Source organism: Cololabis saira, chromosome 8 (genome assembly GCF_033807715.1).
Source record: "Cololabis saira isolate AMF1-May2022 chromosome 8, fColSai1.1, whole genome shotgun sequence".
Classification (NCBI taxonomy): domain Eukaryota; kingdom Metazoa; phylum Chordata; class Actinopteri; order Beloniformes; family Belonidae; genus Cololabis; species Cololabis saira.
In genome coordinates, this window is record NC_084594.1 from 6,055,538 (window position 1) to 6,127,626 (window position 72,089).

The following is a 72,089-nucleotide window of genomic DNA, read 5'->3' on the forward strand; positions in this document are numbered from 1 at the left end:
CGCAAACCAGTGTCGCAATCGATGCAGAAATACTACAAGATGCGGGAGGACCTCCATGGTGTTTCACTGTCCCTTCTATTTCGAATAGTGCGCCAAATCGCGAACCACTTCCTAAACTGCTAGGCGGAGCAACGGGCCGGCAAAGCTTTGGCAATAATCGCCTACATCATCTATAAGCGCTTTGCAAAATACTTCCTGGATTACTCGAAAAGCCCTTCAAAGCCTCGGCACGGCAAGGCAAATCACAAGTTCCAAGCTTCACAGAATACTACACCACCGGGGGGGGGGTACTCTCACAATGGACAGGTGAGCCTTCTGAACTTCACCTGTGTGCTTACTTCTCAAAAAAGTTGTCCCCGGCTGAAAGTAATTATGAAATGGGGGACCGTGAGCTGCTGGCGGTGAAATTGCCACTTGAGGTGTGGAGGCTGTGAGCCCTCTTCTCTCCTACTGACCAGGCAGCCGTTCCTCCGTTCCTCAACCCCATCATCTGGGACCTTGATGCAGACACCGCCCGGGAGTTGCAACAGGACCCTGTACCACCAGAGTGCCCTGCCCACCAGAAATGCAGCACACAACCCACTTGATTTCTTCCCTGAACATCTGCAAGCAGGAACGTTGATGCCGTTACCTGTACCTCAGAGACCTTGGACCCATGTTGCTGTCGACTTCATCACAGACCTACCTGCCTCTCAAGGGCATACAGTGATCTTGGCGGTGGTAGATCAGTTTTCTAAGTTCTGCAAGCTCATCCCATCCACTAAACTCCCCACTTCTCTCCAGGTTGCGGAGGCCTTGTTGAGCCACGTGTTTCCTCATTTTTGGCCTTCTGGAAGATATTGTCTCGGACCGAGAGCCCCAGTTTATCTCCAGGGTCTGGAGGTCATTCTTCGCCGCCTGGGATTTTTGGTGAGTTCGACCTCTGGATACCACCTGGAGTGTAATGGGCAGGAAGAGCGAACCAATCAGGAGCGAGGGAGGTTTCTCCGTGCCCACTGCTCACAGAACCAACATGACTGGGCCCGGTTCCTGCCTTGGGCAGAATATGCCCAGAACTCTCTCCGGAACGCATCCACTGGGCTCACACCCTTCCAGTATGGACCTCCCTTGAGTCCTTTGAACCCAGACCAGCCCGAGATCCAGGCCGTCAGAGTGGTTTTGTCGGGCAGAGCATGTCTGGGGTACCACCCATGTATAGCTGCGTCGAGCTATTTGCCATCAGAAGATCCAGGCGGATTGCAGACACTCTGAAGCACCCACCTTTCGGCCTGTTGTTTGGGCCTAGCTCTCTACCAGAAACCAACGCCCCCATCTGCCCTGTCGTAAGCCGAGTCCTCGGTTCATCATGACCCTTCAAGATCCTCCAGAGGGTCAACAAGGTTACAGACACAGGTTTCAGGAGTGGTAGTCTAGTGGCTACAGGGGTGGGCTTGGATCTGGAGGACCCAGGTTCAACCCAGAATGTTAACCAAGATGAACTACCTTGGGCCCCTGAGCAAGACCCTTAACCCTAATTGCTCCCCGGGCGAAATGGTGTGTTTGTTCTCTCAGATGTAAGTCGCTTTGGATAAAAGCGTCTGCTAAATGACAGTAGTAGTAGTAGTAGTAGTAGTAGTAGACACCCTTTCAACTCCCTTTTGCACTTCTGGATCTCTTCCACTTTCCATATCACTCTCCTCAGCCTGGTCAGGGGCCCGCCTGCTGATATGGTCCCTCCTGAGGATCCGGCCCTGGAGTGAGAGGGGTCCACTTCATACTCAGTCAGGTCTGTCCTCGACTTTAGGCGCCTTCGTGGCATCCGTCAATATCAGGTGGATTGGGAATGGTGTGGCCCTGAGGAGCAGAGCTGTGTTTCACGTTCAGACATCCTCGATCACATCCGGGACTTCTACCGCACCTGTTTGTTGTTTGTTTTATTTAGGATCCCCATTAGCATTAGCCACAGCATTAGCTATTCTTCCTGGGGTCCGACATACACACAACACACAAATTAACACTTAATACATAAGAGACATACATTATACATGACAAAACAAAACAATAATAGACACAACTCCCTTAATCACAATCTATACAGAGGATAAAACTAAATCACCATCATTCTCAGACATACATACATAGAAATTAAATCAAATAAAACACCTTCATAACCAATACCTGCCTGAAATGACCTTATCTAGAATTATTTGACCACTTTTCATCTTTATTATGATGGGTTTACACTACCTGTAATTCTATTCAACCTTCACTTTCTTCCTTCTAAATGACAAATCATCATTTATGATTTTAAAAGATATTGTTTCAACTGAAACTTAAACCAATCTTTGCTACCTGCATGAGAAATATAAACTGGTATAGAGTTCCAGCCAACCATGGCTCTGTAAAAAAAGGTTCTCTGAATCAAACCTGTTTTCACCCTTGGTAGTATGAACCTCCTTTCTGATGTCATTCTAGTATTGTAACCATGGTGAGCAAAATGATAATAGAATCTATCATACAGTTGTTTCGGAGAGCGTGTCACCAGTATATTTCTCAGAGAATTTAACATAGTATACGTAGACTTTTGTCTTACAGATAACCAGTTTTTTATGCATGCTGGACACATTAGATCTAGAAGAAGACAATAGAGCACAACGTGCAGCTTTATTTTGTGCCACTTGTAATTTCTTTCCATTTTTAACTAAAGTATTTGACCAAACTTCAAAACAATAATCCAGTTGCGACAAAACCAAAGCATTCAAAACCTGTTTCCTAACATCTAGAGATAAAAATGTTGAGATTCTTTACCACTTTATTGTGGTTTTTGTGGTGAAATGAGGAGGAATCATAGAGATAACTTCGCATTTCAACTAACTGGATCAGCCGTTCCTCATCATGACTGTTTCCTACAGCGCTTTAAACCGACTTTTAACGCGAGTGAAAGGAAGAAAATAAAAGAACATTTAAATATCACAATATCCCACGGCCCACTTAAAGCACTGATAAAAGGTCAATCCCGTTTTTTTAGACTTATTATTGTCGCATCCCACGGCACAACAGATAGACGGCATGTTGAAAGTCGGTCCTCAAGATGGCGCTGCGAGTACTGTGTGACGTCACATGATATCGATGAATAAGAAGATAAATCTTGTCCCACTGGCAGATTTTTCTACTTATTTCAAGTGAAAATTTACTTGAAACAGGTGAAAATTGTCAAATAACAAGTTATTTTTCTGGTGATGACTCTAAATGTTGAAATAGCAGTAAAACCACATTCATTGATGAAATGACATAAGGGATGGAAAGGAGGGATGGCAGTTTTACAGGGGGGATGATTTTGACCGTTTTTATTTCAGGGGGGGATGCCATCCCCCCTCATCCCCCCTCAACTTGAATAATGACTATATGAGACCTTCAACAACTAACTTTCTGTTAGTTCCTTTTCTACAGTGTCATCCAGCAACAGCTAAGATTAAACTTCTTAAATCTAACTACTGCGCTTGAGTCAGCCTGCTGTGTTTCAAGCCTCAAGTTTTGTTTTTCTCCTTCTTCTTGCTTGTTTTTTGACGGCCTGGTAGCACTGATGTGGTCAATGCCTTGGTAGACAGAGACAGAGCAGCACATGAGAGAATTTTAAGGGATAAAATTACTTTTCTTTTAATATAAAGCTTAGAAAAAAAACAACAGAAAAAACAAAATAACAAAATGTTTGTACAATATAATGTCTGCACTTGCAAAATACACTTTTCTGTGCTCAAACTTCCAGGACTGAGGTATTTTAAATAACAGATCTGGGTAGAATCTCTCTGAAAGGCCAGTACTGACCTTTTTAGAAACGGTAGCCGAGGGATACAATTACGATTAACCACACGTCACTGAAAGCTCTGGTTCACATTTATCTGTCCATCTTTTGGTATAATTTGACCTTACCCACTCCTCAGACGTCCGCGGACTGGTCCCGCCTCCAGTACAAGCCTCCCAGTATGTCTTCATTATCAAAAGCAGGGGAAGGTACTCCTTCAAAAGCAGAGATAAAGCAGGAAATAGAGGAGCGGGAGATGAAAAGAGGTTTTGGAGAAAAAAGGAAAACGAGAGGAACAGCACGAGGGAAAAACTGATACCCAGCAAAAAAAAAAAAAAGCCCAAATAAGAAGTGAATTGTGGTAAAAGGGAGGCAGCGCAGAGAAAGCAGAGTGGTGACTTCTGAGCTTCTAAGGACGCAGAAACATAAAGACGTGTAGCAAGAAAGGCATAAGAGGAAAGAAGAAGAGCGGAGAGCGGTACACCAAAGAGACGAGGAAAAGCCAAAGACTGAGAGCTTGACACACTTACAGATAGCTGGCGCAGGATCTGCAGGTAAGGGGATTAGGACTTTCCTTCTGTCTTGATTGTTCTAAAACTGTTTCAGGATGTTGTTTGAATCACTAGAAAGACATGGCAAGGAAAGCAGAGCACAGGGATGTGTAAAGCGTAAACATTTATTACAAAAAAAGAGAACATTTAGGTGGAAATGATCCTCTTAGGTTGTTAAAAATTACTTATGTTGTCGTCATTTGCCAGTTGATCAAATAGGATTTTCCTTTCGTGACAGATATAGTTCCTTTTACATTGTTAAAATAAAACCTAGGGCCTGCTAAGCCAATGATGAGCCGTAATCTAGTCCCGTGTTCGATGTTTTGAATGTACTTTAGGACATGAGTTGGAGTGTTCTGTCATATTTATGCTCAGCCACCGGTTAAAAGCCAGCAGAGGATTCATCAGGCTGTAAATTAAAGAGAGCATACGCGTGTCACGTAAGCGTCTGCTGTAAATTCACATCTTTACACAAGTTCACTGCTACATGGGGAGTAATATTGTCAGAAAAATGCACGATTACTTTTTCCTGATTCTGTTCGAAAGCAGAGCGCCATCAGAGCGCCATCTGTCGACTCCACCGTCTTGGTCCGGGACAGTTACGGACCGTTGTGTCCACAGCGTCATCAAAGTGGATTATTACGCAGGGAAATTATCGTTATTATTATTATTATTTCAAGCAGAGAAATAAAAAGCTGTAATGCATATTTAAATATAAACTGCAGATTTCAGATGTCAGACAAAGAGAGAGAGAGACATGTCCACTCGTGACATAGATAGATAAAGATAGATAAAATCGTTATTGTCATTCAAAATACACGCCACGGGTGCAAACATAAACTAAACTTTGTTGCAGATGGCTCAGATAGCAACATTAGAAGCATACATACTAAACTAAACAGTTCCTTCTATACACATTCAATTCATTGCAACTTTAACATTTACCTGATATTGTTGTTGTAGTATTGTACGGTAATTCATTCATTATGTATTGGAAACAAAACTGAGATCTGTTGTGTGTAACTGTTGTGAATATTATGGGCTTCTTATCAAAAAAAATATTGCTACATTTTCACAAACTACTTACAAATTTTGCTTTAAAGTTTCTGATCAAACTGAAATTGTCGTAAAATACTGCATGAACTGAGTTACCACTCAGGTGGTAAATTCATCAGACGGCTCAAATTACAAGGGAGATGATAAATTATGGCGTGAAATCTAAAGTTCGGCCCTCAAAGTTGCCGTAAAGGTTTTGAAGTGATTCGAAACTCAGTGTTCATTAACTAACATTAATAAGTTAAAATAAATGTGGAATTAAAATACACCTAATGTTGCTTTGTAGACAAATAATTACCTTTAAATGCAAGCGTGGACAAATTAATTCATTAATTAATCTGATTCAAAAAATGTAGAACTTGAATTTTGCAGATCAAGTGAATGAAATTACTTCTTTTAAAATTGTTGAACTGATAAGCATTGTTTATTTACATTTTTATTATTTAAATCTTTTTTAATGGAGCAGCTATTTTTAGTGGATAATGAAGCCGTTTTAATATTTCAAAATATTCCAGATCCAGCTTATGTTTTTTCATTTTCACTATTATTTTTTAAGTCTTTTCAAGTGGCCTAACTTTAATGAACATCATTAAATGATAAAAAAAATACCTGCCACATTGTATAAACATCATCGTTAGCTCACTTTTACTACTGCTGCTGGCAGTAAACTACAAGATGTTATAAAATATTACAAGAAAATGCCTTCAGACATGTTTGAAGCCTTCATTTACTCTTGGATTCCTCATTTATAAGTCCAAATGCTGCAGAGTCCATCAGTCCAAACGCTCGTCGCCGCCACAGACGATTTGACTATTGGCTGCCGTGTTTTGGCGATTTGACTCGTGAGAGATTGAAATGTTACGGATGTTATGGACTCAGATGAGGCCTTGAATGTTTGGGAAAGTAAGTCTCCCCTCAGGTAGAGTTCTGAACACACACCAGCTCACTTCACCTTTTTACTTTTATTAAATTCCTGTTTGCTTCAGACTATGTTTTACAATCTCGTTTTCAGCAAGCTGCTGCCGTTCGACAAATCCAGACTACACGCACACAAAAACACACAAGTGGCTCCCCAGAACTAATGTATGTGTCCTCACCTCTGTCCGTTTGGAGCCCCCCAGTGTCGCCGGCCTCACTGTCACAACTCCGGGTGGATGCGGGAACTTGACCCGTAGCCCGTGATGAGTTTCTAAACAATTAATGAAGTCTATCATTTTTTACGTAGTAAAGGAACGTTCATATAGCACCTGTCTGATTAAAAATTCCGAAGGGTTTGAATGAATGAATGAATGAAAAACTTTATTTCGAACATGCTCAAAAAAAAAAAAATAAATAAATAAATAAAAAAAAAAAATAAAATAAATATATATATATATATATATATATATATATATATATATATATATATATATATATATATATATATATATATATTTAAACCAAAGAACAATAGTTAAATAATAATCATAATAAATACAGTATAATACAAATCATAACAATCATAAACAACAACATGCCTCACTGGCTTTTTTTTTTTTTTTTTTTTTTTTTTCAAAATAAAATGCAGATTCACTATCCAAATAATAAATTAGTGCAATCTTGACACGGATGAATACAAAGTGGTTATAAAGATGGTAACAAAACGTGAGAAAACGTGCTCACAAATGGCAGAATTAACTTTTGAATTTAGCCCATTAAGACTTAAAGGTAGGGTAAGTGATTTTACATGATTTCTGATCCGAAATAACTTTTTTGGCACTCAATATCAAAGCTCAATATCTCCATACCATCCACTTGATTCCCATCTTGTGAGGGAAAAACTAAATGTTTTTTATCCTCAGCCCTGAATCTGTAAACAAGACACACACTAAGGGCCAGTCCCAATCCCCCCCATACCCCTAAATTTTGCGCGTTCCCGTGAGGGTAGTGGTGTCCCAATTCCTCTTTGCATCTAGGGCAAGTGTGCATATCGAGGGCTAGTGTGTATGAATCTAGCCCTTCACAGCGAGTGATTTCAGATGCTGACTTGCCGGCCGAGGGCTTGAGAAAGATTTCCCAGAATGCTTTACGTCATCATTTTCAGACTGAATAAAAAAAAAAACATTGCGGACATTTCTTATTTTTAAGTGAATAAAATCAATATTTTGAGTTAGTTTCTGCATAAAAATGTGTTTTGATTACATTTATAGCGAGAAACATATATTTTACTTTCATAATATTCACTCAGTGAATGTACATAATCACTCGCTTGCCCGTTGTTGCGAAGATCTCGCCAGAATAAAGGCGGATTTATGGTTCCGCGTTACACCAACGCAGAGCCTACGGCGTAGGTTACGCGGCGACGTGCGCCGTACGGCGTACCCTACGCGTAGGCTCTGCGTCGATTTAACGCAGAACCATAAATCAGCTCCCGAGTCGGCAGGCGGTTCTCATCCCGAAAACATCGGAGAAATTTCTTAACAGGTGTTATTTGGATAAACTGAGCCCAGGTTGGGGATCTTAACGGTTACTTTTATGCCTGAAAAAATATTAAAACTTAATAAAGTGGCATATTAACAGCTACAGCGGAAATTAAAAGAGCTTTTAGCTCTGGGCTTCCTGATATGGTGTGACGTATGTGCAAACGTAACTACGCAGTCGCTTACGTGCCCGAACGTAAACCACGCAGTGACGTAGCAAGTGGTGTCCAATCCCTAGGGAACATTACAAGGGCCCTACTCATTTTTAGGGCTGGTGGTAGAAAGTAGGGGGTGTATTGGGATTGGCCCTAAGTGGGGGCAGCCTGAACCATAAACCATAAAAACTGGTCTGGCCAATCACTGAGAGGGGGCGTGTCTAGCCATGCTGGTGCATATAGAGCAGTTCACGCTAGTCACGTTTCCATTACACTGTTCGTGTCCGTCTATTTGTGAGCGTAACTCTCCTGGTTCTCTCTGCGTATCTCCGTAATTCTCAACATGTTTTACAAAAACTTTTTTATTTCAATATTTGGCAGTTTATTCGAATTTACGACTGAGTATTAGGGCCAAACTAAGACAAAAAAAATGGAAATGAGAATAAAGTCATAATAATATGAGAATAAAGTTGTAAAATTACGAGAATAAAGTCATAATATTTTGAGAATAAAGTCGTAATATTTTGAGAATAAAGTCGTAATATTACATTTATTATAAATATATAAATATAACTTCACAAGATGCTCAATATTCCTCATTTTAACACAGGGAGAAGACTGCTCTTCCTGTTAAGAGTTCTCATAAATTATATTCTCATAATATTACGACTTTATTCTCATAAATTACAACTTTATTCTGGTTATATTACGACTTTATTCTCGTAATTTTACAAATTTATTCTCGTAACATATTACGACTTTATTCTCGTAACATATTACGACTTTATTCTCGTAATGTTACGACTTCTCGTAATGTTTTGACTTTATTCTCTTAATATTACGACTTTATTCTCGTAATATTACGACTTTATTCTAATAATATTATGACTTTATTCTCATAATATTACGACTTTATTCTATTACGACTTTATTCTCGCAACATTATGACTTTATTCTCGTAATTTCCAATTTTTTTTTGTCTTAGTTTGGCCCTAATACTCCGTTGTACGTTATTAGAGCTGTTTCCATTGCCGATATTTAGGTTTTGCGCAAATCTAGGGGTAATGGAAACGCGACCAATAAGGCACATTTTCTCAGAGGACTGGAGGGCGCAAGAGCGAGCTCCCTGTGCTTCGCGTATGTTTCGTTTCAAATGTCATTTTATGTGACCTAATCCTGAAATCCCTTACCCTACCTGCAAGGACTTTCCCTCCAAAACCCAGCCGGTTTTCTGTTCAAAAGTGTTCACTGTGAAATAAAAATAATTATTGATTCCAAACCTTCAGCTTCAGTATGAAAGATCATATGTCTTGAAACTTGTGATTTAAGTCCAAACATGCTGCATTGGCTTTTATTTGGTTTAGCAGGTAACAAAGGCAAGTTTTTGCAAAATAAGTCTTTCAGACATTTTTCCATTATTATTTATTGAATTGTTGATTTGTTAGGCTTTTTAAAGCCCATAATATAACACAAAAGCCATTATTAACCTGAAACTAATCCTCGCCAAGTAGTTTTGTTGGAAAAACAACCGAACTGTTACAGAACACAGAAAGAACAAAAACTAGTCGGTGTTTCCTGCTTACATGTCGTGGGATTTCTACCACCTCACCGAACCTCCCGGAGCCGTCCGCTGGCGGGCAGGGATCTCTGAAGGCAAACATTTCCTACTTTTGTAGTGGCATGTGAAAAATGACATGATCTACAGCTTAGCGTGGCAATTTTACACCGCAAGGCATGATGGAAAAGCCATCTGTGGATTCAAATCCTCGATAGATAGAGCGGCAGAGCTCAAGCATTCATTAAGAGGAGTTTCCAATAATCCTTTTTAAAGGATTATTTCACACCACCTAAAGGATACATGGCTTGAAATAATCCCATAAAAAAGGACCTTTATTGTGTAAGTGTTATCAGACTTCAAAAAGATAATGGCGCAGATAATGATGATGTCCTCCAGGGCCGTCTCCACGGGGAAAACCTGACGCTACGACTAAACGGGCGCCATTGTGAAGATACGGGAGTTCAGAATTTGTAGGATGAGTTAATAAGATGTAAGCCAGTTATTTTATAGGTCTTTTAATCTTATCTTTTCTTCTTTCACATTCCCACGGAGACTCTTGGGGTCCTGAAATGTTTCTAAATTAAATAAAAACGAAACTGCATAACTTTTTCCTTTTTTAAACCATTGTGGGACGTAGATCGTTCAGAGGAAAGACTGAAAGTTGCTCTAATGAAAACAGAAACTTTATATTTCCATCAGTCTAAAATTTTTTTTTCCATAATGGTGCTGATTAAACATAAAAAAACTGCATAAAATGCACCAATTTTAATAAATACGTGTCTGTTAAAGTGTTAGATTTAATTTTTCTGTAAATTCTAAATAAACGGATCATTCATGCACCTGATTCAAAGTCATTTTTAGACCTTTTCCCCTTTTTGTCTTTTTTTTTCATTTCACTATTTTTTTTTAAATATCTGTAATTAAAACCGAACATAAACATACTAGTTTCTGTTTGTTTCACAGTCGGATGCCTGTACACACAAGCATCTTTAAACCCTTCAGCAGGGGGACGTTTTAGCTATTAAATCATTCTGTAAATATAACTGAATGTCTGATAACAGGGTTAACGTTTATGTCTCTAGGTAGGATGATGTTTCGTTTTAAAATTTATAGTAAAACTATCTACATTTAGATTGCTGAAATAAAGGGGAAAAAAGAACATAAAAATATTTCCTTTTTTATTCATCCTATTATAAGAAAGTAAAATAGCTAACTAATGAATAAATAAATAAAAAGAAATGCTGTAAAACATAAAAATGATTAATTTGTCCAAAAAGATTCAAGATGATAATAATGATGTTTAAAAAAAAGAATATATGCAGGAATATAGTTAATTTCTTATATAGTTAACATTAATATTACAAAATACACAGGCCACAAAAAACTGTATCATTTCTCATAATCTTCTTGGAGTTTTTCAGTGTCCCACAGAGTTTTATCACTTCCTGAAAGTCTTAGAAAAACAAACAAAAACACTCTTGAAAAGTGATAATTTAACAAAAAATACAAATGGCCCCAACCGATGTCAGAAGACTTTTGCTCTGATGGATTCTGGGAGCTTTTTCTTCTGTTCGCCTCATCATTTTTGAATGCACCACTGAATCCCAACATTTAAATACATTACTCAAACACACATTTTCCACGTAAGAAAAATTTGCATCAAAAAGTTTGATAAATTAATATTAAATAAAGACTTATTCTGTAGTTATTGATGAAAATAAACATCAGGAAACTAAAGTTTAATTTACTGTAACTGTTCTTGTTGGTTTTCGTAAAGTTTAAACTGTTTGAATCCGGTATCAGCAGTTGTTTATTCGGTCGTGATGCCTTTTCTTTTCGCTCCCTCTCCCTCAGCCGTCCGTTCTTTCAGCCGTCTGGTTGTCTTTCACTCTTTTATGACAGTTGAAAGTTGGCGATCCGCTCGCTAGAAGCCATGAGCCGAGAAATAATTCACTGAGTTGTGTTCACGGGCTCAAACTGTGAAACAATATGGACATAAAATCGCTGCGAGCCCTGTAAACACGATGTTTGAAAAGCAGATACAGGGCTGACGAAAGTCAGCAAGGAGGGGTGAAGAGTTATCCAGCAGTCGCAGAAAACCGTGGCTTTACATGCCTTGAAGAATAGGAAAATTGTTAAAGTATATCCTTGAAGGTTTGCAAAGTTAAGCATCCTCCGATGGCAAAGAACACTATATATTACATTATGACCATTTACCCTTGCATGCAAAGTCAATAAGAGGAGCAAGCCCGCATGTGAAAGCAGAGCCAGTCGCCTCTGCAGCCGAGCAAATCAAAGGAACCCCACACATCGCCAACCTCCATGGTCATGTAAAATGCGAACCAGGCAACTGTGGCGCTCTGATGTTGTTCTTCCACCAGCCCAATTTGTTAGACACTTTTCTTCATAAATATGTGTGTGCATGCGCTCAGATAAGCAAAGTAAGTGCAGGATATGGTCCCTTTTTTGATTGGCATTTCACTTGTGCAAGTTCTTGGAGAGGGCAGAGGAAAGATCTGACCCTCTTTGATGTAGGAACTGGTCTCGGTCAAAACGTCTGCTCCGATTCATCTCCAATCTTTACATATATTTCTCAGTTATTACACTAGTGACTCGACTGCAAGGACCACTTATCTATATACGTACTAGATGAAACTGAGGCCACCCGCCATGCAGCTAGCACGCATTCTTTGAGGTCTGTTGAACAAGAGAAAGTCTATCAGTGGAAAAAATAATGAGAAATGTCACTCATTTCTTTTCTCCAAAGAGCATATTGCGCTTTGAAACGTTTGAATCAATCCAAATTCTGCGGGATTGTCGTAACTATACGGTCCAGTTTTTACATAAAGCCGTTTCCTTTGACTCTCCCGTTGCGTGTGTGCGTGTTCATGTGTCTCTGGTTTGAGCATGCACATGCGTACACGAGATAAAAATCTGGTTCTTGTCAGGGTGTGTAACCCTTTGCGTGTGTGTTGATAATTGAGCTGGTACATAATTACACAACGAACGAGGTATGTGATAGAAAAGCGAGGTCAAGAAGCCATATGAGGTGTTGAGTAACTGCAGTGAGGGAAGTCTTGACTTCTGCTGCTGCAGTGCTTTCAAATGTCTGATATGGCCCCTTCTTTTGAAATTGGTACGCTTTTGCTGTAAAGTTATTCTATTTGTTGTTTTTTTTTTCTGCTTGTAAATTATAATTTGGAACTTTTTACTAAATAAGATCCAAATTTCCGTGCGCAATACGAAGAACTGCAGTATGAGTTTCCGTTGCCACTTTACACCCCAACCCCATATTTTATTTTGTGAATGTACTGGTGTAAAATTGCGTCACTCTGCTGCACTTTGAATAAAATAATGAAGGGAGTATGAAAAGGAACGTTTACACTGATAAAGAAGAACTTTATATTTATATAACAGAAAGCTGAATTTGTGAGTATTCGTTAGGGTTTTTCAAGCTTTACTTTAAGTAACAGTCTGGTGTGGGTTTTGAAGTACGTACACATGTCATTCTGATTATTATCCACGTTTTTTGCACCTAATCTAACTAATTAAAAAGACCAAAAACTACTCATAACGTAAGGTAAATGAGTTTCATAAAAATATTTTTTTAGTTAAATAGATCAATTCCTTCATATTTAAAAGTCTGCCCTATGTTTTCTTTGTAAGTTGTTATTTTTTGAGTAAAAAGACAAGATAATTTGATCTTAAAGGGTTTTAGCTTCAGGCACCAACAACTTATACTTTTTTTTTCATATTTAGGACTGATATAATGGCTGAGCCATATCTCTGGAAACCCAGACAATAAGACTTGCGAGCGTTCTCAGATACGGTTTATTCTCTGAGCGCCGGGTCAGTCGATCAAAGAGAAAGTTGAGTGATGATTTCAAACCCAGCGTGAACTCACTCGCAGGGTTGTAAAGCTGTCCCACACACTAAAATGTCTTTGGCAGGCTCCTGAGAAGCAATGTCTTGTCCTTTGGATCAGATGGCTGTCTCGTATGTCTTTTACGCCTTCTATGACTAAAAAGTAAAAAAGAAAAAAGGAAAAAAAAATGTATATAAATTATTTAAAAAATACCTCAATCGTGGCAATATGTATTTAACCAAAAAAAGGATAGTAAATACCCCATTTACTACTTCCATCTGATTTAAGAAGGCTACATAAAATCACAAAAAGGCAAATACAATCATTCTATGAGACATAAATCTAATCATTAATTAATTGATTGAATTAAAAATGAAGAGTGCAGATAAAAGCCTTTCAGTGTCCATGTTCAAAGCTAACTACAACTGTTTTCAGCCTGGATTTGAACAGTGTCAGAGGTGAGGCCTGTTTCACATCTTCTAGAGTCCGATTTTGTTCGTATGGCTCAAACATGTCAGAGATGTACTGTACTTCGGCGCTGAGCCGTGAAAACACTCTGTTTAGAGTCTATTCTCCGAGCGACAGGAAACCAGAGACGTGAGGACTGGACTAATATGGTCATATTTCCTGGTTCTCGTAGCGTTCTGGATGTACTGCACTGTCTTACAGCTCGTTTAGAGCCCAGTGAGCCGGACATTATGGTAGTCCAACCTGCTGGAGACAAAGGCATGGATTAAACTTTCTAAAAGTGGTTTAGACAGTAATCCTTTGATTCTGGCAAATTTTTTTACATAGTAAAAAGCTGCTGGTGTGATTGATTGAATGTCTGTTAAAATGTCTGTTGACTGTTAAAGTTCAGGTCCAATATTACCCCAAGATTTCTACCATGATTTTTAGGTTCCAGAGAGAATTGCAAGGTAACTGATAACACTTTATCTTTGTTTCTGTGAACCACAGACAATGATTTCAGTTTTGTCTGAGTTTAACTGGAGAGAATATTTTTGCGTCAACGCTGATCTGTTCGATGCAGTGACACAATGAATATACAGGCCCATGTTATCCAGCTGTCAGTGACGCGTAGATCAGAGTGTCATCTGCATAGTTGTGGTAGGACACTGGCCTAATGGACAGGGGTGCACACAAGCCGGTACTCGAGGGCCAGTCTACTGCACGTTTTAGATGTTTCCCTGCCTCAACACAACCCTGATAGACAAGGCTGTGTCACCAACAGAGTTATGTAAACCTTGATGACATGTTGATGACGACCAGGGATTAGAATCAGGTGTGTTGAAGACAGGGAAACATCTAAAACATGCAGTAGACTAGCCCTCGAGTACCGGCTTGTGTGCACCCCTGCTAATGGAAGCATGTACATATTGAACAATAGGGGTCCCAGGATTGAACCCTGGGGAACCCCGCAGGTTATAGCCATTTGGTCTGAGACACAGTTACCAACTTCAACAAAGTACCTCCCATCCTTGAGATAGGACCAGTTTAAAGCAGTTCCAGTGGTTCCCACCCAGTCTTCTAATCTCTGTAATAAGATGTTGTTTAGGCGGATATCGTTTTTCACCTTGATCAGAACGGTCTCAATGCTGTGGTGGGGCCTAAACCCTGATTGGGGAGTGTCAGAAGTATTGTTAGACAGTAGAAAGTCAGTACGCTGTTGGTATGCAACTTTTTCTTTGCCTAAGAGTGGCACGTTTGGCATGGGCTGATCAGTACTGGGGCATCAAGACTGCTCTTCTTTAGAAGAGGCTTAATGAATAAGGTAGGTTGCAGCAAGATGCTGCTCTTCATCAGCCCTCGGTGAACTGATCATTGGCAGGCGCATAAACCTCTATAAAAGCACACATTTTTGGCAGATGGCAGGTCTTCAACATTCAGATCTGCGATAACTCAAAGCTAAGAGGGAACGACGTGCATTGGTCTCATAGAACTTATTATTGCTGCAAATCAAACTGGAAAGGGTTATAAAACCATTTTTAACAAGCTTGGAGCTCAATATTATACAAATATTAGTCACAAGAGGAACAAATTCAAGACAGTTGTCAGTCTTCCCAAGATTGAACCATTCAAACTACATAGTCAGAGAAATCTAAAAAAAGACTGTTTATTTATTTAGCACCAATTAAATAAAGCAATAAGGAATCAGACGAATGGACGGACAGACAGAGATTTATCCAACTCCAAAGGAAATTCATCTGTCCAGTAGCTCATAAAAACATTTTCATTTCAAATGTCACTACCAAAACACTTAATCCCAAACGATTTTTGCCAGAGCTGAAATGAGAACTAGCAGAGCCCCGCTGGGACCTGCTAACTGCTAGCCTGCTGCTAACAGGGCTTGACCCGTTGTAGCTGGAGAATGATTAACTGTGGATCACAGCAGGCTTTCACTGGAGTGGTCCAGACCTCCAGCTCCAGATGTGTCGGCTGTCAAATCTGAAATGACTGCTGTGTTTAGCCAACGCTCCGGTACCGCAAGCCATTCTGCTTTTAGCTCAACCTCGGACTCTTCCAGGCCAAACCACACACAATCAAAGCAGTCTTTTCGTAAAATTAACAACACAACATATTGTCTTTAAAATAAGAATGAATATGTTTCATTAGACTTTTCACGTCATCTTTTACACTCATAGGGCCTGATTTACTAAGATCCTAAATAAAGAGTACTAAATTGCGTGTGCACTGAAAAAGTTTGCACGTGCTGTTGTTGTGTGTTTTGCGGGTGATCAACTAAGAATGCTTGGGCAATTGATAACAGGTGCAAACAGCAGTATTTAAATGAGGTGTTGCGTGTCTTACGGTTTGCGCCATGGAGAGTCTGGATGGAAAGCAGGATAGTCGCAAGCGCAAAATGAAATTTGACGAGTTGGAGTTAGAGATATTAGTGGAAGAGGCAAATAAACACATTCATGAACTACAGCAAAGAAATTTAAACATTACCAAAAGAAACGCAATATGGGAGAAAATCTGCGATAGAATAAATGCAGTTGGTAAGACAAAAATAACGGCAGATGAGGTTAAAAGAAGGTGGCAAGATATAAGGCGAAGAACTAAAGAAAAAGTGGCCTTTAATAAAACTTGTGCAACCAATTTTAAAATAGCATGCAGCAGAATAAAGACTCTCTCTCTGCATATTCTTTGATTTTGGCGATGTCGCCTCCTTGCCACAATAACAGCAGCCATCGGTGCGTAATGCTGGGCAGATTAGCACCTTCCTTTCGAACGTATTAAATACAGACGCAATCACAATCCCCGCAATAACTTTGAGGCTTGGTAAATCTCATTGCGTGTGGTAAATTAACCTATTTGCATCTTCCCCTCCCAGTATTTAGCGCTTTCTGGCGGGTACGCCCCATATTGATTATTCATCAGGGCAAAAGTACTAAATGAACAGCGTGTGCTATTTTGCTAATTTGAGAGGCGCAGTCCTCTTTGCACGCTGTTAGTAGATCCGCTTGCACATTGGTTTGCGGGTGATGTCACGTTTTTACGCACGCAAACCTTTAGTAAATCTTTAGTAAATCAGGCCCATAGTCTGTTATGCTGTTAGGTTTTTCGTCATTCTGTCACCTCTTGAATCGTCCCGGCTTTGAAAAGTATCAGTACACAGAGATATGATGCACCCTTGTCTGGCTGCAGAAATATGTGCTCCTTGTGAGGGTGTGTTGATACTTTAGTGTGAGTGATACATAAATTGCATGATGCACTATGTGATAAACAGCAAAGCCAGAACAAGGAGCGACTGAGTAACGTTCTGGAGGGAGACGTTAAAATCATGCTTCTCATTCTTGAACCACTCTGAGACCAGTGTCTTTTTTCCTTATAATCCTGTGAACATCCGCTTTTGCACAGTGTTTAAAGCTCATTCAGCACTCTCTGTCCTGTCCTTTTGTGTCTCCCTATCTGTGATTTTAGTCCTCTCTGACAGTAAAAGGTTTTAGGGGTGTCTTAAGATTTGTTAGATAAGATGTCATGTGGGCTGGTGAAAGACACACTCACCTACAGACGAAAAAAAAAAATCTATCCGTCTATCTATCTATGTGCATTCCATGTTTTGCCAAATTATGGTGCAAACTTTTGATATATATGCAACCAGTTGTTACTGTAAAACTGAAATTCTGTCAACAGCAGCAGAGGAAAACTGGTCCAAACTGCTGCTGAAGATGGTTTTATTACTTTGAAGACATAGGTGAACACTATATCAATCCTTTAAATGCTGTAAAACCTCCCCATTCAAATAGCATTACATGTCCAGAGAACATCACCTCCACAGTTGACGCTCCTCGTTATAAACTCAGTCAAAATTTCATCAGCACAAAGTGAAAACTCAACCTTGCCACTTTTCTCTTTTCTTTTTTTTATTTCCTGCAATTAGTAAATCAGTCATTAAAAACAGACAGAAGATCTGATTGGTCTCAAGTTAAGGAAATCAAGAGCTTTACTGAGATTTTTTTCTCAGCATTGGTTCAACCCCTATACAGTTAACACATATCTGTTCAATAGTATTACTTATTTAGTTTTCTTTATCATAATAATCCTTTTATGTCTTAAACTTGCCCTGATGTGTCTGCATTTTTGCATTATTTATCATTAACTTTAGTTTGCAAAGAACAGAGATTTTACACCAGTTAATGAGAAATATGTTTTGTTGACTGACATGCAAAAACAAATTTGTCTGCTCCGGGGAAATTCACGGTTTTCCTTGCGACGTGCAGCTGTAGGCCGCTGGTATTGACTTCTCAATGAATCAATGAAATGAGATGAGTTTGTTAATTTTCTATTCAAACTGTTAATGTTGACTGTTTGAATAGAAAGATCTTCACTTTAAAGTCAGGGGACCTCAGACTGCATCTGGGGAGCTTCACGTAGACCGACCAGATTTTACACTTAATACTCAGCCACGCACATCTGCAAATATTTTTTTGGGCATTTTCTTTTTTGTACTTTTCAACTCAGTCTTCTGCTATCGTTTTACCTCTTTAAATCATTTAGCTTTGAAATGTATCTCTGCATTTAAGGATAGCAAACTTCACGAGACTGCTTTAAATCTAACCAGATGCTGCTCATGAGGTATGAAAGGTGGTCTCAGGTGCCTCCTGACATACAGGCTCACCAAAGGGTTTTTATGTGTTAAAATAACATTTAAAAGAAGTCATGTGGTTCTTAATAAGACTTTAAATCAGGTGAATACAACGTGATGACAACGGCATGACATTTTACTTACAAAAGGAAAGATCTATTAGTAATAATTATGTGTAGCCGGAAAACTAAGAGTTTTATGTAACTCTGCCTGATACCGGGTTGGTTGGTGGAATACAGAGATCACTATATAAACAGGTGTAGACAGCAGACACGCAGGTGGTCAAGGCAAGTTTATTTGTGTAGCACAAAGTGCTTTACAGAGACATTAAAACATCACACAGTAGAAATAAAAAGCATGATTTAAAGTTTAAACCTAAAAGCAACAAAATAAAACAAAAAAGAAAAAAACAAAACAACATTTTGTACAAAAACACTCAATATTTTGGCATTCATCTGGACTCAAACCAGATGGGACTCTAACCCAAACAGAATTTGGTCGGGGGGCGGGGGGTGCTGCAGGGCAGCATGCAGCTCCTGAGGCTCTGGTCTGCAAACATGCAGAGGAGAAAATGAGGGGGCAAACCAGCACAACAAACTGCAAGAACAAGGATTCAACAGAACAACAGAATTGAGGGAAAAACATCTGGATCCAGTACATCATGAAGTTGGTGTGACCTCCTTGGGTTGAAGAACCAGGAGGTTAATGAGTTTCTTGGAGAAATTAACCTGCCAAAGTTACATCAGGAACAGGTTACGAATTTAGATTCACCACTCTCAATAGGAGAACTCCATGAAGCTCTTCAACATATGCCCAATAATAAAGCTCCGGGCCCAGACGGTTTCCCAGCTGAATTTTATAAGGAATTCTGGAGCATATTAGCACCAACATTTTATAAAATGATTCTAAATATTAGGGAAAATAAAAGCTTACCCTTAAATATGAACTCTGCTAATATTAGTCTTTTATTAAAACCGGATAAAGATCCCTTGCTCCCATCGAGCTACCGCCCAATTTCATTAATAAATGTAGACCTTAAAATAATTAGCAAGGCCCTTACTGAACGTCTGAAAAGAGTCACCCCTTCTATTATACATCCGGATCAAACAGGCTTTATTAAAGGTAGACATTCCTCTACTAATATTCGCAGATTATTAAATATTATAGATTATTCCAGTATCAATAAACAGGAAACTACTATTATATCCTTAGACGCGGAAAAAGCATTCGATAAGGTAAATTGGAAGTTTCTATTGGCAACCTTACATAAATTTGGATTTGGCGAATCTTTCATTGACTGGATAAAAATATTATACAGCTCTCCCAAGGCACGTGTAAGGACAAATGATCAAATCTCTACAAGCTTTACCTTGCAAAGAGGCACTAGACAGGGTTGCCCTCTATCTCCCTCATTATTTGCAATATTTATCGAACCTTTAGCAGCAGCTATTAGACAAAATCAAAATATTAAAGGTATACAATGCAAAATAGTAGAGCACAAAATAAGTCTTTATGCGGATGACGTACTCCTCTTCCTCCAGAACTCACGATCTTCACTATCACAGACAATCGCACTTATAGAGGGATTTTCATCTCTGTCTGATTATTCTATTAATTGGTCTAAATCCACCGTTTTGTGCGTGAACTGCAATTTTAGGAATATATCCAATACTCAATTACAATCAGGGAACATTAGATATTTAGGCATAAACATCTCCCCTAGGCTGTCAGAGTTAATAAAATTAAATTATGTTCAGCTTATAAAGAAAATAGAAGATGATCTTGCTAGATGGAGCTCTCTCCCCATTTCACTCATGGGTAGAATAGCTACCATTAAAATGATGGTTTTACCAAAAGTAAATTATTTTTTCTCAATGATACCATTCAAACCCCCTATTTCCTGGTTTAAATCGCTGGACTCAGGTGTTTCAAAATTTCTGTGGAAAAATAAAACTCCACGCATTAGTTTAAAGACATTGCAGAAATCTAAAGAATATGGAGGTTTAGAGCTACCTAACTTTCAGTATTACTTCCTTGCCAATAAATTACAGTATATTGTAAAATGGTCAAAGGATCATCCTTTAGATAGTCAATGGCTGGACTCAGAGCAAGTGTTTTGCAACGAACTAGAAATCTCAGAGTTACCATTCATTAGTCAAAGTATCAAACGTCATCAATGTTTCAAAAGCATTAATATTAGCACAACTTTATCAGCTTGGTGGGAATTTCTTAAAGTAGCTAAAATTTCACTTTTTCCATGTGACCGTACACCCATATGGAACAACCCAGACATTGTGAAAAATGATAAAAAGATGGTTAACTTCGTTCAATGGAGAGATCAAGGAATACGGTATTTACAGCACGTAATTGTAGGAGGACAGTTTGTACCTTTCAATACACTTATGGTTCAATACGGAGTTAGCAGGAGTAAATTTTTAGAGTATCAACAACTCAAGGCCATAATAAATAAAACATACAAAATTAGACAATTAGACTTACAACTTCCCGCTAAGATAATAGATTTATTAAATCTAAGCAATTTAAAGTTGTTATCAAAACTTTACAGGTTAGTGTCTAAACTGGACGAGTCAGTCTCTCTCCCGATCTCCAAGTGGGAGGCGGATCTCTCTCTGAATACCGACCAGCTTTCTTGGTCACAAATATGCTTAAATACGTTTACTATGACTAAAAACCCAAACTTACAACTTATACAGTATAAAGTTCTTCATAGAATACATTATACTGGACAAAGGATGTTCCAGATGGGCTTTGTCACCTCTAATATCTGTTCACAGTGCACAGAGAACACCCCAGATAATTATATGCATGCTTTATGGTTCTGTACACCGGTACAGAGGTTCTGGAAGGAGATTTGTGAGGATTTATCCACATGGATCGACCACAGAATCCCAATGTGCCCCACGGTGTGTATATTAGGTCACCTGGGAGACACTCAAATAGATCCTAATTGGACACACCGGGTTCTTACTGCCTTATGTATCGCAAAGAAAACCATTCTAGTAAATTGGAAACAAAAATCCAGTTTATGTATTAACCATTTTAGGAATCTTTTATCAGATCATATTAGTAGTGAGATAATGTCTGCCTCCACTGAACAACACTCGGCTGAATTGCACTCTCTGTGGTCCCCGATTATTGGCCTCGTTACCTAGTGGGGGCGGGGGGGGGGGTGATCTCGTAGCCCTTGGGGTTGGGGGTCGGCTTGGGGGGTCTGGGGCGCGGGCCTCTGGTGGCCCCTGGGGGGCGGTGGGTGGGGCCGCGGGGTCCTGTCCCTGGCCGGTGGGGGCCTTGGGGGCCTGTGGGGGGGGGGTACCTCATGGCGGTGGGGGGGGTGGCTGGGGAGGGCTCGGGCGGGGGGCGGTGGCTTGGGCGTCTCCGGGCCTCCTGGGGGGGGCTGGGCCGTGGACGTGGGGGTCCCACCCGGAGGGCCCGGTCCTGCCTGGGTGGGGGGTGGCTGTCTGCGCTGGGGGGGCATTGCTGCCTTGGTCCTCCGTCGCTGGGCGGGGGCCAAGTGCCCCTGCGGATGTGGGGACTCCGTGACCCTTGGGGTGTCCGCCGGGGTGGCCTCGGGGGGGGGGTGGGGCCGGGTCCGGAGAGCGGGCCTCCCCTGACCGGGGGGTGCACGGGCGGGCGCGGCGGCGGGGTGGCGCCATTCCCAGGTATCTATGTCTTATGTTGTCAGTATGAATGGGAGGATGTTGGACCGTTTCCCCCTCCGTCTGGGGGCTCCGGCGGCTCCGGGGGCGCCCGTGGAGGTACGGCGGGGCCCTGGCCCGGCTCGGGGGGCCGGCCCCCGTCTACTGGATGGCCGGTGGGGGGACGCGGGTGTCTTATCAGGGCCAGCTTTGCTGGTCCTGCCTCCTGGCTTCGGCCTCCGCTCCCCCTCTTGCCCCCCCTACACGATTCATACGCACATAGGCAAAAGGCGGGGGGTCCGGGTCGTGGGGGGCACTGTCCCGCATGGCCCGGCACTCCCCGCCTCACGGTTTTAACAGCAAATTAGACACTGCACATTCAACACTTTATAAATACACTTGACAAGGACACGTAGTTCGGGAGGGGGGGGGGGTCGGTGTCAATCGATACTTGGCCCTCCCTCCTCCCTGTTTTTATGGCATTAATCACATGCACTCAACACAAGGGGCGGGAGGGGGTCCCACATCACCCGCGTTCCCTCACCGGCCTGGGCCTCGGACGGGTGGGTCGGGTTACCCGGGCCTGGCGGGGCCCGCCGTGCAGCCTGGGGTGCCTTCTGGCGGTGCTGGACCCCCCCGGGGAGGGGGAAACGGTGCGTGATTGTATGTCTGTGTCGGTGAGAATGCGGTATGGAAGGGTCCTGCCATGGAGGATTTGAGCCTCCATTGGCAGGACATCAAAAACTTAATAATTTATCAATATTATATTATACAAAGATGGTTATTATTATTATTATTATTATTATTAGTATTATTATTATTATTATTATGTATAGTATATTATATTATTATTAGTATAGGTATCGGATAGGTGAATGGATGAATGAATGGGATGCCTGGGTCTGGGGCCCTCCGTTGTCGGGCCTGCACGGGTGTCGCCTTGTTGGGGGGTTCCCTCTCTCCGGGCCCGTCTCCGGTCCCCCCCGCTGCCTCTACGGCGGGGCGCCCCTCTGGTCTTGGAGGGCCACTTTCGTGGGGGACGGGTGCGCCTGCCCGCGTCGGCGGCCGGGGCGGCTCTGTCTCTCCGGGCAGGCTGGCCCCCTGCCGGGTGGGGGTCGTTGGCCTGAAGGGTGAGGGCCTCCTGGCCGCGTGTCCGGCCCGGACCGGGTGGCCGGGGATTGCCTGGGTCGCGGTCCGCCGCCGCGGGATCCCTGGCTGCTTCTTTCCGCGCCGTGGGGGCCCCGCCCGCGGGCCCCCTCGGCCGCCGCCGGGCGGGGGGGGGGCCTCGCAGGCGGTGGGTTGCCTCCCTCCTACTTCTCCCCTCTGTGGGGTTTGCCGGTGGCCTGGGTTCCGGGCTCTTCCTTGTCGGCCTCTGGTCTCGCGGGTGGCGGGGTCGCTCCCCCCCCTCCCCCACTATAGATACACTTCAGGTGGAGCTTTGTTTGGTTTATTTCACACACACACACACACACACACACACACACATACACACATATAGTCATTTAGTCACATGCACACACACACACACACACACACACACACACACACACACACGCATGATCATATACATACACACACACACACATAGACATACACACTGGCTTGTTCACCTGCATGCTGGCTCTCTAGTTTTTGGGTTTAGGTAGCGGTAGCGATAGCTTAGCTCAGACTGCGATCAGATCTCAAGATTTAGGTCGATTGCTGTTCGTGTTTTGGTTGGCTCCGTGCCGGTTTCGTGCTTTGTTTGTGGTTTTTTTGTTGCAGATTTCCAGTGCTTGACGTGTGTCTCCGTGTGTTCCTGCTTCCTGGATTGGCAGCGGATGTCGTCACCCCCCCCCCCCCCCACCCCCTCCCCCCCCAAAAAAAAAAAAAAAAAAAAAAAAAAAAAAAAACACTGGGTTTGTATGTGTATATTTATGTATGTGTACGCATATGTGTGCGTATATATATGTATATATTACATATAGTAATAATGCACATATATACACTTTTGGTTTCTACCGTCATGGTATAATTCAATAATATGTGTGCAGACAAGGTAAAAAAAAAAAAAAAAAAAAAAAAAAAAAAAAAAAAAAAAAAAAAAGAAGAACCAGGAGGTCAAGTGGGAGGTGTTATGTCAAATACATGGATCTATTATATAACTGGATACAGTACCAAAAATGGCCGCCCATTCATTTCAATGCATTCTGCTCAGCCAGCGCATCCGCCGAAAAAATTTCTGACTTCCTTTTAATTAAAGATAAAACGAGTCATTTTTATTTAAGATGAGACACCCCAGATTAATAGGCTAAAATAGGGTAAAAATGTAAATAGCAGGTATCACCATGAAACTTCCCAAGTTTATTACTTACATTAAGACAAATATTTTTTGTATTACAAGTTTTGTCAAGTATTATGTTTAAATATGTCAAATATTATGTTTAAATGTGGTTAATTTGTGGAGTTTTATTTTTTTGAGTAAGGATAAAACGAGTCATCTTTATAAAAACAAACAAACAAAAAAACACATGGGATTCCCCACAATAACACAAGCTGTCATATGCTATTTATCTATATACCTTTGGGTAAATCTTTTTGTCTATTAATGATCGTGCAGTCCGAATGTTAGGCGTAATTAACTTTGCATTTTCTCTGATTCTTTTACAGCCGAAAGGCTTAGATTCAGCCATGCTCGTTCCCGAGACACACACGACCGCGCTTTGCGAGTGCACGGACAAAGCCGTGACGTCACGCCCAGAAAGAGACTTTTCTCTGACTTTTCTGGCCGTTATAAAACATTTTTGACGGATATAAAGTCCATATAAAGTCCAGCTGGAGGTTCCTGTGAACAGTTTTAGAGGCTTCTCTTTTACTATTGCGGTCTATGGGAAAAAAGCTTTCTGGGCCCCATGGGATTTTTTGTTGCAGTACCGCAGCTGGACACTGGAAAAAATCAGCGTGCCTGCTGAGCGCGAGGCTGGGGGGTTGGTCAAATACCAAGTATTCGTACTCCAAACCAGCAGAGGGCGAGCACACAGAAGTACTGGTGCTCCCAGGAAGTGCACTAATTGGGACCATGTTCACCTGTGCACGGAAAGGCATGACAGGAAATGTTTGGTTTGGTCTCAGTTAGCTCTCATCTCTCTCCTGGTAACAACTCCTGACCACAGCTCCTGATCGATTTAAAGACGCAACTGGTTATCAACTGTCAAGTTATGTGTTTTTTGTGACCACGACTCTGCCCAAACTTGAAAAACTACTCTTCTTTATCCCATCCAATTCCATTATTTGTTTATCCCCATTTAAACCATCAAACTAAACCCATCTTCAAGGAAATAAAAACTTTGGATCAAGAAGATTTGAGTTGTCCTTTGCATCCTTCTACAATTGATCGAACAGTTTTTCAAGTTTGGGCCCTCTGCTGGTTTGGAGTACGAATACTTGGTATTGGACAAAACAATGATGGTTATGAGATGCTTCTTTGAGATGCTTCTAATTAAAATTGGTGTCCCCCTGCAGCGTAGCTCTATAGCAGCATATCTAGGATGAAGCTCTGTTTCAGACCAGCTGCTTTAGTCTGGTCCTGCAGCTACAGCTATGAGTACTGGCCCTTATACACTACAGTTTACATTGAACAGAAACGTTTGAATTTTGGTTTTAAAGGTGGAGGTGGTGTCAGCCTCTTTAACCCAAACTGGAAGTTGGTTCCATGGTAACGGTTCCTGGTAGCAGAAGTCCCGCTCTCCAAATCTACATTTGGATACTCTAGGAACTATGAGTAAACCTGCACTCTGAGAGAAGAGAGTTTTACGGGGATTCAATGGAGCGACGCTAACGCTGGAGAGACGTGGTCTCTCTTGCTGATTCCTGTCAGCACTGGCGCTGCTGCATTTTGGATCAGCTGGGGGATATTCATGAATTACTTGGACATCCTGCTAATAACACATTACAGTAATCTAGCCTAGAAGATACAAACGTGTGAATTAGTGTTTCTGCATCACTCTGGGAGAGGATGTTCCTAAACTTTGTGATATTACAGAGATGGAAAAACACTTTCTTACAAACCTGATGAATAAAACATTCGAGATGAGGAAACTGGAGTATTCTGCTCTGTTGTTGATTTGTTATGTCATTATTACATTCAAATTCCAAAATACTTTATGAATCCCTGAAGGTAAAGTGAGTGCTAAATGTTTTATCAAATTAACTAGTTATGTGCTAGTAATTAATAAATACCATGGACAGCTCAGTCTGAGGTAACCACAAACAAAATGACAAACTCATTTTACATTTTTGAGCTGCTACTCTACTCACATCAAACATTCAAATAAATGCACACACAGAACATTTTATTTTTACACAAGATAGCCCCCTTTAGATGTGTATATATTAAGTATGTGTCCTAATTATACTCTAAACATGTATTTAACACCTATCACTAACCACCTATCACTAACCATTTGCAAGTTAGACCAAAGTAGAAAAGTGAGGAATCGAAGTATAAAAGTATAAGGACTGTGGCTCTTGCACTTGAGCCAGCAGACTAATGCCATCCTCTTCATAAGCAGACAAACCGCATCGATCTGTGTCCACCAAGCTGCTCGCTGACTCTCTTTTGGCATTATTTCTGTGGTTTATGTTATTTCAGAAAATTTAGTAGCGCCTGAAAGCAAAGCTGGCAGAAGCTGAAAAAACAAGGGACAGAAAAAACCCTAATGAAAAGGCATGGGCATTTAGAGATCTAGACATTTGCTCTCAACATTATTATGTTGCACCTTTTACCTTTTATGAAGTTTTACAAACAAACACTGTATATTCAGATACACGTACACATTCATACAGCGCTTTAATTCTGCCTTAACTCCACTTGGAATATTTAGGACTTTGTCCTAGCAATCTTACACTAGTGTTGAATTTCTTGTCTTGTCCGAACACTTGGACATGAGGGCTGGTAATAAAACCGTCTTCCATCAACCACTCCAGGATGCACTTGTTTTTTTCCTCACTCTGCTTTCTTCACTGTTTGTTTGCCAAAATGACTATTCTTAACTTTGGTGGAGGTTGAGGGACATCTCTACTCACTGACTGGTGTGGAGAGCAAGCAAGTTGTGGCTGGAATAACAATCAATGTATTTGTGAGTGAGAAACACAGACTTGTATTTGGGAAATGAAAACTGAGAGACTGGACAGGTTATTTTGCACTTTAACAGCCCAAGTGAAGGAAATGGCATGGAGTCTGGCTGAAACGTCCTTCAGGACTTTAACATCACCTACAGCTCAAATTATACTTCTCACAGAGCTACAGCTTTTGGCATTTTTTATTTCTATCAATATTACAACTTGTCAGCATGATAAATGAAACAGTCTATCATTGTTTGCTCTATGCAACGCTGATACTGTACATGGAAGTGAGTGGCTGTGTATCAACCGTCCATCCACCCACTGACCTCCACTTGTCTAAGGTCGAGGGCGCGTGGACAGGAAGTTAAGCAAAGAGGCCCAGATCACTCTCTCTTGATCTCTAAAGCTGGGCATACACTGTGCGATATTTTAAATCGTTTGATTCAGCCCCATCTCAAACTGCACGACTAGATCGCTGAGTTCAAAAGTTCGCAGCCCACGATTTATGGTCTCACACTGTACGACCCGATGCTCTGATGCGACTCGTCTGCTCACACTATACGTTCATAATACTCACGTCGGACTTCTGTGTACTGGAACTGCAACGTCAAAAAGAAGTGGAAGATGAGGAACCCCGAAGTGGGAGACACCGAAGATGCTCAGCAAAAACAAACGCGTTGCCTTAAACCTGAATTATGGTTCTGCGTTAAATTGACGGCGTAACCGTACGGTGCACGTCGCCGCGTACCCTACGCCGTAGGCTCTGCGTTGGTGTAACGCGGAACCATAAATCAGCCTTTAGCAATTTGTGCCATTCTGTGTGGCGATAAATGAAAAAAGATTAGACAACATCGTGATTGGACAAGGAATTGGCTGGGCAGACGTGGGAAATGCGGTCTTTTTTTCTGCTATTAAAACAGGATTTGTAATGTGAATTTGCAACACTTTAAACTACAAAGAGTAGTTTTTGACGTGACATCAGAGATTGCGCATGCTCTCTGTTAAAGGATGAGGCAAATCTGGTCGTAGCTGCTTCAACTGTGCGATTCCTTCACGAGGAGCGACCAGGATTTCAAACACGCTTGATTTTCTTGCGAGCACACGATTTGTGATCGGGAGCTCGTCGTGAGGTGTTAATCTCTCGTTGTGAGGTGTTAATCTCTCGTTGTGAGGTGTTAATCTCTCATCGTGAGGTGTTAATCTCTCGTCGTGCACGTATACTGCACGAGGCACGACCAACGATTGGGTCGAAATCCAGCCCGATCCAAAAAATAGTCGCACGACTGGAAAATCGTCTCAAAACGAGTCGATAATCGCACAGTGTTTGCCCGGTTTAAGGGAGAGTCCAGCCAACCCGCAAAGAAAATCATTTCAGCTGCTGGTATCAGCCTCCTCATCTCTGCACCCACAGCTACCTCATCGTCTCAGCTATGGTCACGAAGCCTCACTTCATAACCAAAAGTAAGGGTCAGAGAGCTAAGAATTTTGACTCACATCAAATCACGTTCACAGCAGGCCAGTAGAGTTCAAATTACTGAGGACACCACACCAATCTGTCTGTCCATCTCCCTCAACATCTCAAACCAAATCAAAGGAGGGATTCTGACATTTTTCGCTTCTCACTTAGCTGTGAATCTCTCCAGTGCGAGCTGAACATCGGGGTCTGATTAAGCCAACAAGACCGCATCATCTGCAAAGAGCAGAAATGAAATTCAGAGCCTACCAAACCAGCCTCACTCTGCTCTTTGGCTGGACCTAGAAAAGCTGTCCTCAAGCGTTATGAACAAAATTAGTGATAAAGGGAGGCTGAGTTCGACTCCCAAGAGGAAATTCATGAGAATTGATGGCACTCCTCAAAAGAATTACGTTTTAGTCCTTTGCATCAATTTGTCTTTAATGAACAGGCAGATGAAAGTTCTGATGTGCTCTTCTTAAGAAAATGCCTGGGCTAGTCTGTTTTTAGTTTTAGTTGAGGTTTACAGAAAGAGCAATTTCTGTTTTTTTGCACAGAAAAACAATATTTTTGGCTTAAAACTGAACTTTAGAACTGTGCTGAGTGCCTCCCATACGTTCATATTTTTGTCAACCAACAAATGATTTGTATCAAAGCAGAAAATATCTTCCAGATTTAAGGCAAAACATGCCAACAGAGACACGAAGAGTAACTTGAAAATACCATACAATCTTACTAACAGTACTATGACTGCAAATACAAAAATGATTATTAGAAATTGAGCTGGAGACTGTCCCTGCGGTGTTTCAGTTAATTCAAACAACATGCAGGCCGTAGTAATGGGATGAAAAGATTCCTTCTAAGCCCTCAATTTCAAGTCATTTTAGTGTAATTTTCTATTTCACAGTGAAGGGATAAATATGGAGCTATTTAAGACTTGACAGCTGTGGCATGAAAACGTTAGCTGAGAAACAACATATGTGCAGCTTATGTGTAACAAAGATTCAAGTGACAGTGTGGGGGAAACCTAGTCACATATGGTTAGAAAATAAAATATAAAGTAATGTATAACAGTGTTATAGCATACTGGGAATAGAACATAATGCTTCAATAGAAACCCTGAAAGTAATTCTTAGTCATGGGGACTTTCTGTTGGTCTGATCAGTGTAGAGGATCCAGGATAGATGGGCTGTTAGTTAGGCTGTAAACAGTTACATGCGGTCCAATCAGATCCCTCGGTGTCTGGTTTTGTCACAAAGCCCAGGTCAGTGGCAAACTGGGGGGGGCAACATTTTATCCCTTTCTCAACTCCAAGTCTGACAAGTTTGGACTTGTGTGCTTGATATTTCATACTTGGCAAGTTTGATTTAGTAGAACATACTTTGAGGGACCGAAGGATGAATTTTAGACTTCATGCAGTTGGAGCAGTGTGTATGTGTAGTTCATGGCATCACAGCTCAGTCAGCAGTCTAACACATTCAAGACTGTGTACAATTTAATTGAGTATAAAATAAACACTGAACATTAATATGGTTCAAAATTTACATTGAATTGCTTTGGCAACAGTGCTTGTAACTGTTTGTTTACTTGACTTGTGCATGGGTTTTATGCTTTGGAAGTGTGGTGGAAGCAAAAAAGAAAAAAAAAAACGACAAAAAAATTAAGAATACACGCTATCTTGATAATCTAACCAGAAACATGTTGTTAGAATAATTATATTCTCACATGAAAACATCTCAAAGCCGTATTCCATCACATGACCAATACGCTTGCTTTTTTATTCCTTTCTTTTCCTGCATCACTTCTGCCTTGCTGTCTGAAGTCTCCACAAGTCTCCACTGGATGCATCCTCACTACAATAACACATCCCGGGTTTTCGAGCGTACTTGTCTCTATGGAGACTTTGAATTGGAACAGAACTTCGTCTGTGACTGTGATGTTTGACAAGTATACAAGAACAAACATGTACTCATACTGATGGTTTCCTCAGACAAATAGCCATAAATTAGCTATTTCATTAAAAAAATGGTACAATTTGTATGCCTGTAAAGCACAGCATTTCAAATTTAGCGTCATTCAAGCTTGGGGGGGCGGGCAAAAATATAAATATGGCAACATATTGCGATACTTTGCCGGTCGATATTGATATTCAAAATTTGAATATCGTTTAAAAAAAATAAATAAATCATGTTTTAGACGGGTTGTAAATCCAGTACGACTTTATTGTATACATGGGTTTAAATAATATTATTATCGTTAATGTTAATTTCATATTATGTAAATAATATGAAAAATCTATGCACGTACGTTGTAAATTTAGCTTGCATAGTTACAATAAAACATGGATAATTTGAATTACATTGTTTTGACTCACGTTGTCCCATGAACAATCACTATAATCAGATGTACGTGCAACTCTTGAAAATGCAGTTTTCAGCGAACTATGTTTAACATCTCTGTTTAACATCTCAATACATTGCAAAATTTGGACATTGCAATATCGTATCGTGACTCATGTATTGTTATGTGTATCGTATCATGAGGTCCTTGGCAATACCCACCCCTACTCGAGCTTGTGCAGCAGTACGTTGTTGAATCCTGTTGCAAATTTTGTATTCTCCCTGGGATATTTCTTCTTTTTACTTTTGTGCTGTACAGTAGCTTCCAATCCTTAATGAAAACTATCTTGATGCATCGGCAAAACATGTTTTGGCTTATCAAAGAAAGGTTAAAATCCTAAGTCTGAGTTACTATTTCTTCATTTTCCACGGCAGAATTTCCTTAATTGGTCAGCCGTAGTCTGTCTGTCTACCATAGTACCGTTTCCATTGGTGGGAGTGCTAGGTCGATTTTTCGGGGCCCGGTTTATTTGTGTGTGTCTCTATTAACCAGGAAAGGTCCTGCAAAAGTGTCTTTTAGTAACCTTTATGGGATGAAAAAAGGTCCCTACGGCAGGAGAGGTACCCATGTTGACAAAATAAAGGGTCTCTGCTAATCAGGAGTTCTTATTTATGTTCAGCACTCTCATGCGAACACAAGTCATTTGAACCATTTGGACCAGACATTTTGCTGCGAATACATTTGAAGATGGAAATTACAAGAAAAAAATCATAGATGGGCCGACGAGTCGGTTCAGGTCTTGTTGGCTCATTACGCCAATGTAGAGGTCCGGCGGGGGGCTTTTCTTTTAATCTGTATCATTACAACTGCGGTGTATGCAAAAATAAAATAAAAAAAATTCTAGTAGCGGCCGTTGTTTACATGTTTTTTCTTCTTCTCTTAATCCTTTTGCTGCATTCCTCCTTTCCGTCTCCTTTTATGCTGCTGGTGGCGAACAGCAAGAAATGTGCATCACTGCCAACGCATGGTTGGCTAAGCTATCTTTTCAGCCAACGGTTGACTGACAGGTTTACCCTAAACTCCTGGTAGTGGAAACGTGCCTATTGTTGTCTTCACAAACAGTTAATAGACTTACGGTATGTCCGAAACTGGAAGGCTTTGGACGTTCCCAGTTGTTGGCCTACAAAACATTGCACTTCCTGCCATCACCAGATGAGCAAAGAGCCCGGCGGTTGGCAAAACGTCTCCCTCAGGTCAAAGCCTTCACGATTGAAGGTGAAAGGTCTTTAAGGCAGCGTGAGATTGACAGACGGATCGGTGCAGCGTCCGCAGTTATGCGGTCGATGTACCGGACCGTCGTGGTGAAGAAGGAGCTGAGTCGAAAGGCGAAGCTCTCGATTTAACGGTCAATCTATGCACCTACCCTCACCTATGGTCATGAACTTTGGGTAGTGACCGAAAGGACAAGATCGCGGATACAAGCGGCCGAGATGAGTTTCCTCCGCAGGGTGGCTGGACGCTCCTTAAAGATGAGTTTCCTCCGCAGGGTGGCTGGACGCTCCCTTAGAGATAGGGTGAGGAGTTCAGTCACCCGGGAGGAGCTCGGAGTCGAGCCGCTGCTCCTTCACATTGAGAGGAGTCAGCTGAGGTGGCTTGGGCATCTGTATGGGATCCTCCTGGACGCCTTGCTAGGGAGGTGTTCCAGGCATGTCCCTCCTCCCTAGGGAGGTGTTCCAGGCATGTCCCTCCGGGAGGAGACCCCAGGGAAGACCCAGGACACGCTGGAGAGACTATGGGCCAAATCCACAAAGAATAGATTGCGCCCGCAAATAGCGCTGTGAATTGCCCCGCATTTGCACCCGGGTGGTTGACGAATAACAAAATTCTGACTGTCCGTGTGTCACACACTAATAAAAAAATGTATTTTTTCAGAATATATATTTAAATGTTGTCCCTCTGATAAGATATTGTACAATAATACCAAAGATGTTGTGGGTGTATTAAGATTTCTACTTATAATTTTGATCCAAACATCAAAAATGTCATGCGGTGTGACTGTCCGGCATATGTGTGCCCTCAGAAATATGCACATATTTCAAAATTAATTATAAATATTTGATAGTTTTACAGTGCATATAAAATAATAAAGTGTTATCAATAGCCACATAAAGTGTTGATGGCTATGCACAATGTCAAAACAAGTTATGACCAAATACATTTTGTCCACAAAATGGATGTCATACGGTGTGACACTAAAATGTGTATTTTGAACGGGCAATAATTTGGACATCTTAATGATGAAGAGGACCACGCCCAACCAGGAAGTTACAGTAACATCTCTGGAGTGACTTGCAAATTCATGAGGTGAGGTCTGTTTTTTTTATGTTTAGTTAAAAACCTATGAATCTGACAAAACCAATAGTGGTAAATATTTTGTGTCTTACGGTGTGACAGTATTTGCATAAAAAAAATAATATTTTTCTCAGATTTTACTGATTAATTCTTAATAATCACTGCTGCTATGTGGCTAATTACATGCTAGCTATAGGCTAGCAGTTTTTAGTTTGCTAATAAATTAGCTAAACTGATCAAGATGTCATACGGTGTGACAATGTGTCATGTGGTGTGACAGGTTTTCCAAGTCACACCATATGACATGCCTGTCACACCGTATGACATTCACTTTATTTTACATGAATATTTGGTAACTTTACAATAAGGGTCCTTTAATTAATGCTAGTTAATACATTATTAAGCATTAATTAACATTTAAAAATATATTAAAAATCATTATTATGTATTAGTAAGCAATTAATTAATGTTTATTACTAAAAGCTAGTTCATACATTATTAAGCATAATAATGTAATTAGTTATCATTATGTATGCATTACTCTTAATTGATTATTATTAATTATACATTAATTAATATATTAATGCTTAATAATGTGCTAACTAACATTAATTAAAGAACCCTTATTGTAAAGTGTTACCGAATATTTATATATTTAAAATGTTTGAGAGAAAAAAATATTATCTATATGATGAATAATATACTTTACAAGTTTATATTTAATGCAACCATGTTTTACAGTTATCCATACTGTTCTAAAAGATTTTTTTCCTGCATTTCTTGTCAGAGTGAGGCAGATATGTCCAGCAAGGAAAGGACACGCAAGTACAGGGAAAGACTGAATGCAGACCCTGTGACGAGAGAGGATATCCTCAGGGAAAGAAGAAAAAAGTAAATAGATTATGCCAGTTCACATAGGACAGACACAGGAGAGGTTGAAGGTCTCTAGGCCACAACCAGCATAGTAATAGCATAGTAATATTGTGATTACTATTACAACTACTTACTACAGTATGATATTGAATCTGAAATTAAATGTTAAAAAATCTTAGTCATTATATATTTTCCTTTAACAGGTATGAAGAGAAGAAACAAAAAGGAAAAAATGACCCTCGCAGTGTCAAATCACTTCCTCCTTCTAAGCAAGACACATTGAGGGAGAAATGGAGAAATGCACAAAGGACACACAGAAAAAGAAAACATGAGCTTGATGCTGTAATGAACTTGACCCCTCCATCTCTTGAGGTTTCACTAAATGAAGATGACATTGCACCACCAATAAACAGCTCCACACCTCCAATTAATGTATGAATTTTACATTATTATTGAACCATTATATGAAGTTCATATGTAGCCTGTTTCCACAGTTGTTTTTGTATTGAATACAACACTTTGAATTGACATATTGTGGTGTGTGGTGTTTAGTTCTAAACATGTGAACTACAATGTTCTGTAACTGTACAGCACTTTGATGGAAAGTGCTCTATAAATTGAAATTATTATTTCTATTATTACAAAACAAATTTTAAATGTCATGATTGATGTGATTAATGTATAAATTTGACATTCTAATTAACTGTTTGCTACAAAGGTGTCACTGTCATTCATAGCTCAGTGTTGTTCTGTTAATTCATTCATACACACTATTTTTTATGTTCATTCATGATTGATGTGATTAATGTATGAATTTTACATTATTATTGAACCATTATTTGGAATTCATATGTAGCCTGTTTCCACAGTTGTTTTGTTTTTGTATTGAATACATATAAAACACTTTTTGAATTGACATATTGTGGTGTGGTGCAGTTTATCATGTGTGTGACAATCATGTCATTTGGTGTGACACTCATGTCATTTGGTGTGATGTTCACAATTTTGAAAAAAAACCCAGCTTTGTTAGTGATAAATCATGAAAATATTAATAGAACACAAGGGAATTAGTATCAGCAAGACTCTCAAGCATTTTCTTACAGTTGTCAAAAGGTTTACCAGAATTAATCTAAAGTATCTTGAAATATTGAGGAGTGATGTCCTCCTTTACATGATGGTATAGAAAAATAAACCAAAATATACAAAATTCTCACAAGGAAATGTTAAATATCAAAGCAGTAATGATTAAAATGTTTGATGAATTGAATTAGAAAAAATATAAGTACTCCATTTTCATTTTATATGAAATAACTTTCACGTCACACCGCATGACAGTTTAAGGCACAGATATAGCGAATTCATGAAAAAAATGCATATTTCAACACTAATCTAAAAGAACACATATATATTTGGAAAGTTAAGAGTTATAACAACACAAAAAAATAATTTTCAGGGATAATATTTGAAGTTTTTGAAAAAAAACTTTTTTTGGCTTATTCGTCAACCACCCACCCGCAATTTGCCCCACTTTAAGGTCCTATTCACAAAAGATTTTGCTCTAATGATATACCAGCGCAAACACGCCCATAAAGTTTTGGAGCTGAGTGCAATTTGCACTTGTCTGAGTCGAGCGGAGCTGTTTCCAGTGTTCTCCATATTTGAGCACACAGATTGGTCCATAATGAAAACTGCAGAAATAAAAAATAAAGCGCGTGAAAATAAAACGCAGTGAGGCGCAAGGGCGCAATTTCCACTGGGAACAGGGGGGACATGCCCCCCCACTTTTCAAACTCATGCTTTTGTCTCTCTCCCCCCGTTTTTTTTTTTTACAGTTTAAGAACTAACGGTAGGCTCAGCCTGTAAATCCTCAAGACACTGTGCGAAGAGCCCCGTTCCCTCTCCTCCCTCCTCCCTCAGTGTTGTTCAAGGATGTTTCATGGTTCCGCGTTAAATCGGCGCATCTTTCAGGCCCTTTTTGTGCGCAAGCAAGCTTTATAGATGAGGTCCCAGATAAGGATCTGACGGTAATTCATGTTCTGTGTTTTGCTACACACACCTACAGGTCAGCTGTTAAACACACACATTCTAGATTTATATGTTTATATGGTGGAATTGTTTGTAATAAAGCAGCCCCTTATGTATGGATGAATCCTGAACTCCGTCCTGTTACTTTTATTTTTAAATCCGATAAGTCCACAACCCCACTTGATCTGATTGTCTACAGTCATGTCTGAATGTAGATTTCACCCTTAATATCATTCAGTATCACACAGGCTTGAATGATATTGAAGAGAGAGAGAGAAACAGAGACAGACGGGGAGTGAGGAGTGAGTTTGCGCGCAGTTAATACACGCTTCTGAAACACTGTATTTGCTCCACTATTTTTGCGTGTGGCAAATAGCACTGGCCTTTGTGAATTAGGCGCTTTTTGCAATGAGGCTTATTTGCATAGAAAGGGGGCAATTTTGCACCGAATGTATGAATATTACGTAATTTGCATGCATGCAAATGGCACCGGCGCAGACTGCCACTATTTGCTTGGCAGCGCAGTTTGTGGAGCAATTCGCCCTTTGCGGGTGCTTTGTGAATTAGACGCTCTCTTTTTGTCTCATTTGCACCGGTTTAGCGGCCGCAAAAGCCGCGCAATCCTTTTGTGGATTTGGCCCTATGTCTCTCGGCTGGCCTTGGAACGTCTCGGACTCCCCTTGGAAGAGCTGGAGGAAGTGTCTGGGGTGAAGGAAGTCTGGGCATCTCTGCTGAGATTGCTGCCCCTGTGACCCGGGAACGGATAAGCGGCTGACGATAGATGGATGGATGGATGGATGGAGGTCTTTAAGGACAAAAGTAAAGAAAGTCCAGTTGCCTTGTTTCAAACCTTTGACAGTTACCATGACCAGGGGCCTCATCTATAAAGCTTGCTTGCGGACAAAAAGGGCCTGAAAGATGCGCGAGCCGCCTTCTACGCAAGGGCTGGGATCTAAAAAGAAAAAACTAACCGAAAGATCTGCGTATCTCTACGGCAACCCGGACCCTCCCGTAAGAATTTACTTAAGACACGGGGAACTGGCGACGCAGGCTGTGAGGTGGTGAAATGAAGCCAGATTCATGTCATACTCTTAATAATGTCATCACATATCACAACATATATCAGACTTATAATATAATAGCGCTGAACGTGTCCCTCTGTGTGTGAAGCACAGCGTCAGTCAGGACTCTGGTGCTGCTGCTGCAGCCGCGGTGACACGCCGGGAACCTCCTTCACCCACCGCTTTAGGACAGAACAAATGAGGGGCTTTGTAGAGCGTTAAGGGGCTCCAACGGAGCCCTTCATTTCTTCCCTAAAGGGACACAGATTTTTTTATATATATAATGAGTTTTACGCACGCGTGAAACCTTTACGTGTGGGTGTAAGCCTAAATTAGGGTTCCGCGTTAAAACGACGCAGAGCCTACGCCGTAGGGTACGCGGCGATGCGCAACTACGCCGTAGGCTCTGCGTTGGTGACGCAGAACCATAAATCAGCCCTGAGCAGCACTGAGGGGAGACGGGAGGGAACAGGGGGTGCGGGGCTGCCGGGCCGTTCTCGCATCGCCTTCGCACAGGCTGTCTTGATGATTTGCAATTACAGGTTGAGCCTACCGCTAGTTTTTAAACTGTAAAAAGTGGGGGGGACAAAAACATGATTTTGAAGAGACGGGGGGGACATGTCCCCCCTGTTGTGCCGGGGGACTCACAGCATTTAGCGCAGCAACGGCGTGCTGCCACTCACTCGCTTAAATTATTTTATACTATTTATATACTCTTTCTACTTTTACTGTCACCACCAAATAATGTCATTTTCCTGTCCTCCACCTCATCCACAACATCTAGATCAGGGGTTCTTAACCTTTCTGACCTTGGGGCCCAATTTTTTCAGTACAGAGTGGCCCGGGGCCCATTAAATATAAACACTCTATAGCAGGGGTATTCAACTAAAACTTTAAGAGGTCCATTTAGAGAAAATTTACTCAAGCGAAGGTCCAGAACATCATAATATATATATATATATATATATATATATATATATATATATATATATATATATATATATATATATATAGCCTCATATAGCCTCATAGTTGTATCAACATCTGCATCTGACTGTTATATTAAAAAAGTACATATTTGCCAATTAACATGTTTAACTTGAATTAAACATATTTTTTTCTCTTAAAAATAAAGTAGATTTTATTTTATTTTTCAAATGCTATCTTATTTTATTTCTCTACCAGCAGTTTGAATTTCCCCTTTTCTTTGTTAATTGTCTCAACACATTTTTATACTAAATTAATATAAACACATCTTAACAATTTAACAGTTTTTCTTTCTTCCCCTCTTATAATCTTATGCCCCCACTTTCTGTTGTTCAGTGAGAGAACTGAGCTCTAACTTCTCCTGTCAGGACTTTAAATCTGGGCTGGATGGTGTCAGGTTCTCATATGCATGTAAAGGTGCTCATTGATGAGCCTGAAACGATATTTAGTTTTAATTATGTTCACTGTGGAGAAAGCTGCTTCACAGCTGTATCTGGACCCAGACATGGGCAGGATGTTTTAAGATGGTCAGTTTATTTTTCTGTGACTTCAGTTCAGACTTGAGTGGATATGTTTGATGAAAAACTTTGTGTTTTGTTTCAGTGGTGTTTCACTTTCGCACTTTGAACGCCACGGTCTCTGAACGTATGAGACACTGGTTTTGTCCCAGTGGGAAGACTGAACAGGATGAATTTGTCCATTCCGGGTTGCATATTTAAAAATACAGCGAGGACAAAACTTAGTTTGATTTTACTTTAAGTTATTTACATTAATAAGTTGTCAGGACTCAGTGTGTCGGGTTCATCCGAGCCTGATCAGCTGCGACGGGCACAGCCCGCACCGCAGCTCTCTGGTCGCGCAGCAGCAGTTACTTTCCGATGCTTTTTCGAAAGCCCAAACAGTCCAGTCCAGCAGACACGACAGCCCACGCATCTACATCTACCATCCTTCAGCAGTAACGGCGGAGCCCACCGCCCGATCGGCACCGACCTCCCCGGCTGCGGGGACGCGCCGGGATAAATGATCCCGCCGCGCTCGCTTGCTCTGGGCGCAGACCCAAGTAATCGATCCCTAATCCTGGCGGATCTAAACCTACTCTGTGCAAAATGAAGGATTTTCTCTGTAAAGACACACCATTTCTCTTACTATTACACGTACAGTTAGCTGAGTGTCTTCTTCTCCTCATTTGGTTGGGACTGGCAGTTGCTATGCAGTCCCGCGGCCCTCGCGGCCCACACGTACAAAACTGAATTTTTTTGGCGGCCCACTAGATGGCGCTCGCGGCCCAAGTGTGGGCCGCGGCCCTATGGTTAAGAATCACTGATCTAGATCTCAGATCTCAGTGAAATTCAGTGGCACGGTGGCTGGACACGTGTCATCATGCGTCTCATTCATTCTGACGCCAAACAGGCTGCAGGAAGCCGCTGCGCATGCTCAGCAGGCTCATCCATATGCAAATACTACTTTGGATTACGCTTTTAAGGTAAAAAGTGGGCGTGTAGAGGGCGGGATATGAGGCGGATTCAGCTGCGCAGCTTTCCACCTGGACTGTGATTTATGAAGCGAACATTGCGTGCAGGTGCGCGTGCAGATGGTTTTATTGATCCGGATTTTTTTTTGCGCCCGGCATTTTCGGCTTTTGGGTGTACGTGCAATTTTAGTATGACTCCTACGCAGTCCATTTTAAATGAGGCCCCTGGATGACTAAGTGTCCAAACCAGCACATCAGTGGACTCTTTATGGTCCCTGTCTGATTCATATATTGCTGAACTGCTGTGTTTCTGAACCTGGTAGTAACATTACTCTCTGCAACGGTTACAGACAGAAAGGATGCAGTGATGGGTTTGTCATTTCCACTTTGGTTCTTTCTCTGCTGAGGAGACGTTTGAGCAGAGAAATGGCTCATTTGCATTTACAGCGACAAGCTCATAAATATTTCTGATTTGGAAAAGGCAGTTTACACGGAGTGAAACTAAAGCTGTAAATAGTTATCTAGCGGGTGTTTTGACCAATGCATGTCACATTCACCTCATTTACGATACCTGGAATAGTGTTCATTTTGAAGAAAAGAGTATAGGGTTTCACCTGTTAACTCATTCTGTTCACAAAAGAGCAGAGAAAACATTTTTTTAAATGATAAAATATAGCAATCTTAAGGAATAAATAAGGGAATTTTGAATGTGATGGCAGAAACAACTCAACAGTTTTTAGAGAGACTGTAGTTTACTGCTGTGTAGCAGTGTAAGTGTGGCCACTGATGGAATCAGTTGCTGGAGTTTTCTTGTTTGATAAAGGATTTAAGATGCACCAAGTCTTTTTCGTCTTTCGGTTGTTCTTTTTTCCCCCAAAATACTATAAGTATTTCCAGAAAGATCTAGACTCTTGGAGGCCCACTTCAGCACCAGTGTTTTCTTGATGGGATCATTTGTTTCTCTATAATTTTCGACATACTTTCGACATACTTTCAACATACGTTTAATGTTTCCCTTCCAGACGTCCAAGCAACCCTCATCGCAACCACTAATGCCATCAGAGATGCTTCTGAACTGAGCACCGATTACGTCTCCCCTCTTTGATTCAGGACATGCAGCATTTCCAAAAAGATTTTCACGTTTTGATAAATCTGACCACAGAACAGTTTTTCACTTCGCCTCAAATGAGCTGTGGCCAGGAGTAAGCCGCATAATTTCTGGATCACGATCACTTCTTTGCATGATGAAGCTTTAACCTGCATGGGTGGGATGGCAAGTGATTCCTGGAAATGTTCCTGAGCCCATGCAGTGGTTTCCACAACATAATCTTATTTGTTTTTAATTCACCGCTGCCTGAGGGCCTGATGGTAATGGGCCAATGGATATTTTCAACATTGTCCTTTTGTAAACAGAAATTCATCCTGATGCTTGGAATTAAAGTTTCCAAGAATCTGGAGGAACATTATTCTGAAATTGCTTAACTAATTTCACAGATTTGTGAACCTCTCCCGTTTTCCTTTGAAAAGGGTCTGACTCTCACATCACCACTTTGAGTTTCCTCCCTTATTCAATTCAATTCAATTCAGTTCAATTTTATTTATATAGCGTCTAATACCACAAAAGTTGTCTCTAGATGCTTTTCCAGAGACCCAGAACATGACCCCCGAGCATGGTGGGAGAAAAGCCTTAAGCCAAACAGTGGCAAGGAAAAACTCCCCTTTAGGAGGGAAGAAACATTGAGCAGGACCAGGCTCATAAGGGGGGACCCTCCTGCCGAGGGCCAGACTGGGGGTCGGGGACGTCAACAGCAAACAGCAGGCAGGTGGAAGCAGCAACGGGATGACCGGGCGTCGCTCCATTGGCTACCTGTAAAATTCAGAATCCAATTAAAAATTTTATTACTTGCATATAAAGCCCAAAACGGCTTAGCTCCGCAGTATTTACAAGACCTGATAGTGCCTTATGTTCCTGGCAGAGCTCTCCACTCTCAGAGTGCAGGTTTACTCGTAGTTCCTAGAGTATCTAAATGTAGATTTGGAGGGCAGGCGTTCTGCTATCAGGCACCATTACTTCGGAACCAACTTCCAATCTGGGTTAAGGAGGCTGACACCACCTCCACCTTTAAAACTAAACTTAAAACCTTTCTATTTAGTAAAGCCTATAGTTAGTGTTTAGTAAACCTCTAGCTGGTGTTGGTAAATCTCTAGGTAGTGTAAACTCTAGTGTGTTAGAGTCAGTAGTCATAGTTGCAGCTATGGAACAAGATTATAATAGTTAGTCTCAAATATAGCTTTGTGGTAGATATGCTGCTATAGGCTTATGCTGCAGGGGGCACCGACATGATCCACTGGGCGGTGCCTCTCACCCTTCTTCTCCTCTCCCTTTCCCTTCCTCTCTTCTCCATTTCCATTTTTATTTATTATAAATGTGGCATAGCTATCGTTTTTGTCCATCGCTCCTGTGCTGGCCCCCCTTTTCTCTTTTTTGTGCATGTTTGTGTTCTGGCCTGCGGCCCCGCCCCCCCCCCCCATCCCCGTTCATCCCGTTGCTGCTTCCACCTGCCTACGTGGATGTCTGCTGTGTGCTGTTGACGCCCCCCCCCCCCTTTTTTTTAACTGGTGAAATTTATACTGGGGCACTGCAGATCAATACTGGGGCATGTGTCCCAGTAAAAGATGTCTGGCAACAATGATGTCTATTTGCAACCATCTCACCGACCCGTTGTCTAAGATTCTAATTAGTTGATTGATATTCCCCGGTCTTGTTCTTTTTACCACTGATTAATTTTGAAGCCATATTTTTGTCTCAATGAATTGGACACATGCTGCTGCCATCATATTCAATATTAACTAATATTTTTCATGTAATGGTAAAATGTCCCTTTCTAACGTTTAATACGTTGGTTTTCTATGTTCCTTGTAAATAAAATGTAGACTACAAAATATTCAAATAAATCTGCTGCTTTTATTTCCATGTTACAAAGCGTCACCACGTTTTCGGGACTGCGGTTGCAATAGTTGTGTCTCATCTCAGGAGGGCCTGACTAAGACGGGCCATGAGCCACTTCCGACCCTCGGGCCATATTTTGCCCATCTGTGATCTGAGCAGACTGACTATTAGTAATGAATCTTAATCATGTCTTTATCTATTTTTGCCAAGAGTCTGTTTTAAGACTCATGCTTACAGCAAGCCAAGCAATGTAGTCCAGATGTTCCTTTGTTCATTGTTTTTCAGCACCAACTGGAGGATGTTAGATGTCCCCGTGCCAGATCTCATGTTTATTTTGGATGTACACCAGGGTCTCCTTACCTACCGTACATGTCCAAAAGACATCCTACAAGACATCTCAGTCAAACATTTCCTCAACCAGCTCATTTCAACAGAAGTAAGCTGAGATCCCAGGGCGTTTTCCATCGTAAAAACTTGGTAAAAGTTCAGAGTAAAGGAGTTTTTTTTGGGGGGGGGTTAACAGAAAAACAGAACCAAGCTCAGGGACGATGCTCACATGCCTTAACTAGTTGAGGTGAGTGGACAGTAAAAGACAAGAAGGACCAGCCGGGCGAGAAAGACATAAGCAACGTGTAAACACCACCCCGAGTTTGTGGATGTGCAACAACAGCATACAGATATGGAGGGCCAAAGCTATGACGTAAAATATAAAATCAAATACTTTAAATATTGAGGCTCAGGGATGTGGATAAGAGTTTTCATTGTGGTTTGATACAAAAAAAAAATTACTACACAATGACTACAGGTGGGCAGAGTAGCCAAAAATTGTACTCAAGTAAAAGTACTGTAACTTCAGAATAATATGACTCAAGTAGAAGTAAAACGTAGTCAGTGAAAAAACTACTCAAGTACTGAGTAACTGTTGAGTAACGTCTGATTTATTTTTTTTAACACAAACATTCAAACAGACAAAAGTACAAAATAATCATCTTCAGGCAAATTAAATCAATAAAATAAATTAAAATTAATAAAAAATAAAAAATAGCTTAAATTAAAATAATCTCAAAGTAAATACAAGTACTTTAATAGATAATAATATAAATAAAATAATAACAGAATAAAAGAATAAATTAAGCACAAGTAGTACAACATTTCAAGCCTTTGTACTTTTCTTTTTTAACCAGACAGAACTAGAACAAACATGAACTCATAGAAACTCTGTGTGTGTTTGAGTCTGTGTAAATGTGACAAAACATGCAAAAACAAACATTTTTCCCAAAGAATCACCCAGTGATGTCATGAGATTGACGCGTATGTGGATAAAAGGGATAAAATAAAAGTAACAGCTCAACGTAGCCTAATGTAGCGGAGTAAGAGTAACAGTTTCTTCTTCACAAATCTACTCAAGTAAAAGTAAAAAGTATAGTGATTCAAAATTACTCCTAAAAGTACAAAATTGAGTAAATGTAACAGAGTAAATGTAACTCGGTACTACCACCTCTGCACAGTTCTCAGGAGACTAGTTTCATGACGTGGGCGTCACCTGTGTCCACTTACTTATCAAGAAAATGCATCTGTGCACGTAAGCCTTGTGGATGTTTTACAGGACTGGTGAAAGATGGTGAGAAGGAAAATGATGAAACGTGGGATAACGTCAGCAGATGATTTGATTTCTATCAGCAGAACTGCACTGGGCGGCCACAACTTCAGCTACCAAAGCATGGACCCAGACATGGAAAGACATGCTTTGGTAGCCAGGTAAAACCCAACCAGATGTTACAGCCACAAGTAAATAAAGCCTTCGACAGATGAGTGATTTAAAATGACTTTTTTGTCAAACCTAGAATTTGCGCAACACAATCGTCTGAAACAGAGAACAAATAAACACCAGCGTTAAACTACTTTATATGAAATCAGATAGTCCTGAGTGAATCAGGATATTTTTTCTCCCCATCAGGTACTATTTGGTTAGGATTAGGAAATATATCAGCTCTCCTGGGGTTGGTAGAGGGTGAGAAATGCCCAGGACTGACTTAGGTAGGAGCACTGGGTGAACAAAATGGTAAAAAATAGGGGGTATAAAAAAAAAAGGAAATATATCAGATAAAGTATTGCTTTTAAGAGTAGTGTAACATTTTGCCTGTCAAGTTTTAGGACCTCTTTTACATAAAAGGTCAAATACTGTAAGGCAAGTTTATTTCTATAGCACAATTCAACAAGAAGGTGATTTAAAGTGCATTACAAACACATTAAAACATAAAAAAAGAATGGTTTCAAATGTAAACAAAAAAGAAAGAAATAAGAACAGTATATCAAATACGATTAGTTGTTAAAATATGATTAAGATTTGAAAAGTACCAGTGCAAATTTGGAGCTTTATTCAGCTGAGAACAGGTGAATCTTCAACCTGGACTTAAATAAATAGAGTGTTTCATCTGATCTGAGGCTTCTGGGAGTTTCTTCCAGACATGTGGAGCGTAGAAGCTGAACGCAGTGTCTCCATGTCCGGTTCTGACTCTGGGAACTGATAAAAACCGGATCCAGATGACCTGAGGGGTGTGAGGGGACTGTAGTCAACGCCACTGGTTGATCTTTCATTCAAGGCCATTTAGTAGTTATAGTTTTGTTTTTAGTGAGATAAAACTGCATAAAAATGATGAGTATGACTTGCAAATAACTGCTTTTTGCAAATACTTGCAAAAACCTCTAATCAGAGAAAGGAAGGACTTTAGGGAAAACTGAGTGAGTTTGACTCATTATTATTATTATACATAATATGAGTCCAAGATATTTCATCAATTACTTTTTTCAACAATCCTAGTCTTGCAACATATTCACAAAAAAATCTGTGGGTATTTCAAAGCTTTTTCCTCTTAGGAACACTTGAAAGGCCTCGAGGAGAACCAGGAACTAACCATTTTAACTGTTATTATCGCATTCTTCCTTTAAAAACATCTTAGGGCTGCAACAGTTTTAGCATTTTTTTATCCACCCATTCTTCACTGGGGACAGTGCCGCTCAACCATGCCTTTGTAATGTGTGCAGCGTGTGGTTTAACATCGTCGTCCCCCAGGAAACCATTATCTTGAAGGCAGCATGTGTGGCAGTAAAATCCAAATGTACCTTTCTGCATGAATATTCTACCACAGAAGTATAAAGGACACTGATACGGCTCATCATCACAGAGCCCGGCGTGGACAACAGTCTGGGTGGTTCATTTTCTCTTTGGTCCGGGGTATGGTGTCCATTTCTCCCTCAAAAGCTCTTTAGTACCGCTTTCCCTGATTACTGTACACGTTTCCGTGGTGTTATGGATCATTCCAGATGGTCGCTATTTCAAACACATCAACATCAACTTCTGGTCAGGACGTTTTTTTTTTTAAAGTTTAATACCAGTGCTTATAGTTTCCCAAAGTAATCCCTTGTCCAGGTGGTTATATCAGCTGTTTTCTAGCAATGCCTTCTGATGGAGGGGTGTGTGAGGGATAAAAGATGACAGGTGTCCAGTTTAAGGCTGAGTTTTTGCTTTTAATGCACTGAAATCCCTGTACCAGTCATTACCGTCCCCTGTGGACGCCCTTAGGCCCCGTTTACACGGAGCAAAAACTGTGGTGTTTTCATGCGTTTTGGCCGTTCGTTTACACGAAAACGGAGCTCAAAGTCACTAAAAACAAAGTGGAGATTTTCAAAACCTCAGTTTTCACGTTTGCTTGTAAATGGAGGGAAACGGAGATTTAGGCTTCAGAACGTCACATTATGCAACAGAAACGTCAACAGCATCATTTGTGCGACCTGTGTTTACAATTTGTTTGGCCACCGTCAATATTTTCTTGTATTTTACCTGTTTTATATTCTAAAGTCACACTTAAAAGTAACTCCACTTCTCTGTCACTCTAAACGAAAGACTCTCGTTCCGTCTTGGAAGTAACTGGCAGTCAAGGCTGATTTATGGTTCCGCGTTACACCAACGCAGAGCCTACGGCGTAGGGTACGCGGCGACGCGCACCGTACGTAGGCTACGCCGTCGATTTAACGCAGAAGCATATTATTCAGGCTTCACACGTGTCATTTGTTGACGTTTTTTTCCAGGATTCTGATTGGCTAGCATGACTTCACGCTTGTCGTTACACTGCCCCCTGCAGGTTTGGCTGCTCATAGCACCTTAACAGCGTATTTATCCGGGTTCGTGTAAACGAGGATATTTTTCAAAACGTAGAGGGGGAAATATCCGTTTTTGTAAATATCCGGCTATGTGTAAACGTGGCCTTAATCTGAAATCCAATTATCATTATTTCTTTCATTAACTGCCTTACTACTAAATTGTGTGCCAGCTCCTGTTGGAATGTGTTGCAAATTAAATGAAGCTGACAAGAATATCAAAAAGCAACAATTCCTGTTACTTTTGTTCCAGAGAAAGATGAATGCCTCCCTGCTGCTTGGCTGCTTCGTCTTTGCTGCAACGCAGTACTTCCTCTGTTCAGCCCACATGATCCTGGATGAGAGACTTTACAACAATAAAGTTGTTGTATCCAATGCTTTGTCTCAAAGCTTAGAAATAGACCCACCTCCTGTGGTTATTGTAGGTAAGTATGACCTGCAGTGTTCACTTATCTTATTCTGTAAAGCCAGGAGTTTTTGCTAAAGTACCATCTTCACTGTAGGGGTATTTATCACAGCAGTCTGAAGGTGTCCTTTATTGATCTGTTTTTCAGAGTTGCCAAAATCTGTGAAGAAGAAAGAGAAATCAAAAAAACAGAAAAAGGTGGGACTTTTGAAAGTTGAGAATTAAAACAAGCTATTTTACTAACCATATTACCAAAATGTGGATGATTGCACAGCCGAGAAGAACCAAGATGGGAACATTTCCAGCGTGTGTTACTCTACAGCCTGTTTTGAAAACTCATGCTACACTCTGGTGTAGATTCTCAGTCGTCCAGGTTATGGTAATTCGATCATCTGTCAATTTCTCAATTGGCAAAGTCTCGCAGAGGGAAGTTGACCTGTCTTCAAGGACCAGGAAAAGGATGTCCCGTTGACTTGATTCAAGCATGTTCTGCAGAAACAGGACAGGGAAACATGCAGAACAGTACCCAGTTGGTTCGTGACTTCTGGGAAGACTTTTAGTATAAAACTGACTCCTCTACCTCACATAATACATCCCATGTTGGACCAGTTGGAGCAGTCATGTGACCCACTCCAACGATGCTGTAGTATAGTTGGAATCTAGTCTACTAGAATAGAATAGAATAGAAAGCCTTTATTATCATTATACTGATATAATGAGATTAGGCAGCAGCTCCGTAAAAGTCCACACTTGCAAAGACTGTGTAAACAAAGACTGTAAACAACAAAATGAGAAACAGGAAACATAAATATATTTTTATATATATATATATATATATATATATATATATATATATATATATATATATATATATATATATATATTTATATATTTATATATGTGTGGCAGGGTGGAGGAGCAGCAGCCACTCAGGTGATGGGTCACAGGTGTGTCCCATCAACCTCTCCACCCTGCCTGCCTTGATAAGGCAGGGCTGGACAGCAGCAAGGGCTCTGCTGGGAGAAGGTGCTGCTGCTGGAGAAGGTTCTGCTGCGCACGTGTGTCTTGGGTGAAGATGGGCTAAAATAAAAGAGATTCTGCACTGAAACTCCGTGTCCTCGCTGTCCTGTCGGTCGGGCCCTGTAGCACTACACTGGCGCCCAACTCCCACCAGCGCTGCCGCGGCAAACCTCCGGCATGGCGCTGGAGTGGGTCGCTCCGCGGGTCCCGCCGCCTCAGGAGCCGTCGCTTGGCGGCCCGCAGCCTCTGCCTCCCGGCCTGTCAGCTGTGGCGCCACCAGCTCCTCCTGCGCTGCCGCGGCGAACCTCAGGCGTGGCGCCAGGGTGGGTCGCTCCGCGGGTCTCGCAGCCTCTGCCTCCCGGCCTGCCGGCTGCGGTGCCACCAGCGCTTCCAGCGCCGCGAGCTGCTGCTCACCCTGGCCCTGAAACACGGCTGCCAGGTCCGCCAGGGCATGGGCCAGCGCTTCCAGGGCCCGCTCCGTGCCTCCCTCTTCCATCCTGTCGGGCCCCACGTTGGGCGCCAGTGTAGCACGGCGAGAACTATGGGGCCCGACCGACAGGACAGAGAGGACACAGAGTTTCAGTGCAGAATCTCTTTTATTTTAGCCCTTCTTCACCCAAGACACACGTGCGCAGCAGAACCTTCTCCAGCAGCAGCACCTTCTCCCAGCAGAGCCCTTGCTGCTGTCCAGCCCTGCCTTATCAAGGCAGGCAGGGTGGAGAGGTTGATGGGACACACCTGTGACCCATCACCTGAGTGGCTGCTGCTCCTCCACCCTGCCACAATATACACTATAAAAAATGAGTGAATGAGAGAATAAAAATGCACATGAATGAGTGGAAGAATATTGCACATTATGGATAGAGTCACTCGGCTTGACTCCACCATGCTCTTTTTTCCCCTGTTTAAACAAAAAAAAATCATTAGAGATGTGGAAATGAGATAATTGACTATGTCCCTGTGGCCTCTGCACCTGATCCACTCACTGACTGTTTTAACATCTGCATATATTTTGTACTCTACTTGTAAATGTTGCAGCAGACGTGTCTGAGCGTGCTCAGCTAACGTTTCCTCCTCTCTTCCTTCTCTTAGAGCAAATTAAGTGTAAAGAGGCGCCCCCCTCCTCCTCCCAACTGCGTCCCGCTGTGGGGAAGCTGTAAATCTCCAGGCAATGTGTGCTGCGATTACTGCGCGTTCTGCCAGTGTCGGCTCTTCAGAACTGTCTGTTTCTGCCGAATGGGCAACCCCCGCTGCTGAAGAGGCAGCCGCCGCAAGAACGCCAGAACTCCACTTCATGCTAAAGCAAACCACCTCCAGTGAACACCGTGAAAAGGTGATTCGCTCCTCGCCCTTAGTTTGCAATTTATGAACAAAATTCACAGCATGAAAGCACTTTATCACGGAAGACTGGACCACCACGAGCGTTATTAAAATGTAACAGGGTGTGAGGCTTTTAGCACTGCTATGAAATTCACAAATAAAAATCTCTAAGACAAGTTTGTATTTAAGCTTTCGGCATGCATAAATGAAATTTATATGGCCGAGCAATTTTCTGTATTGCTTCATGTTTACACACTATACCATGTCATTAAAAAATGTATTTAGCTTGTAATAATAAAATGCTCTTGTGCCCAACTCTGTTGTTTGGAGTTCAGTTTCTCATCATTTCTTCTGCCAGTGGTCATTGAGCTCTCTAAGGAAGAGTAAGAGAAGCTCCAGCAGCAGAATCACCCGCCCGAGGGATAAAGAGAAGAGAGAAGAAGAGGAGTCCTGCACAAAACCAAACACAAAAGCTTGCACTGAAGTGTGCAGAACGGTGGTCTCCTGAGCTTTGTTGATCCGCAGGAACAGCCTTTCCTGCCATGCAGGTTTACGTGCACGGCATGTAACATGACGTAGTAATCTATACACCGAAGAGTAGGGCTGGGGATTGATTCAAATGTCAATAATCGATTCGATTCCGATTCTTAAGATTCAGAATCGATTATCAAAATTTGATATGATCCGATTCGATTCCGATATTGATTTGGGTTAGTGATATTAAAACTGTTTTTTGAGCTGTTGCATGAATTATATGACTGTAGTTCTGCAACATATTACTACTAGTATTATATTGAGATTCAACAGCAAGTATTGCAGCTAATGATGCGGTAAGGACCAATCAGCTCCCAGAATGCTGATAAAACTGAAACAGAAACATCGTGGGTCAGAATTATCAAACAGATCCAGGGAGGAAACAGAGACGGATGAAATCGGATTTATTTTTTCCATTTTCGGTCTATTTTGGTTTTTAATTTTTGAGCATTTGGTTTTTAGCATTTTTTGCAAATGTAACCCCAAGACAGTATATAAAGTATTGAAATATAGACAATTTATGCAACTATAACCTAACACTTTAATGTTTTCATACCTTTAAACATATTTAAAGGCAAAAACATGGCACCAGTTATTCTCGTGTCCAACAAAACATTCATTTTTTGGGGATAAACAAAAAAGTAACCAAAAGTTGTAATGTAATGATGAAAAAAAGAAAACATAAATAAATAAAAGAAAAAAAAAGAAAAGAAAAAAAAAACCAAAAAATCAAAAAAAAAATCGATCTTTAGACATATGAATCGTTTTTAGGAATTAATATGAGAATCGATTTAGAATCGGGAAATCGATTTTTTCAACACAGGCCTACCGAAGAGCACACACAATGACTGGAAAACACAAGGCATCATGGGAATTTGAGTACGTGGTCCTGGTGTAATGCATCATATTCAGACTGCCGTAAAAGGTTTGTCAATCAATGTGAAACAAACAAAAACACGCAGAGGGGAAAAAACTAGTATGGATTGTGGAAATGTATTTGAATTATTTCTAGCCTCGTGTGTCTTTGATCGTGTCTTTATAAGTTTGGGACGTCGGTGGGATCTTTGACTCAAGAAAGCTCCTTCAACCTGGATGTAAAGCACCTTTTAACCAGAGTCTGAGTCTCTTTCTTAGCTGGTTAATGTGGTGCCATTTTCATTTCCATTCTCATTAGTAAATTTGATGTTGCCTCTAAGTAAATAAGTAATGCAAAGAAATTCAATTTTGAAGTATCTGTGAGCTAAACACAATTCTGAAAAAGGTGGCAGTGACAATGTTAAGACCCCCAAAAAAGCAACGGCAAACTTTTGTCCTTTGACTTCTCAACATTCTCCCTCATGAAATAGTTCTGGAACCAACAACCAAGGTGGCTGCCGTCACACGCTGCCTTTCTTTGATGGTTTGTATGTCCAGTACTGGAGTTGAGGGGGGATGAGGGGAGATGTCATCCCCCCTGAAATAAAAACGGTCAAAATCGTCCCCCTGTAAAACTGCCCTCCCCCCTTTCCATCCCTTATGTCATTTCATCAATGAATGTGGTTTTACTGCTATTTCAACATTTAGAGTCATCACCAGAAAATAACTTATTTGACAAATTTCACCTGTTTCAAGTAGATTTTCACTTGAAATAAGTAGGAAAATCTGCAAGTGGAACAAGATTTATCTTCTCATTACAAGCAAAAAAATCTTGTTCCACTGGCAAATTTTTCTACTTATTTCAAGTGAAAATCTTCTTGAAACAGGTGAAAATTGTTGTTTTTTGAATGAGTCTTGTTTTAAGTGTAATGAGATTTTTTTTACTAAAATGAGACATTTTAACTAGAAATGACAAATATTCTTGTAAAGATTGTGAGTTTTTGCAGTGATCCATTTTACTTATCCTGTGAAGGACAGAGTTGTTGGGCCGCACCCAGTGATCATGTGGACTTTTATAAATGTATATTTTTGTGATTATGAGGACCTGTAAAATCAGACTTTGCCCCTTCTTCCTGAAGTCCTGCGACCCCCTGCTGCTAACTCCTGGTTATCTCGGCCTGGGTCGAGATAGTCCGTTTACGACCCCCACTGCATGGCTGGAGATCAAAACAAGGACCCAGCAGGGTTTCTGCCAGGGAAAACAGACTTCCTTGGGGTTTTATGACACCTAAGCAGGGGTCGGGAGGCAGCGGAGCCCAAAACCAGACCTCAAAATGGTACTGCTTCTTTGAACCCCCCCTTTTCCGCTTTAATGTGCCTCATAAAATGGCGCTGTTGCCTGAACTACAACCCCCAGCATGCCTTGCGGGGGGGGGTGGCGCCTACAAGCGGCGCCCATCCAATCGCAATGAGGCACCGATGACGTCACCGCAGCGCGCGTAGGATCAAAACCCCTGCCGCTGCTTCTTTTTCTCTCTCTTCCGATCAACCTCTCTTCCTGAGCAGCAGGACCAAAGGATCCCATCTCCCTTCTCTCCCCCCGGCTGGGGGGAGGCGGAAGGCCCGCAACGGACCGGGCCTGCGGAGCTCCGGCTCCCATTGACTCTCTTCTCAACTACATCTCGTCCTGGAACAGCTGGATCTTCTTGGCTCTGGGCCAAAGATCCCACCTCTCTCTCCCCCCGGGCTGGGGGGAGGCAGGAGGCCTGCACCGGACCGGGCCCTGCGGGGTCCGGCCGTTGAAGCCGCGGTCCCCCGGGAGGCTCCGATTTCTCACTAAACTCTGTTCCTCTTTAAGTTCACAGATCCAAGCTTCCGACGCCCACGCGCTCCTGGCAACCAGATCGGGACACAGCTGCGACTCAGACTGAACCCCGCCTCCCCGCTCCGAGCCCCTGTCTGCCAACCGGCGCAGGGATCGGGGACGGACGGCCGGCGTCTCGCCCGGCGTGAGCTCTCCCGGGGCCCGGACGGCCGCGCGTCGGCGACCGGCGCAGAGAGGGAAGCACGGCGGAGAGACCGGTCCCCCCGCCGCGCCTAGGAATGCGTGTGAGCCTCCGTTTTGGTCCGGAACCACGGCCCGGCACGAGGCGGCCCCGCCGCTGTCTAATCCGTTTCAGGGGAAGGGACGGGACGCGATAGCCTGACTGCGAAACCCCAGCAGGACCGCGAACCCAGTCGACGAAACCCGCAGACACCCGATTCCGGATCCCAGAGGAGACGTGAGCCCGCGTAGCAGTGATCAGTAGGATTTAAGAGTGTTCAGAACTGTGTGTGAGATTGTGAGACCTGGGTTATCAGTAACTTAAGAGTGTTACAGAGCTAAATCTGTGTTCAGAACTGAGATTACATCATCATTGTTATCATTATCATGTTTGATTATTTGGTAGTCGTTGTTTTCTGCCGTAGGCACGTTTTAAATGCTGCGTTCGCCATCCGGTCCGATTGCACGTGGCCCAGAGGGCGCGTCCATCTTTAAAAGACCACAGGAGCCACGTTTGAACTGTAGATGTTCTGTATCTTCGTTGTTATTGCTTGATTTCCTTTTTTTTCATTCCATGCATTTAACGTTCATGTTTCATTTTATTGATTGTTGTTTTTCTTGTTAGTTAATGGTTTTATAATAATGTCGTGTGCCATCAGATTTATTCGGGTACTTATTTACATCCCTTTTGATACCCGTGTGTAAATAAATTCTGATTGATTCGTAATGAGTGGTTGTGTTATTTCATGCAAGATTTGGTCACAAATTGATTTGTTTAAGCAGAGCCTAGTGTTCGGACATCACGCCTTCACTGTTATTCTGTAAGATTTGCTGTTCTGCAGGATAATTCAAATCATAATGAGACTGATTTTCTGCTGTTAGTTATCGAATCCCACCGGAAGTAAGGCCCCGGCGGTGGTGCCCCTACGAGAATTATCATTTTTGATAATACAATTTGATAAATAGTCAACTTTATTAATTATTAATAATTCTTTAATAGAATTATCATTAGCCTTGATAACTGGACAGCCAAGCTACCTATGAGTTGCACAACAGAGTCATATTGATAAGTTCAGAAAACTGTTTTTTATTGTTGTGTTTTGATGTATTTGATGTAAGCCCAGTGGATATTTAAAGCTTACAGAAGGCTGCATTTAACTGCTGCTATGTCATTCCTGCAGTATTTCTGCAGCTGTTTTGGTCACTGCTATTATTTGTAATATATTATATTATTTGTAATCAGCACAAATTATCTGTCCCCATATTATCAAATCCAGCATCCCCCCTGATCTTTTTTTTACAACTGGAGTACTGTGTATGTCTGTCCAGGAACCCAGAAGTAGTTTCTTCTTGTTGGTACCATTCCCTGACAAGCAAAGTCCAATCTAAAGCCACCGAGGAATAATGAGATGATTTGATTAGATTTTTTTTAATGAACTATATTTGTAAAATTAGGAGTAGATTACTGCTGCCTCTATCAATATCTCAAAACTTGACTGTCAGATGAAGGTTTGGTCAAGCTTGTGTGACGGCATGAACCCTTGTTGCTGATTAATGGATGTGTGACTTCTTTGTAAAAATATCACTTATGGGAATCAAGCTGGAAGAAATACTTGTAAAAAGAGAAAACATGGCTGAGACAATGACCTTAAGAGTCACGCCTTCTCTCTTTTTTAACATTAATTCCAACTCTGGAAGAGGACAACACGAGGGTGTCCTTTCATCCTGTCAAGTAAAATGGCAATATACTATAATTTTTTAATTTATGGTCACTAAAAAAAAATAAATAAATAAAAACATGAGAGTTTGACTGAGTTTATTTTGTATTTTTTTGTTTTCATCTAAGCAGGGTTGGACTAAAGTGGTCCAATTAGGACACACACTCCTTGTGTGTTATAGACCATAAATCAGGCTATGCAATAAAATTTAATCAGCACATTCGAGGGTTTATGTTTGCAAAATTAGTTGCAGAAGGTTAAAATTTGGTAACTATGGACCTTCTAATGGCAGAAACCATTAATTAGTTGGTTCTAAAATGACCTTACCGAACATTGTTATGCACCAAAAGTCTGAAGTTACCATGACTCATGTCTTTTCCCACAAAACAGCACATTTTCCTGGAAAATACTGTGAGAAGACGAGCGTAGGTGGGGTCTGATCCTGAGGTTTGAGAACAAGCACAATCCGTGTTGATAGTCAGAGAGGATGAGCTGCGAGACACGAACCGCCCCGTCATGTCGGTCAGGAACACCTCACCACCCTGTAATTCTGACTCATTAAAGACATCTAGGGTTCCGCTCAAATGAAGTAACACACAGAGAGAATAATAGAAGATAAATTAGACAAATATTGGGACTGAAGACCCGTTTTTACCTCCTGTTGCTGCCAATAATTTTCATAAATGAGAACTGGCAGGAGCAGAAGGTGAAAGAGATGAAGAGATTAACATTTTCTGAGGCTGCAGAGTGTCTCGATGATCCTCATTTGAAAATCCCACGGATACAGGACCTGTCAATCAAACAAAACTGCCTCCACAGACCAGGCGGGCTGGCAACAACACATTTCATGTGGCTGGTTTTCTTTTACTGATATCTGTCAAACTAATCATTCAGTTCAAGTTTGGATAGAGGATGTTGGAATATTCAGAAAGAGTCAGAAGTTTAGAAATCAGACAATTAAAAAGAATAAAGCCAATTGCACAACGTTCCTTCACTAAAGAAGAAAGAGTTCACTTGGGTCACACACAACAATTTCAGCCCTATCCCTTTCACAGGGGATTTAGACTTTTTATTTTGACATGAGAACATTAAATTTTGTTTGTGAAGAGGGGTTTGGGGTGAAGTTTTCAGCTGCGCCTCTGATTCCTCAGATGGCTTGAGACTTGCAATGGATTCACCAATTTGGGACATCATGTCCTTGAGAACTTCTTTATAGTCCTTTCATCCAAGTAGACTTTGGTCTTTGTACCGCCCACTCCTTTTGTGTACAATTTGGACAAGTTTTGAATGATGAACGTGTTTTCTTCGTCAGTTGTAAGATACAGTATGTATGTGGCAATAGCGGCTCTAGAGATAGCATTGCAGATCCCTAGGCATATTCAACAACCATATAGCGATTAAATTGTGATTGAGTGTCCTTGATGATTTCACTCCTATTAATGAAACCGTATTCTCATTCATCATAATCATCCATTTCCTCCACTCCATTTACCAACACTGCATTTGGAATTTTGAAATTTTCAAATACCTCCATCTTTAAGTTGATGGTACCTTTACGTTAATCAATAACCTTCTCCTGGCTGGCTCGCCACAATTATCTAACATATACCATATGGGAATAGGTAGTTTGACTGCTTTCAGAAGTAGGTGGTTATGAGAAGGAATTACTTTGAACATAAAGAACCTCGGACACTGTAAATATGCTTGAAACAATGTTATTATTAAATAAACAAAAATAAAATAACCAGCAACAGTTGAGAAATATCAAAAGCCCAAAGTGACTCAATCAGTCATTGGTCATAGTTCACAGTTCATAGTTCATAGTTCATATGCTCCCTGGGCTTAGCTCGCCATTGTGTTGGTTGTAAAGGTTATGGAGGGGCTGTGTGGGATATGGAGCTGAGGGCCTGCCGTCCTGGTAGGTAAGCAACTGGCACCTGCTCTCCGGCCTAGCGTAGCTCCCTGGGCTTAGCTCTCTGGGCTTAGCTCGCTTGTGTTTTAAGTCATCCAAGATCATTCAGGTCTGAAAAGAAACCTGGCCAATTCTCTATAGCTCATCAGCTCATCAGTAATATCAGCAGGTCATTAGGAGTAAATGGCGTCTGCCAGAGTCAGTGACGTGCACCTCACTGTCTGTGGCAAAGTGATGGCTTTAAACTGTGGGTGTGGTGTAGTGGCAATCACTGACTGGAACCTGGTGTGAGTGATTAAGTGAGTGAGTGAGCTGGTGAACTAGTGAGTTTAGTAGAGTGGGTAACACACACTTTTTTAGTAGTGCAGTGGCACAACCACATTTTAACACTGGGTTACACGTTGTTTACTATTTGTGAGAAAAGCAAAACGATCTCCAACCAAATGTTTAACAGGAATAAAAAAGACTGCTTGGAGTTTGTTTCAGTAGTTTTGTCACCAGTTTTGAAATGAAATTTCCTGCGTATTGTCAGGAATATTTTCCAAATGACCTTTTTGCCAGCCGGATGAAAATCTGGTGAATAACAGAGCAAAACATATAAAAACACACTATATTTGTATATAGTTAGTTTTTTCATCTACAGTAATGTATTTCAAGTTGAACATCTATTATCTGTTCCTTCTTTTAACAGTTTACACCTGTTGCTTTTCCCAGTAAGAGTGTGTAAAGTCAGTTCATGAGTAATTTCAAATATAACAAAAATGTGACAGTCATGGTACGACTTGGGCTAGACATGCTTTTTTTTGCACCACGACACCTTTGAGGGTGATGTTGCAAGAGACTGAAATGCCAAAGTGCATCTGGAAATAATGTACTTTCAGGTGCAACGGTCGTATTGGTTTCTGAACATGAGGCTTGTCCACACATCGTGGAAAAAACTCTTCTAATCAAAACCGAACTGCAAAAATCTTAGAGAAAATTTTCTTTTCTTTTATTTGGAGCCATTGATGAGAAAAAACATACAGATACATAAATAATAGATTAATTAATTAAAAACATCTGCCTATGAAATAAAAACATCCATATTAAGGTATTCCTGTGTATTGTACACTGAATAATTCTGTTTTAAACTTTAAATGTTTAAACAGCTTTTTAGTTTCATCGGCTAAATATAATTTTTCTTTAGGAACGTTTTTCATACAGTATATGTCGATTTCTTATATTCAAATGTTGGGACTTGTTATCTGAGTCAGACAAAGCATCAGAGATGGGTCAAATAGTGATTTTTTTCCCATTAATTTAGAGCTTTTCCATACTCTTTAATGAATGTGTATCATATAAGAAAAAATGCAAATCAAAAAGTAAACACACAAACTCACAAAAACTGCAATTTTTCTTACATAGCAAGTTTTTACCAATTTGTAATACTGACTTTTCTTCTCATAAGACTTCAAATATTTTTATTTTGTCTCGTTTGTTCTCCAAACACCTCTTAAGGTGCAGAACAGCCAGTTGCTTGTTGTTCTGTTTATATGTTCCACATCTTCCACAGACATGCCTTTGTAATGAGAGCAGAATGGGACTGTGCTTGAAAAAAAAAAACCATGGATCATCATCATCGGTCCGGAGCATATGGTCTCCATTTTCCCAAAAGCATTGGTATAATGATTTGTCTTTCCAGAATGATGTTTTCAGTTAGGTGACGGTCCATCCCAGATGCCCCTGAGTTGCCTCCGGACAAGGTTAAGGCATTTTTTGTTTTTCTTTTACTTTGAAGTTTAAAATGATCACTAATAGGGATGGGAATGGAGAACAGGTTCTTGTTCAGAACCGGTTCCCATTGTTTCAATACTTTGGAATTCCCTTTTCGAACGATGTCATCACGCACGTTGCATAGCCAGCAGTCAATAGTAAACATGTTGCCCAAGTGATACAAACTTTCGGAAGTCTGGTTATATTTCAGTAATAAAGACGACAACAGGGCAACTTTCAATACTTGTCAAGTGGGTATTTCGTCAAAGGGAGGAAATACTACCAACATGCAAAAACATTTGCGCACATAGCATGAAGGAGGTGGTAGAGTCACATCGCACAAGTACAGTACCTGATACACACTGGACATCAGAACATTGTGAGGTGAAGTGGCACCAAGGTAGCAAGGAGAAGGAGTGGCTCTAGTTTGGAGGAGGAAGGAGAGGTCCGAGAGGAGGACTGCCTTTCTAGCGACTCCATTTGGGTTCACGAAACAAATGCTAGGGCAGAAGCGCACCTGCTCCAAAGCTGTGGTCGACTATTACTGTCAGGAGAAGACGCTCCTAACCTGCAGATCAGAATCAAAGAATGAGTGAAGACACAGAGCTGTCTTTGTACAAAGGGCAACCTGCTCAGGCAACACTGTAACAGAGAAGCCCTGAACAGTTCCTTGTTCCTTTATTTATCAGAGTGAAGCGTGGGGGCGTCCCAGTAGAGTGAGAGACAAGCGGGGTGGAGAAGTAGAAAACAAAATACCATACATGGAGGTGTATACATCAAAGTGATTATAGGTCATAGGGCATGTCATACAGATACAGAGTAGGACAATAAGTATATTTACAGTTTTTTTCTAACAATTACCTTAAGCAAATCTCCAGTGATGAATAAGGGGGAAAGACTTAGGCCCCTGGAAGTCCCTGATCAATCAACCGGCACCAACTCTGGACTTTGATGAGGCGGAGCCTGGTTGGAAGGGAGATCCAAGAGCTGTTCAAAAGGGCAAGAGCAAGCTCCGCTCCAGGTCCCAGTGGAGTACTTTATAAGGTTTACAAGAACTGTCCAAGACTGCTTTATAGACTTTGGAAGCTCCTGAAGGTGATTTGGAGGAGAAGAAAGGTAGCAGACCAGTAGTGACAGGTGTGTGGATTCCAAAGGAAAATAAGTCTCAGAACATCAATCAGTTCCGGACAATCTCGCAACGGAGTGTTGAAGGGAAGATCTTCTTCAGCCTCATTGCTAGGCGACTGACAGACTACATACTGAGGAATTCCTACATCAATACATCGGTTTAGAAAGCTGTACTGTGGCTGGACCTCCCAAATGCTTATGGATCCATACCACACAAGCTGGTCGAGGAGGCACCGAACCGGCATCACATCCCAAAGAAGTTCAGAGACCTCATCCAGGACTACTATGTCAATTTCTATCCGAGAGTCTCCTGTGGAACAATAACTTCAGACTGGCACAACTTGAAAAGGGGATCATCACCGACTGTACAATCACGGCCATCCTCTTCACATTGACTATGAACATAGCTGGTGAAGTCTGCGGAAGTTCAGTGTAGGGGGCCCGTGTTCAAGTCTGGAGTCCGACAGCCCACAGCCTCGCAGCCAACTCGAATGAGCTTCAAGCCAGCTAAGTCATGGTCCCTCGCGCTGAAGAAAAGGAAGACTACTGGCAAGTTTTGCTTCTCAGCCAAGATACCATCACTGAGGAAGGTGTTCAACTGCAGCCTGAGAGACACAGCCTCTACAAAACCAACCAAACCCTAGAGACCATGCTGGCCATGGTGGACAAGTGTGGCCTCCCAGGCAAGTTCAAGGCATGGATTTACCATCGTAGTATTCTCTCTCGGATCCTCTGGCCCCTCTTGGTCTACAAAGTCCTCATTTGAACGGTGGCGAAGGCTTTGAGATGAGGATCAACAGGTCCCTGCATACTGTAGGTGGCTAGGACTACCGCGAAGCCTGAGCAGTATCGCTCTATATGGGCGGAGCTACAAGCTGAAGCTCCCCATCAGGAGTTCATGGTGACAGGGTCCAGGGAGCCGCTACAACATTGGGAGTCCAGGACTTGAAGTAAGGAAGGGGCAGAAGTGGAGAGCTGCCGAGGCTGTGGACGTTGCAGAGTCAAAACTATGGCAAAGGGTGTTGGTGGACACAGTGGCACGGGGAAGACCTGGTCTAGGCAGCGGAAGAATATTTCGCTTTGACAGGGAAAGACAAGTGGTCTATCACATGTTGCCAAGTCCAACCAATCTCTTCACCTGCAATCTATCTTTGAAAGACAATGTTTTCATGAATTTCCGACACTACTATGGACATGCACATCACATCTTAATCGAATTAAGTTAATTGAAGTTGAGGTGTAAAGACAAAACATGATTGGGTTTATAGTCTCTGGAATTAAGTAAATGTCAACGTAAGTATGCCATGAATTTAAAGAGTTAACCACCAGATAAAACACACTTTATTTTCTTTCATAATTCAATGGTACAAACTATCATGTGCAAATTATCCTCATCCATTCATGGCAATGATGGGAGAAGAAATCAGGTTCACGTGTAAAAGTTCAGAGATTTCAAGCTGGTAAAAAATAAAAAACATAAAAACAAAAAAAGAGAATCTGCAAGTGCGTTTCTTTATTTGTACATACAAACAGTTTTGCACAGAATTGTATGCAGAAGGCCACATGCAGCTGAATATAATGGGACGAATCAAAGATAAGGTAATCCGGCCAAGGTAAAACAAATAAGAAAAAGAAAATAATTGGCTGGCTGCTCGTCTTCACTTTCCAGTAAATATGAATTCTAAGGTTCCCTGTTGAATGTTTTGCCACCTTTGTTTTTCTATTGTTAGTCCTATCGAGAAAAAAAAGAAGAAGAAATAAAACAGCTGCTTTGTGTGGCTCCTTTCCTGCTATTACAACATTAATCGGGAATTAAGTACTTTGTGTGTTTGTTCTGATGTCATCCCTTTGAAATGAGCCAACAGGGAGGCGAAGGTTTGTCTCCACTCTAACACCCATTATAGCCCTATCTACGTGTGGTGAAGCTGAGAATCTGTTTAGAAGAGGCATGTTTCTCTTCAATCAACCAAATAGGTTATTGGGTTGGAAAGGCAGGATTTCAAACGCCAAATGGACAACAGAGAAACTGTTCTAAACACAGTTCCTATGATGACGGGTTTCTGTGCAGCGTCATCAGAGACTGTGCAACTGGAAGGCAGAAGGCATTTCTTTATACCAGTTTGCTTGGCCGAGCCAAACCCCAAAGCAGAGGTGACAAGAGAGTAAACTGTCAAAGCGTGGAAGATGGATGTTCAACATCTGGAGAGGAGCTCAGCAGTTCGCAAGGGACACAATAGAAATGTGGATTCAGGCCCAAAATTAACGAAAGTCCCCTCAGTTTCTATAAAATCTTATGAGACTGTGTTGAGACAGCTCAGCATTTGTGTCTATTTAGGATTTACATTATGTAGACACTGTGTTTTGTCAGAGAAATTGTTCATCAGATTGATATATTTGTAAAGAAGACGATAGCTGTGTGATCAGCTCACGTCTGTCTTTATTCAGCTTGTTTACAGCAGGTGTAATATCAGGTAAATGTGGCAAATCGTCAGAGGTGGGACTTCAAAAAGTACAAATACTTTGATACTCAGTGTTGGGACTAACGCGTTACAGTAACGCCGTTAGTTTTGCGGTAACTAATACTCTAACGCATTACTTTTTAAATTCAGTAACGCAGTTACCGTTACTAAAGGGTGCGTTACTCCGTTATTTCTGGCTACAGTGAAGCCTTTTTTCCCCACACGCGGAGACCGGAGGAAACGTAGTGTGGATGTGTGTGTGCTTTCAAAAACATGACGGTCATGGCGAGACCGCGGTGAAGTTAGTTTTACGTTGGATATTCGACAGAAATGCCCCCAGAGCAAACGTCTGTCGAATATCCAACATAAAACTAACTTCACCGCGTCATGGAGAGCCGAGAGACGGCGAGTTTCGCAACGTGGAGATATTGTCATTACAGTAATCCCTTTTTCGCAGGGGTTACGTTCCAAAAAGAACCTGTGGTAAGTGAAATTCTTTTTACAATTAAAAAGGCTTCAAATTGCAGAGATCAGCACCGCCTCGCACGTATTCCTGCTCTTCTGAGCCGCTTCATCCTGACTTTGTAGCGTCTTTTTCTCCTAAAGCCGCGGTGCTGGTGTGTTTTTTCGAGAGAAGAAAATAGTTATAGGTTGTTTTGTCGCTCTTTTTTCTTCTGGGCAAAAAGATTCTTATAAACTTGCCATCACGTGATGAAGTGAAACTGTGTAAATCTCTGTTGAATTTTAAAAAAATATTGAAAAGTAAAATAATTAAGGATTACAATGCTAAATGATTGGAGTATAATTTGGTTAAGCAGAACAATTTAAAGGGAAATTTCTCTTTTTGTTTCTTTTCATATTGCAGATAATTTGGATTTTCTGTTGGAAAGTACAGGGTAGGCAAATATAAGCTTTGGCTTCAGCCTATTCCTTTTTCGGTTACAGAGTTTATTATTATTTTTTGTGTGAAACTGTGAGTGTAAATTTGTATGAAAGTGTTTTGTCATTTACACACACACAGTTTGAATTGCAAATAATGTAATGTAACCGAAATAAACAATTCATTCATTCAAACTGACATGCTACCATGGATTATATCTGAGACTGTAATGAACGATTCATCAAAGAGTCCCGTTCTTGAGCTGCTGCTGAAGTTCATTGGCCGTTCTCAGCTTGTTGCTAAGCAACCAACGTTATTGATACAGGAAGTGAAGAAGCGGGGAGACTGTTTAGCCAATCAGAATGCAGAACACAAGGCACAATGTAAATCCATACAGAACCTGCTGAAATGAAGGCTAGAGGGGATTAATGGGAGCATTTAAAATAATGTTTTTATTTAAAGTAACTCAATAGTTACTTTTCATAGTAACGCATTACTTTTTGGTCAAGTAACTGAGTTACTAACTGAGTTACTTTTTTAATGAAGTAACTAGTAACGGTAACTAGTTACTATTTTTCAGTAACTAGCACAACACTTTACTTGAGTGTTTACTTTTCTGAAGATGCTTTACTTTTATTCCTTACAATGTACTTTTTACTCACATTATGAAAAACAGATGAGTTATTTTTTCTAACCTCCACAGATGAAGACATGACATAAAAGACATTACTAGAGAGGAAAATCAAGTGAGTGTACGGGTTGTGAGGGAGAGAAACTTTCTGGGGGACACGGAGGAAGTAAGGAATCCAGAAATGATTGTCAAGTCCGACAACGATAAAGAGAGACATTCTCCATCCATGCCCATATTGAACAGAACTATTTGATGTTGCTGGCTCCAAGAATGATTGATGGCAAATTCTGTGTCTGGTGCAAACCTAAAATTCATTCTGGACAAGAATCTGCCGTCTCATCTGAAAACAGATGTTAAAGTGTATTTTCAATTGTTCTTATTATCTTATTTATCATTTTATGAAAGTCTGCAGCGAAACCATGCGGGACCTCTGGTCAGTTCAGTCCTGATTATTTTTAACTTGCAGCAAACTGAGACGTCTATCGATTTTGTTCCCTGTACCAGCACCGTGCAGATTAATAAAAGAAAGATTTCCTGCTTTTTGTGTCTGATTTTTCCAGTTTTGACAGGTTTTCGTAAAATGTGTATATTATTGATGGCAAAAATAATATTTTTACATTTACTTCATTTCCTTCACTTGTGTAAAGAAGGTGAATCAAGTAACCGACATTCTACCTAAGTATAGAATATGGGGAACTTTTGCCAGCCCTGCATGTTGTAAAGATTATTTATGAAGAGTGCAACTTTTTAAGTCCTCTGAAATGAACATCAGCCCCAAAATAATGGTATTTAAATAAAAGGAGAGCAGAGATACACAGCCCACATCAAAAACTGTCTGAGGTTATTCAGAAAGACAGTCGACTGGAGTCCAGACTTTGACTGGACCGTTGCTACAGCTTAATCCTCTGTTTTCCATTCACTCTGCTGTAGATTTGTTGGTGCGGTTGGGATGACCTGACCTCTCTTTTGATTCTGAGTTGTAACTGTTACACAGAAAAGCCTCATATAAACTCCTAAATACAGCCAACTGATCAAAAGGCTCCCAATGGGGTTCAGTTATTTAACATAAACATATTCCACGAAATCCTTTTCTTTTGAAATAATATCTTTTTCAAATTACAAAAAAAAGTAAGAGTTTTGTTGATAACTGATGTGTCCATCTGTATTACATGTCTCCGTTTACTCAGTTGTGCGTAGTGTGTGTGATTCGGGGCTTGCACTCGGAGTAGTTTCGAGGCCACAACCAAAATCGCCAGGGCCACAAAATCCCTAAGACCGGCCCTGGTGTTTGACTCAATGACTTCAAGGTGCTCGAGTCATGTTGGTGCTAAACAAGTCAAGATGATCACCCCTTGTGAGGGGGCGGCTGAGTATTCCACTCACTAAAGGCTATAAGGTCAGATCAATTGTTTTAAATGGATATCGTTTGTTTTTTTTGTTTATGTGGGATTGATTTGACTCCTTGGGCTGGGAAAAAAAACCCCACAAAATATCTGTACCGTTTCTGATTGGGTGGGTCGCCGCGTACCCTACGCCGTAGGCTCTGCGTTGGTGTAACGCGGAACCATTAATCAGGCTTTAGCAATTTGTGCCATTCTGTGTGGCGATAAATGAAAAAAGATTAGACAACGCCGTGATTGGACAAGGAATTGGCTGGGCAGACGTGAGAAATGCAGTCTTTTTTTTCTGCTATTAAAACATGATTTGTAATGTGAATTTGCAACACTTTAAACTACAAATAATAGTTTTTGACATGACATCAGAGATTGCGCATGCTCTCTGCGAAAGGATGAGGCAAATCGGGTCGTAGTACGACCAGGATTTCAAACATCTTTGATTTTCTTGCGAGCTCACGATTTGTGATCGGGAGCTCGTCGTGAGGTGTTAATCTCTCGTCGTGAGGTGTTAATCTCTCGTCGTGAGGTGTTAATGTCTCGTCGTTACCCCACGTTTACTGCACGAGGCACGACCAACGATTGGGTCGAAATCGGGCCCGATCTAAAAAAATAGTCGCACGACTGGAAAATCGGCTCAAAACGAGCCGATAATCGCACAGTGTATGCCCGGCTTTAAAGGGAGGGAAGGCGTTGCTTTGGTTTGTTTTCTGGACTTTAGTTTTGATTAGTTTATGAGTTGTGTTATACTTTTGATGGGCTGATGGGCTTTTGACTTGCTCCTAGTTTGTAAATATTGATGTGTAAGGCCTTGTATGTGTGATTGGTGGGTTAGTTTGTCCTGCAGGTTTATAATGGGAGTAATCAGAGTTGACAGGTGTGTGTTAGGGTGGGGTCAGGTTTGAGGTTCTTTGCCTGTGAACCTGCAGTTGGTATGTTTTTTGATTAAAAACAATCAGAGCTCTGGGCTGAGTTGCTCTTCACCTTTGCTCACTTGCTCATCCTGATCTAACGGTTTATTGCATTATTGACTGCTGTTATGGTTGTTTGATTCTCACCAAATGTAGCACTGTATAATGTGGCCAAACATCTCCACTCTGGTCTCTGCAGAAGATGTTTACAGCAGAATACATGACGACATGTTGACTCCACAGCAAAGCTGTCATGGGCATGAAATCAAACAATTGAGACCAAAATGGTTTGTTTGAACCAGAGTTGGACATTTTAACATGAGATTCCATGCCGATTGATTAGCTTTTGGAGCGCGGCTCTCGCAGCCATTCGAAGAACTGCAACAAATACGTTCTGCATGAGTTTCAACCCAGAAGCTAGATCGTTATGGGGATCCACTCTTTCTATTTACACGAGTTCTGTAGCCTCGCCTCTGCCCTCTTCTATTCAGTGCATGTATTCGTCGGTGGCGTAGCAGGTGGCAACCAAAATGTTTGTGGTAAACTATTATCTCTATAATCAAATATGCAGCGTTTTCAAGCAAAAGTTGCCACTGTTTGCTTTAAATGTTTGTGTGGTAGGGTGGAGGAGCAGCAGCCACTCAGGTGATGGGTCACAGGTGTGTCCCATCAACCTCTCCACCCTGCCTGCCTTTATAAGGCGTGGCTGCACAGCAGCAAGGGGGCTGTGAAGGAGCTGAAGCATGTGTGTCCTGTGTGTTGGGTGGAATAAAGAGTTCTGCACTAAAACCCTGTGTCCTTTCTGTCCTGTCAGTCGGGCCCCCGTAGCACTCGCCCTGCTACAGTTTGTTACTGTTGGCAAGTGTGAGGGAAACGGAAAGCTCCCAAAAGCATATCACTTGGCCAAAAGCTTTACCTCTCTGATCAGTAGCTGACCATCACAAAAGTCTTCAGACAACAATCAAACAAGATCCAACTTTTTTTATTATCATTATTTTTGATATTTACAAGTGTTGTAAAGGCCCCCGGCACCCTTTCAGTGCAGTTAGAATAATCAGCATCATCATACAATATGCACAAGTCGATAAAAAATAAGCACACAAACTATTTAACATCAGCATGTACGAGTCAGACCGGAACAAAAGGATGCAACCGTGAAAAAAAGGTGGCTAAAAGGAAACGAGGAAGGTGAACTTACATTACTTTTCCAGGTTGAAGTTGTTTTCTTTTATAAGGACAAAAGCCTCGATAATGATTGAACGTGTGTTGGGTTACAGATAAAGTTAAAGGTTGAGTGGTACCCTTGATATGGTCAGAGAAGGTGGATGATAAACATCTTATCTCAAGATGCTGCAAACCTTTAAAGAAAAGTCATGAATGTGAGGAGTCCTGCAAAGAGGTGGTTGCCTCTGCAAAGTCAATGTGCTTGACACCCCAATGAGCTAAAATGGTCAATTAGCCAAGGTTTAAACATGAAGATACCACATTTAGACTTTCATCTTATTCTCTGTAACTTGTTAGCCTTGGTAAGTTGACTTTACTTCATTAGTATATATAATAATAATATAATCAATAGTCTGGGGCCTATATATACATTTTGGAAATGGTGGATTGTTCTCAGATGTTCAGATCAGCCAACAAGCTAATGTTAAACTAGCCAGATTTAAGGTCGATAAAATTACGTACAGCTGGTAACCCGTAAATATGGTCAGACCGTGTTTGACATTCAGTTATATAAAGCTTTTTCCAAATATACACTTATTTTCAGATGCATTTTAAGGCCTGTATGTGCTCTGCAAGAACAGAGAAATGTGTCCGTTCTTTCAAGATGACGAGAACAAAGTTGATTCATTTCATACAAGAAGCTCTTTCCATGATTTCACGAGATGTGTTGGTTCTGCCCAACAGCCTCGGCCACCTGTTCCTCATAATGATCCATTGTGGCAGAAGCTGCTCCACGTTAACCACGCCCCCTTCAAACTTCCGACCAATCACACAACAGTTCTCAGAAAAAGGTTCTGCCCAGATGAAAGAACTCCCAAACAAGGGCCTCGGCGAGGAAGCATTGACTTCATTCTCCTTTCAGGGAGAAAATATTCTTCAAAAATGTCTTTGTGCTTGCAACTTCACATTAAGCCCCGTATTTGGTGTCACAGTGTGTGTTGTTGGTCGATTAATAAATCAGGAACAAACTCAGTGACCAGTATGGTCATCAGTACAGTGGTGGTTTTCTAATTTGGGTTGCAGAACGTTGTGAATAAAGTGGTTGTTCCTGCAGAGGAGTAAGGACGTTTATGTCAAAGATACCGGTATGTCTTTCCCTCACACATTAAGGGGGATACAAAACAACTGTACCAGTTGTTTTCACACTGTACTATTTAAAGAAATGGCATGTATGTATATTGGTGGATGCTTTTCGTTGTTAGGGTCACGGTAGGGCTGGGCGATATATCGAGATTTTAATATATATCGATATATTTTCAAACGCGATATGGCACGTGACAATATCGTTTATATCGATTTAAAAAAAAATAAAAAAAATAAAAATTTTTTTTTATGATTTTGATATAGCTTATTTTGTGACAAATTGACTTGAATGTTTGATTTGAGATTTGCACAAATGTTTTGTTATTTGCACAACTGTCAACCTCAGTGGAAAAGTCACAAATACAAACACAAATACATTGTATTAATTGCACAGTGTATTTTAATTTTATTGTTATGCAGGAAAGGGATATTTGTTTTATTTTATTCAAGAAGCATTTTTATTCTATATATGCAGGCAGTTTATTTTTATTTCATTTGTTTTATACATGTTGATATTGTGCAGACCTCTGTTAATAAAGGAACCTGTGTGACATTTGGCACGAGGCTTTGTATTAAAACTGACAGTTTTTTTAAGGGTTTGCCTCAGAAAAAAATGAAGCTAACAGAGATGCTATGCTATAATGCTTTGGGGGAAACCCTAATTATGGCACAGAAAAAATATCGATATATATCGAGTATCGCCATTTAGCTAGAAAATATCCAGATATGACTTTTGGTCCATATCGCCCAGCACTAAGTCACGGGGATGTGCTGGAGTCTTAAAGAAGTCAACTGCAGGGCCACAGGAATGAAATGAAAATAAATAAATAAATGAATCAATCAAAGTAAGGTATGCATGCAAGACAGTTGAACCTGGCCCCTGTTTGTATTTACTGTCCGGCCGTGTACAAGATAAAGGAAACTATACCATCCCGTTGTGGTTTTCCATGTGGGTAGACTCTGAGATGAGACTCGTGAGGACTGGAATTTGAGGAAAAAGAAGGAAAACCCTTCTTTTTAAAAAGTACACGCATATGTGTTTACAATGCTGTAAACCAGACTGTAAAAAACGTCAATGGATGTCCAACATGGAGTCGTCTCCAGCCACCGAAGGCCAAAGGTTAAGACAGACGCATTAAGATCTGGTTCAGGTTTTTAGGTGTTCATTACCAGGACAAAAGTACATACAGTTTGTTAGAAATGATTATTCACCAAGATCGTATCATAAAACATGATACAATACACAACATGTAGATGTGACACATTCCTACAGTGATCCAAGGCGCTTGTTGGAGGTCGGGGAGCATGTTCTTCTCCTGCTCTGAAGAAAATGCTCTGTTGTTCGGTCAGTTGGGTTCATGTGAACGCCTTATCCATCGTTTATAAATTAAGTTAATGCATCGACTTCCCATCGGATCACAAAGAAAAACACAGGCAGAGAAAAGATGAAAAATATAAGGAAACCTCGTGTTTCTGCGTCGGTCTACATCACAACAGGAAAAGAGAAAGTAGGTAGGAAATGAAGGAAGAAAGCAAGAAAAATCTAAAAATTAAGACTCAAAGGTGCCTGATAAAAACATTGAAAAAAGTTCAACACTTGAGACAGAATAAAGGAAATATTTAAATTTTGAGGAGTGGAAATGAACAGGAGGGGTCTTTTCATCACATGATCAACAAAGCCAAAGTCCATTTTTTTTTTAACCCAAAACACAAACTTCCAGAGGAAAACACTTGCAACATAAAGCAGTTTTACTCAGCACATTTACTTGGACTCATGTATCTGACATGTTCATGGTCGCTCACTCGAAGCCTCTGACCACACGAAGCAGCTGGAATTCAAACATCACCACGCAACCAAAAACATATTAGAAAAAGAAAATAAAGTTTCTTAAGTTTCTTTGTACAGAAAAATCTTAAATGGCTGGCATCATGGAGCAATGTGAAACTGAAGCGAACAATCAGGTAAATAATAGTTTCGTTAAAATGTACAAAACCACAGATTGTTTTTACTGTTGAGGTTGTGAAAGTTGTGAATGTGAACAAATTACTCCCAGTTTTATTTGTCTACAGCGGGAATAATAGTATCAATAGTCAAATGATGAGCAGAGAAAATAATAAAATAAAAGGATGCAACTGAAAAACACGAATTATCATTCCAAAAGAAATGTTCCCAGGCATTTTCCAACCACCACTCAATGGTGGTTTTATTATTTGGACACTAAATTTCGATTGTTTTGAAAAAAGCTTAATTACAGATCGTTTTGTTTTTTCACTGTTGAGGTAAAGCTTTCAAAATGAATAAAAATGACTTTTTTTGCTTTTTTTAAATAATATTATAAACTCGATCAAGCATTTTTTGATCAATAATTAATAATAAGTCCTGCTATCAAGAAAGAAAGAATTTCCCTGTTGTGGGACTAATAAAGGAAGAAAAAATCAAAAATCAAATCAAAATCAAAAAGCGACTGTTCATCCAGTCCGACTTTGGGACGTCCAATTAGAATCTGAATCTGGTCTTTTTTTTTTTGACTAGTTCCTCTCGTTCCTTAGTCCACATGGTTGCTATGGTAACCCAACCCCCCGCCCCCCCAGAAAAAAAAAACAAACCGAAGGCCTTTGCTTCTGTTTATGCAAGAGCGGGTGGTGTAAATCTTCTAAAGGTTATAAGAGTCAGAGACAGAGGACACCTCTGCGTTTCCTTTCATGTGGAAGGTGAAATATCCTCAAGAGCAAAGAAACACGACGTCCATTTCACTTCAATTCCAGCCTCTGAGAGTTACCACCAACTGCACGAGTGGGAGTTAAAACCACACTTAGATCCAATAACTTTTTCCCCCATTACATGTTTTTTTTGTACCAGTTTGAATTTAAGTATTCGCACAGTTATCATCTCAATAAAATTAACTAAATGGTTTAACTCACGGCAGGGTATGTTCTTTATTTACTTAGGCTCCCCAAACTTTTGGGAAATTAGATTTTAGCGGCGTGGACCACATGTTTAAAAATGACTGCCAAGACAAATTTCACAATTTTTCACGTGCACCCGAGCTGCTGTGTAGCAACGCAGAGGCCGTCCTACTTTGTGTTATGGCCGAATACGATTTAATTCTCTGCCACTAAGACATAAACAATAAAAAAGAAAGTCGTGACATTAGTTGCGTCTCACGCCAGCGGCTTGTGTCGTCAGTCACCTTTCGGAATTTGTTCCTAAGTGGAATTTAAACTTCTTTAAAATGTGCAGGGTTTGGAGCTGAGATGTTTATTTTTTTAATCAGCGTGAAACTCGGTCGCCATGTGTTCCCCATTCAGCCGTGTTTCAAGCCCCGTGAGGAAGCAAACGAGCTGATCATCTCCAGCTTTCCCAAACATGCCTGTTGTCATCTGCACAGATCTTCCACGTTAGAGCATGCGTTTGTGTGAGACCAGTTTAAATTGTGTATTGACAACAGCCTGCTGTTTTTACAACCCCCCTGTGGTTTTGACACAGAGCTGAGCCAGTCTCCATTGCTCTGTGATTTCTTTGTTCTGAGCGTGTGTGTGTGTGTGTGTGTGTGGGTGTGTACATATAACTCATCTGTTAATGATGTGTTTTGGCAGTACCCCGCTGTTTTAGTATTTTCCTGCGGCTTGGACAAGTCTGTATCTCTACTTTGTTGTCTGTAAAAGTTTAGTCTGCGTGAGCATGTATGCGTCTGTGAGTCCCTGCTGTTTGATGGCCTTCCTGTGCTGATATCCTCTATTGTCCTCCCACAACTCCATCTCTCTCTCCTTCAGTTCCTTTCTTCCTCGACAGCTCCTAGTCCATAAAACAGAGAAGAAAGGCAGGATAAAGGGTCATTATCAACAGCAAAGCAACAAATAGAGTGAATACAACG

At 41.1% G+C, this 72,089-nt stretch overlaps 2 protein-coding genes and 1 long non-coding RNA gene across 5 annotated transcripts in view; 2 read left to right on the forward strand and 1 right to left on the reverse strand.

The window, feature by feature from the left end:
- The first annotated feature begins 3,999 nt into the window (after positions 1-3,999).
- On the forward strand, positions 4,000-49,998 carry asip1 (agouti signaling protein 1). Its single transcript, XM_061728372.1, has 4 exons — positions 4,000-4,335; positions 47,197-47,368; positions 47,498-47,547; positions 49,462-49,998. The coding sequence occupies exons 2-4, from the start codon at positions 47,203-47,205 to the stop codon at positions 49,624-49,626; spliced, it is 381 nt and encodes a 126-aa protein (XP_061584356.1). The 5' UTR covers positions 4,000-4,335; positions 47,197-47,202; the 3' UTR covers positions 49,627-49,998.
- On the forward strand, positions 33,202-34,705 carry LOC133449243 (uncharacterized). Its single transcript, XR_009783017.1, has 3 exons — positions 33,202-33,430; positions 34,206-34,309; positions 34,495-34,705. It is a non-coding gene; the product is annotated as an uncharacterized LOC133449243 (long non-coding RNA).
- An 18,941-nt stretch (positions 49,999-68,939) lies between the features above and the next one.
- Positions 68,940-72,089, reverse strand: part of raly (RALY heterogeneous nuclear ribonucleoprotein) — a 191,444-nt gene continuing 188,294 nt past the window's right edge. For all 3 annotated transcript variants that reach the window (XM_061726625.1, XM_061726623.1, XM_061726624.1), the window contains exon 9: positions 68,940-72,010. The gene's annotated coding sequence lies outside the window, so the exon portion shown is untranslated. The remainder of the gene's footprint in view (positions 72,011-72,089) is intronic.

What these genes read in the sequence shown, in the direction of transcription:
- asip1 (XM_061728372.1), top strand. Translation starts at nt 47,203, where the DNA reads ATGAATGCCTCCCTGCTGCTTGGCTGCTTCGTCTTTGCTGCAACGCAG. An exon ending in ACCTCCTGTGGTTATTGTAG is followed by an intron (nt 47,369 to 47,497) that starts GTAAGTATGACC and finishes TCTGTTTTTCAG; the next exon opens with AGTTGCCAAAATCTGTGAAG. An exon ending in AATCAAAAAAACAGAAAAAG is followed by an intron (nt 47,548 to 49,461) that starts GTGGGACTTTTG and finishes TCCTTCTCTTAG; the next exon opens with AGCAAATTAAGTGTAAAGAG.